Source organism: Vipera berus (assembly GCF_964194415.1).
Source record: "Vipera berus genome assembly, chromosome: Z".
NCBI classification, from domain to species: domain Eukaryota; kingdom Metazoa; phylum Chordata; class Lepidosauria; order Squamata; family Viperidae; genus Vipera; species Vipera berus.
Genome location: NC_138205.1, coordinates 7531668 through 7603756, shown reverse-complemented (window position 1 = coordinate 7603756; position 72089 = coordinate 7531668). Strand labels below are relative to the sequence as shown.

The following is a 72089-nucleotide window of genomic DNA, read 5'->3' as shown; positions in this document are numbered from 1 at the left end:
CCATAGTGGTCCCTATTTTTCTACTTGTATTTTTACTTGCTTTCGAACTGCTAGGTTGGCAGAAGCTGGGATGAGTAACAGGCGCTCACTCTGTTATGCGGCACTTGGGATTCGACCCGACAAAGTGCCGACCTTCCGATCGACAAGCTCAGCGTCCTAACCCACTGAGCCACCGCGTCCCTTTTTAATAATCCTAATATCTGATGCCAAAAGGATGGAGAGAAAAAAACAAGAACATCTAGCCAGAAATATGAGATCTAGGTATTGTGGGAACAAGGGAATGAGACGTGGGTCTTCCAGCTTTCATTTCCCACAGTTCTCTCAAGTGAGTAAGGTAGGATAAATAATGTCCTGAATCTGAGCTCAAACTCTGGTGCCGAAGGGTAAGCAGGCTCCAGTTTTCTTGGTAAAGTTAGGAAAGCGGTTAGGAAAGTGGTTTTTGCAGAATATTTCTTTTACTTCCCAGTACTGGGTTTGTGGTAGGTTCCTCCTTTGATCTATGTAAGTGAAAGCAGAGCTGAGCAGATCTTCTTCGATCCCCGGAAGGTCTGAGCATGAAGCAAACTCATGAGACTATGGCTGGGCTGTCCCTTTCCTGTGTTTCTGCTGACAAGAGTTCTTCTGCCTGTTGAAGAGAAAGGAAGAAGAATGGGAGATCTGAGGAACAGGATCATTGCTGTGCTGCTGGCCATTTCCACAGGTGATCTTTTCATCTTTTTTTTTCATTTATCGATGGAAATAATGTTTATGCTTACTTTTGTTTTTTGTTTTTGAAGCAAGGCCTCCTGAAAACTTCAGCTTTGGAGCTGAATTTTTCAAAAGCCATAAAAAGAAAAGCAGCAAAAGCGTCAAGCAGAAAATTCATTTATTTTAATCACTTAAGAATGTGGAAGGTAGAAATGCAAACGCTGAATGATAATGGCTCCTTTGGAAATTCTTAAGGTTTAGTTAACTAAACCTACTGGTGGAATTCCTTCCTTCCTTCCTTCCTTCCTTCCTTCCTTCCTTCCTTCCTTCCTTCCTTCCTTCCTTCCTTCCTCCCTCCCTCCCTCCCTCCCTCCCTCCCTCTCTCCCTTCTTTCTCTTTCTTTCTTTCTTTCTTTCTTTCTTTCTTTCTTTCTTTCTTTCTTTCTTTCTTTCTTTCTTTCTTTCTTTCTTTCTTTCTTTCTTTCTTTCTTTCTTTCTCCTCCTTTCCTAACAATCCTCTTCTATTACAGCTGTATCAGGTCAAGTTAGAGTCACCCAGGAGCCCAAATTTCTTTCAGTCAAGGAAGGCGACTCCATTAGGCTGAAATGCTCCTATTCGGAAACAGCTTCTAGTCTTCAGTGGTACAAGCAATATCCAGGAGGCCAGCCAGAGTTAATGATGGTCTTGTATAGATCAAAGACTGAACCAAAGGATAATTTTGAGATGACTCTGGACACAAAAAATAAGACCACATCTTTGTATCTGAAGAACACCGAGCTTAAGGATTCAGCTGTCTACTTCTGTGCATGGAGCCACAGTGCTAGAAAGACACCTGCTGATTGTCACCAAAGGTGAAGGGCAACTAAGAAGAAGAAATTGAGCTGCCTATTGGAGGCTCTCTGCAGAAAGATCAGGAGAACATCTTGAGACACAGCATCATACCTAAAGATCTATTTGTCCCAAAAGCCTTTTCTCCAAAGGCAACTGGACTTTCTTCATTTTTTTCCCTTGAAAACATTTCGCTTTTCATCCAAGATGCTTATTCAGTTCTACCTGACTGAAGAACAGCAAAACATTTCAAAGGAAAACAACAAAAACAAGAAAGCCCAGTTATCTTTTGGAAAAAAGCACCCTTGGGGTAACCATGAGTTGGATGATTGAGACTCTGAGGGTGAAGGTTCATTCTCCGAGCTTGTGGGTTGTTTCCTGAACATTTTGTTACCCTGCTAGATAACACCTTCAAAGGCATTTAGAGGCTAAATTCCCTAAATTCCACTGAAGAGTTTTAATGAAATGTTCGGAAACCAATCCACAAGCTTGGAGAACAAACCTTCACCTTCATCCTACACCCGAGCTACAGATATTTGCCACTATTGGGACTCTCCATAGACAAAGATCTGGTTATTTTTCGGCATATTATGTTCTTTCCATGTTGATTGCTTTGTAAAGTCATCAGCAAATTTCAGCAGAAAGCCCAAGACTTTATTTTGTACAACTCAGGGAAGCATAGACAATGTTCCCACCTCCTATTTTCCTTATAACAGCAATTAGAATAGAACAGAGCTAGAGCAGAGATATCACCCTGTCAACAAAAGTGCGTGTAGTCAAGGCTATGGTCTTCCCAGTTGCAATGTATGGCAGTGAAAGTTGGACCATAAGAAAGGCTGAGCGCCAAAGAATTGAGGCCTTTGAACTATGGTGCTGGAGAAGACTCCTGCGAGTCCCCTGGACTGCAAGGCAATCAAACCAGTCAGTCCTAGAGGAGATTAACCCTGACTGCTCTTTAGAAGGCCAGATCCTGAAGTTGAAACTCAAATACTTTGGCCACCTAATGAGAAGGAAGGACTCACTGGAGAAGAGCCTCATGCTGGGAAAGGTTGAGGGCAAGAGAAGAAGGGGACGACAGAGAATGAGGTGGCTGGATGGAGTCACTGAAGCAGTAGGCGTGAGCTTAAATGGACTCCAGAAGATGGTAGAGGACAGGAAGGCCTGGAGGAACGTTGTCCATAGGGTCGCGATGAGTTGGACACGACTTCACAGTTAACAACAACAAGAGCTAGAAGGGACCTTGGAGATCTTCTAGTCCAATTCCCTGCTTAAGCAGGAGAATCTATACCATCTCAGACAAGTGACTGTCTAGCCTCTTCTTAAAAATCTCCAGTGATGGAGCACCCATGATTTCTGAAGGCAAGCTGTTCCACTGGTTAATTTTTCGCACTGTTAGGAAGTTTCTCCTTAATTCCAGGTTGCTTCTCTCCTTGAATTAAGGAGAAACTTCCTTATAATTGTATAACTGTTGGAGATGGGTTGGGCTGAGCCCAAAGTGCCCCAGTCAGATTTTCATGCTAAAGGTAGACTAGAACTCATCTTCTCTTGGCTTCTTATCCTGTTCATTAATCACTAGATTAAACTCTCTCTCTTGGTAAAAAAACACAAATTGTCTCTAGCCATAAGCCTAACTACGGCAAGGCAAACATTAAGGGATTTATCATTTTGCAATTGTTTCCTAGCTTCCTCTCCCCCCTGATGGTCAGCATGTGGGAATGCAGCTTCTTATCTGTAAAGCCATCCCTCCTTTTCTTTCCTTCTCAGTCCCCAGATTGGATGCTCAAGTTATCCAGACACCTGAAACCCTGGAAGTTGAAGAAGGAGGATCTTTCATTCTGAAGTGCAACTACTCCATCCAGTATCAAACCTACTTTTGGTACCATCAGCTGCCTGGAGCACATCCATCTCTAATCCTATCTATATATTCTCAAGAAAGCCAGAATAATAAAGGTTTTGTGCCAAAGTATTTGGACAATGGGAAAGAAAGCCATCTGCATCGCCCTACAGCTCAGCTTCAGGATTCAGGAAACTACTTCTGTGCTGTAAGAGACACAGTGGTATAGTAAGGAGACACCTCCCAACCCAAACCTCAGCTCTTCTGAAGTTGCAAAAGTGTCTGTATTCTTTGGTGTTCCTCTGGTCTGATTGGTAGAGATCAAAGTGGAATAGCTGGGTGAGAACAAGCATCAATCTTTGTGTGAACAAGATTTGAGAATCATTTTTTTTTAAAAAATCCCATTTATATCCCGCCCTTCTCTGAAGATTCAGGGCGGCTTACAATCTAAGAAGCACAAATCAATGTGCTTAGCAATAGCCTTCATTCTATGTATATGCCTGCTTATTAGGGCTTTTGCCCCCCCCAAGCAGCATTATTACAAAGTCAGCTTATTGCCCCCAACAATCTGGGTCCTCATTTTACCTACCTTGGAAGGATGGAAGGCTGAGTCAACCTTGAGCCTGGTGGGATGCGAACCTGCACTAATTGCAGGCAGCTGGTGTTACTTAAGGAGGCATTAGCCCACTGCTCCACCAAGGCTCTTGTGGATGACAAAGCTGGAGACCGTCAGCTGTGGAGATGATTGATAATTTGTGCTATTCTTAAAGAGTGCAAAATCTGGTTCTAAAAAGAATTCATCCCAGCATGGGGGAAAGGGAGAAGGTCCAAGAACCCCAAATAATCTGTAGCAAGCATCCTCACTGGAAGAGGTAACAGTGGGTGACTCTGGTCTGTAGCACCTGATGGCAGCTGGTCAAGTAGGAGAAATGATGTGGAAGCCGACAAAATGATCCTACCCCTCTTGTTCACAAACTAAAGGGATGGAAGAGTTGGCATTCTTCTGTCCTCATGGTTGGCAGCCTCCCAAAGTAGACTTTAGATAGCCACACCGATGGCTTTGGGCCATCATCGGTGTAGTTTCAGAGGAACAGAACCTCAACACAAAGCTAGTTGTAGTCTTGCCATTGGTAACATTAAGAGTATAATGCTTTTTGTAATCAAACCTCCATAAGACAGGATAGGCAGATAACTAACAACCTGACTTGGTCTCTCCACACATCATCCTTAGTGAAGTGTCTGCATTTCCTGCCTTGGTTGAAGAGAGCACCTTTTTCTCTTTCTGTCCTGGCCACTTTTTTACAAAGGCACAGTGGAGAGCATTTTAATAAACTGCATCGCTGTCTGGTTTGGTGGCAGCAGAGCCTCAGATAGAAGGTCCATAAAGAGAGTGGTGAGGACAGCTGAGAAGATTATAGGTGTTGTGATTCAGGGTCAGCCTGTGGGTTCGGCAGTTGGGTCGGATGACTCGGACGACTCAGATGAGGGGGAGGAGGGGGGTGTTGAAGAAGAACTTGCTGATGATGGCTTGGAGGCTCCGCAGAGCCCCCAGCCAGGCCCCTCTTACTTGGTGGAGACCCAGCTGCGTGAGCTCGACAGTGTGGATGAAGATGACCCACAGCTGGCCCTGTTCAAGGACGCCCGACGCAGGAGGCAGTCAAGTAGGAGCAAGCAGAGAAAGGCTGTGGGACTTCTCGGAAGGAGGCAAAGAGAGGCCACGCCCTGAACTCTTATAAAGGGAGTGTTTGGGGGAGGGCTAGTTTGCTGAAAGCAACCGCTCCGATAGAGGATCAAAGCTCCGGTATCTTGTTTCATGTTTTGTTGTTTGTTTAATAAATTTGGCAGACGTTTTCCAGCCTCTGCCGTTTGTACAGGGGTTGCCTTTCTGCAAGGCCGGTAGCAGGCTGGTACAGAACAATAGGAAGATCACTTCCTGTTATTCAGGACACTGCTTATAAGTGCTTATATGTGCTCAGAGCTGAAAGCAATGTTAAGAGACAGCACATACCCACACACCCACTTCACAGTTTCCATTGCTCCTTTCTGGGAAGAGTTTTTGAAGTATTTCCAGCAGGACTACCAGAGTCTCTAACAGCTTTGTTCCCTATGCCATCCATCTGGTAAACTCACAAGATACATTTTTATTGCCATGTATATGTATACACCCAAACTAGACTGTGTTGTTTCTTTGTGTCATAGAATGTATGTGAGTATGTGGGTATATGCAATTTTTTGGTCATATTTATGTGGTGTATATTGGAGGTGGTGACCCTTTGAGAGCTGAATGCAATGAAATTTCATGTTAATGTATGCCAATTAATGTACATTGAAAGTGACAATAAAGTTATTCTAAATTTTAAGTCTAAGTCACTTGGGAAGTTATAAAGGCAGATGTCTTTGGGGTCTTCCCTTTCCTACTGTCCCAACCAAAATGATCATAGAAGTCCAATTGCATACAAAATGCATACAGAAGCCTAAAGTGGTCCCAAAGTCTATTGACCACCCAAAATTACATCATCCACCAAATTGGCAATGAATGACCAAAATGTGCCAGGAAGAAAATATAAAACACTTTAAAACTGCAACAGTTCCATATTAACAGAGGGATAGAATCAAGATCATGTGAAGTATTAATACCACTTTACAATGCCTTGCTAAGGTCACACTTGGAATACTGCATCCAGTTTTGGTCACCACGATGTAAAAAAGATGTTTAGAAAGAGTGCAGAGAATAGCAACAAAGATGATTAGGGGACTGGAGGCTAAAACATATAAGGAATAGTTGCTGGCATTGGGTATGTCTAGTTTAATGGAAAGAAGGGGTGACATGATAGCAGGTGTTCCAATATCTCAGGGGCTGCCACAAAGAAGAGGGAGTCAAGCTATTCTCCAAAGCACCTGAAGGCAGGACAAGAAGCAATGGATGGAAACAAATCAAAGAGAGAAGCAACCTAGAACTAAGGAGAACTTTCCTGACAGTTCGAACCATTAACCAGTGGAAGAATCTGCCTCCAGAAGCTGTGAATGCTCCAAAACTAGAAGTTTTTAAGAAGAGACTGGCCAGCCATTTGTCTGAAATGGTATAGGGTTTCCTGCCTGAGCAAGGGGTTGGACTAGATGACCTCCAAGGTCCCTTCCAACTTTACTATTATGATTATGATTATATTTTAAAATATCTCCACCATGGGCTGGCAATGGTATGAGGACATGATATAACTGTGGTTTTCGGGGAATGTGTGTGCATTGCTCATCTAGATGTGAGGATGAACCTTACAATCATACGATTCTTCCCAAAGCTCATCTTGGAAGAAAATGTTGGAGTTGGTTGGCCAATTTTGATGAAAGTGGGTTTTTTCACCTACAGTAACCTTGCTTCCTTCTCCCCACAAGAGGGCAGTAGAACTTGCAACCAGATACCAGCAAAGTTCTCTTAAGGGGATATTGTATGATTTTTATGTGATTCTTTTGCCCTCTTCTTGACTTCTCTGGCTTTCTAAGACTTCCCCCTGAGAAGACAGATCAGAAATCTCAAGAAATGTTTGAGTAATGACTTAGTTCCTTGATGTAGCAATAATTATCCTAACATCAGGTGCCCAAAGGATGGAGAACAACATTTTCCAAGCAGAGAAATGTCAGTTTGACATTTTGGGATGATAGCAAAGGATATGTGGGGTCTACCAGATTTCTTTCCCACAATCCTATCAAAAGACTAAGATAGGCTAATAATGTCCTCAAGATGAGCTTGACCCCTGGTGCTGAAGAGGAAGAAGCATGTTCCAGTTTTCTTGGCAAAGTTAGAAAAGTGATTTGCCAACACTTTTTTCACAAGACACCTATTTTACTTCCTAATGGAGCCTAGAACTTGAGGATCTGCTTGTGGTCTCCCACCCAAGTAGAAATCAGGCCTGATGCTGAGTAGTTTCATAACCCCAGTAAGGATAGAGAAACACATTTTGGGGTTGTAGAAAGTCAGCAGTTCCCCTCTTCAAAGAATGAAATCTTTTGGGGAATATTTTAAAAAAGGCAGGATAGAATATTTCCCCCGAAGGAGAAATGGAGAAAAATCTTAGGCAGAAATCTGAGGAGGCCACTCTTTAGAAATGCAGATTGTCAGGAAGACTGGTGCCATTAAGGTTGGAGCTGATGGGATTCGAAAAACAAAGACTCCTAAAATTTACATTCCCCCACCCAAACTCTAAGGACAGGACACGACCTTTAGGACATAATAGGATTAAACCACCACCACTAGACTAGCAAAAGACACAAAAGCCCACCTCACTGCACAACCCAAAAACCTTTCCACTTCAAAGTTTCAGAGCCCCATGAAGATCCATCCACTCTCAACTCCATTTTGTCAGCCACCCCAAAAACATGCCACAGTCACTGAGGGTTCTGGCAACCAAATAAAGAGACCTCCTTTCCAAAATGCAGCCTACCTTCAGCTCATTTCTGCAGTGTCCTCCCAGGTTGGAACAGGACCTGATTTTTCCTTCTGATGGGGGTATTCTTACTAGTGATGGCTGAAAGGAGAGAAGGAGGTATGATGATCATGACCTTGTCCCCTTATTCCATCTTCTTCAGATTGCAACTGACTTGTGTCTGGTGGAAACCAGGGTGATTCAAACATATATCATAGCACTGGAAAGTTAGACGCAGGACCTAAACCTGCTCCACCACTGCCTTGGTGGAGCAGTGGGCTAATGCCTCCTTAAGTAACACCAGCTGCCTGCAATTAGTGCAGGTTCACATCCCACCAGGCTCAAGGTTGACTCAGCCTTCCATCCTTCCGAGGTAGGTAAAATGAGGACCCAGATTGTTGGGGGCAATTAAGCTGACTTTGTAATAATGCCGCTTGGGGTGTGTGTGTGTGTGAAAGCCCTAATAAGCAGGCATATACATAGAATGAAGGCTACTGCTAAGCTTGTAAGCCGCCCTGAGTCTTCGGAGAAGGGCGGGATATAAATGGAATTAAAATAAATAAAAATAAAAAATAAAAATAAACTCTCCTGTCCTGTCATTTTGCAGGGCCTCCTTTGTCATTTGCTCCATTGGCTGCCTCTTTATAAGGTCTCATGGAGATGAAGCTCCAGACCAACCAATAGCAGCCCCCAACACTTATGTCATTCTCATCCTGCCCCAGAGTATGTCTATAGAAGATGGGCCTTGCAAGGTCTGATTTATGGATGTCCCCAGTTTGGAACAAGCTGCATGGCTGAAATTTCATGAAGGAACCAGAAACCTTGCTGAAATTCTAAGTTCTGGTAAAAAGAGAAATCAAAATGTAAAAAGGATATTTTCTTCAGAAGATGCTTTCCTCAGGAAAGGTCAGTAAGGGTAAAAGGAAACCCAGTGGAGAGATCCCCACTGGATGCCTCACCGATAATTTAATGTATTTCTTATTTAACAATTATCATCTAGAACAGAACAGAGCAGAATAGGAAATTGGAACAGAACAGAACAGAATGTATATGGGTCAATATAAAAGAGAAAAAAAGTGACATTACCATAGCTGAATACTACAGGCCACCCAGCCAACCAGAAGAAATAGATGAACTCTTTGCCAAACAGTTAACAAATATATGTAGGAAACATACCACAGTAGTAATGGGAGACTTCAACTATCCAGATATCAACTGGGAGACAAACTCTGCAGTGAGCAGGAGATCAAACAGAGTCCTCCTAATCAACCCACCCAACAACTTTGTCACCCAAAAGTTGGAGGAGGGAACTAGACGTAAAGCTATACTGAACTTAATCCATACAAGTAGAGAAGAAGTGATAGAGGCAATTGAAATTGCCGGAACCTTGGGTGAAAGCAACCACATCATACTGGAATTTAATATAATGAAAACACTAGCAATAGAAAACAAGCCAACCAATGTCTTAAACTTCAAAAGAGCTGACTTTAAGAAACTCAGAGAGAACCTAGGAAGGATCCCATGGATAAAAATCCTAAAGGGAAAAACAACCCAAGAAGCATGGGAAACCTTGAAAAATGTGACCATAAAAGCCCAGTCCAGCACAATACCACTGAAAAAGAAAAACAAGAAATCCAAGAAGAAACCAGATCTCTCTAACAAACTGAAAGACAAAAAGGACAAATACAAAAAATGGAAAGAGGGGCACATAGCTAAGGGTGATTATCAGCAGACACCCAGAACATGCAAATATGAAGTCAGGAAAGCAAAGGCTCAGAACGAATGCACAAAGACTTGCAACAGAAATCAAGGACAATAAAAAAAAGTTTCTTCCAACATATTAACAACAAGAAAAAAGTCAAGGAAACTGTAGGCCCACTAAAGAGAGAAGATGGCAAGGAAATTACAGGCAACAGGGAGAAAGCAGAGCTGCTTAACTCACACTTTGCAGCAGTCTTCATACAAAAAGAAACTATAGCCCAACATAACAAAAAGAAAAACCACTGCAAAAGACATACTAGAAAGAAAAATTAAAGTAAGCAAGGAAATGGTAAGAGAACACCTATCCAACCTTGATGAATATAAATCACTAGGCCCTGACAGATTATATCCCAGAGTTGTGAAAGAGCTGGCAGATGTTATCTCAAAACCATTGCACCACATCTTTCATAAATTTTAGAGCACTAGGGAAGTACATGAGGACTGGAAAAGGGCTGATGTGGTCCCCATCTTCCAGAAAGGAAAAAAAATGTAGCCAGGAAACTACGGACCAATCAGTTTAACATCAATATCTAGAAAGATCCTAGAAAAGATAATAAAAAACAGATCTGCAAACAACTAGAAGCAAACAAAATCATAACTAGTAGCCAGCACAGGTTTGTTAAAAACAGATCATGCCAAACCAACCTTATCTCATTCTTCAATTAAACTAGTAGATGAACGAAACACAGTGGACGTCGTATACTTAGATTTCAGTAAGGCATTTGACAAAGTAGACCACAACCTACCCCTTGGTAAACTAGGAAAAGGTGGAATAGATAACATCACCACCAGATGGATCTGTAGCTGGCTGACAAACTGTATTCAACAAGTAGTCCTCAGTGGCACTACATCCACATGGAGAGAAGTAAACAGTGGGGTACCACAAGGTTCCGTCTTAGGCCCAGTACTCTTCAATATCTTCATAAATGACTTAAATGAGGGAATTGAAGGAGAACTCATCAAATTTGCAGATGACACTAAACTGACAGGAGTAGCCAACACCCCAGAAGACAAACTCAGGATCCAAAAAAGATCTTGACAAACTCGAACAATGGGCCCTGTCCAACAAAATGAGTTTCAATGTCTTACATTTAGGCATGAAAAACCAAAGGTACAAATACAGATTGGGCAAGAGCTGGCTTAAAAACAGTAACTGTGAGAGGGACCTTTGAGTCCTAGTGGATGATCACTTGACTATGAGCCAACAGTTTTCAGCAGCAACGAAAAAAGCTAACACAATCCTGGATTGTATAAACCACGGGTCGGCAACCCGCGGCTCCGGAGCCGCATGCTAACAGCCGCCCGGTGCGCGCGCACCTCTTTGAAAGGGCAGTGGTGTGCGTGCACCTCTCCAAATGGAGAGTGGCACCGCCCGTTTGGAGAGGTGCGCGCGCACCTCCCCGAATGGGCGGAGGTGCACGCGCACCTCCCCAAACCTTTGGAGAGGTGCGCGCGTACCTCCGCGCGAACGGGCAGAGATGCCGCTCTTTGAGGAAGCTGTAGCGGCCCGTCTCCGAAGCTGCCGCTTTCGGCAGCTTTGCAGAAGGGCCGCTACAGCTTCCTCAAAGAGCAGCGCCCCTGCCCATTCTGAGAGGTGCGCGCGCACCTCTCCGAACGACCGGAGGTGCGCGCGCACCTCCCAAAACCTTTGGAGAGGTGCGCGCGTATCTCCGCGCGAACGGGCAGGGGCGCTGCTCTTTGAGGAAGCTGTAGCGGCCCGTCTCCGAAGCTGCCGCTTTCGGCAGCTTTGCAGAAGGGCCGCTACAGCTTCCTCAAAGAGCAGCGCCCCTGCCCATTCTGAGAGGTGCGCGCGCACCTCTCCGAACGACTGGAGGTGCGCGCGCACCTCCCCAAACCTTTGGAGAGGTGCGCGCGTACCTCCGCGTGAACGGGCAGGGGCGCTGCTCTTTGAGGAAGCTGTAGCGGCCCGTCTCCGAAGCTGCCGCTTTCGGCAGCTTTGCAGACGGGCCGCTACAGCTTCCTCAAAGAGCAGCGCCCCTGCCCATTCTGAGAGGTGCGCACGCACCTCTCCGAACGACCAGAGGTGCGCGCGCACCTCCCCAAACCTTTGGAGAGGTGCGCGCGTACCTCCGCCCGAACGGGCAGGGGCGCTGCTCTTTGAGGAAGCTGTAGCGGCCCGTCTGCAAAGCTTCTGAAAGCGGCAGCTTCGGAGACGGGCCACTACAGCTTCCTCAAAGAGTGGCATCTCTGCCCGTTCACGCGGAGGTACGCGCGCACCTCTCCAAAGATTTGGGGAGGTGCACGCGCACCTCCGGTCGTTCGGAGAGGTGCGCGCGCACCTCTCAGAATGGGCAGGGGCGCTGCTCTTTGAGGAAGCTGCCGCGGCCCGTCTGCAAAGCTGCTGAAAGCGGCAGCTTTGCAGACGGGCTGTCGCCGTCGGGCAACCGGGAACCGGTTCCATCTCACTTTTTTAAAAAAATGGCAACCGCGTGCGTCCGCGCATGCGCAAAAAACATTTTGCCCATGGGCAAAACATTTTTTTGCGCATGCGCGTGCATGGACACACGCACGCGGCTCCCACTTTTTAAAATTTGTGATGGAACCGGTTCCCAGTGGCTCTTTTCCTTTTTTAGGTTGCCGACCCCTGGTATAAACAGATGCATAGAATCAAGATCACATGAAGTATTTGTACTGCTTTATAAAACCCTAGTAAGACCACAACTGGAATACTGCAGCCAATTTTGGTCACCATATCACAAAAAAGATGTTGAGAGTTTGGAAAAAAATCAGAGAAGAGCAACTAAGATGATCAAAGGCCTGGAGACTAAAACATATGAAGAACAGCTATGGGACTTGGGTTTGGCTAGTCTAAAGAAAAGAAGAAATAGGGGAGACATGATAGCAGTGTTTCAGTGTCTGAGGGACATCCAGTGTTGAAGCATCCACAACCTCTGGAGGCAAGTTGTTCCATTGATCAATTGTTCTCTTTGTCAGGAAATTTCTCCATAATTCCAGGTTGCTTCTCTAGTTTCCTTCCATTGTTTCTTGTCCTGGCTTCAGGTGCTTTGGAGAATAGGTTGATGCCTTCTTCTTTGTGGAAGCCCCTCAAATATTGGAACTCTGCTATCATGTCAGCCCTGGTCCTTCTCTTCATTAAACTAGACATACATAATTCCTGAAACCGTTCTTCTTATGTTTTAGCTTCCCAGTCCCCTGATCAACTTTGCCGATCTTCTCTGCACTCTTTCTAGAGTCTCAACATATTTTTTACATCATGGTGACCAAAACTGGATGCAGTATTCCAAGTGTGGCGTTACCAAGGCATTATTTATTTATTTGATTTATATACCACCCTTCTCCCGAAGGACTCAGGGCGGTGTACAGGGCAATAAAAATAAGAATACAGAATACAAGATTTAAAGTTAAATGATTGTGCCCAATGTAGTAAGTTAGTTAAAAATAATGTTAAAACCCCAAACCCATCAGACCAGGCCGGCTTGTTCGAATAGATAAGTTTTTAGATCACGCCGGAAGGAGCGAAGGTCGGGGGCCATCCGTAGTTCAGCCGGTAAGTGGTTCCAAAGGACTGGTGTGCCCACCGAGAACGCTCTCCCCCTGGGGGTCACCAGTCGACATTCTCTGACCGGTGGTACCCTGAGGAGGCCCTCTCTGTGGGAGCATACAGGACGGAGGGAAGTTGACGCCGGCAGTAGGTGCTCCCGTAGGTAATCCGGACCCATGCCATGTAGGGCTTTATATGTCATCACCAGCACCTTGAATCTCACCCGGAAGGCAACTGGAAGCCAATGCAGCTCACGGAGCAGAGGTGTAACATGGGAGTATCGGGAGACCCCCAAAAGAACTTGCGCGGCTGCATTCTGTTCCAGCTGAAGCTTCTGAGTGGTCCTCAAGGGCAGCCCCATGTAGAGAGCATTGCAGTAGTCTAAACGAGAGGTCACAAGTGCATGAGTGACTGTACGCAAGGCATCCAGGTCCAGATAGGGTTGCAACTGGCGCACCAGACGAACCTGGGCGAAGGCCCCTCTAGTCACAGCTCCTATATAAAGTAGAATTATAAAGTAGAATCAATACTTCACGTGATTCTATCCCTCTGTGATCTTGATACTATCCCTCTGATAGTATCTCATGCATGATTGAAATATTGACACATGTTTCCTACTGTGGATTGTTCCATCTGTTAAACAACAGAGCCTATTTTGGCTTGTTTGCTCAAGAGCATGAGTTAAGACGAAGGTTCTATGTACTGGGTTTGTGGTGTGTTCCTCCTTTGATCTACGTGAGTCAAAACAAAAGATCTTCAATCGCCGGAAAGTTTAAGCATGAAGCCACCCACAAGACTGTGGCTTGGCTCTCACTTTGCTGTGTTTCTGGTGACAGAGTTGTCTTGCCTGTTGCAGAGAAAGAAAGATGAGAGATCAGGGGAGCAGAATCATTACCTTGTTGTTGGTCATCTGCACAGGTATACTTTTTCCTCTTATTGCTTCATTTATTGATGGAAATAATATTTAGCCTACTTCTCATTTGTTTTTGAAGCAAGGTCTCCTCAAAGTAGTTTGGGAGCTGAATCTTTCAAAAGCCATAAAAAAGAAAGTCAGCAAAACCTCAGAGAAAATTCTTTCATTTAAATTTGAGGTCAGAATAGCTTACCTTTCAAGACTAATTTGAGAGAACAAGTTTGGGATCCCATCTGAAATATCTTGTTGTTTGGGACCACCAAGCCGGTAAATGTTGGAATGTTAGTTTCTCCATAATTACCAAGGTTGAACCTTACCTTTGTCGCACAAAATACTCTTAGCTGCACGTGACTGTATTTGGACGAGAAGTAGTATAGTCTGATCCACCTGTAAAAATTCAACTGGAGATACTTAAACATGTAAAAGTAGGATTATGAACGTTGTATGGCAATTGCTTCTGTGAAAATTCACAATTCTAAAGTTTCAGCTACTGAAACTTACTTCCTTCCTTCCTTCCTTCCTTCCTTCCTTCCTTCCTTCCTTCCTTCCTTCCTCCCACCCTTTCTTTCTTTCTTTCTTTCTTTCTTTCTTTCTTTCTTTCTTTCTTTCTTTCTTTCTTTCTTTCTTTCTTTCTTTCTTTCTTTCTTTCTTTCTTCCTTCCTTCCTTCCTTCCTTCCTTCCTTCCTTCCTTCCTTCCTTCTTTCCCTCCCTCCCTCCCTCCCTCTAAACATTTCTCTTCCATTCTAGCTGTATCAGGTCAAACTACTGTCACCCAAGACCACCAGTTTCTATCTGTTAAGGAAGGAAACTCCATCTGGCTCAATTGTTCTTACCAGGGAACAGAATATAATCTTCAGTGGTACAAGCAATATCCAGGGAGTCATCCAGAATTCATGATATTACTGACTATATCGCAGACTAAAGCAGAAGATAATTTTGAAATGATTCTGGACACCGATAAGAAGACCACATCTTTGCATTTGAAGAACACCCAATTTAAGGATTCAGCTGTCTATTTCTGTGGCATGGAGCACAGTGGTAGAAAGACACTTCCTGGCTGTCACCAAAGGTTGAGGACAATTGAGAAGAACTAGAGCTACTATTGGTGTCCCTCTGAAAGAAACATCAGAAGAAACTCTTAAGCATCACAACCAAACATCTGCTTATTTTTCACCTTATACATTTTTCCCCCAGTTGGTCCATATGTTAGTCATCTGCAAATTGCAGTAGAAAGCCTAAGACAAGAAATGGTGCAAACGATCCTGGTAATCAATGCTTTTGTCTATGCTGTTTTGTGATCCGTCATGGAGATCTTCTGTAAGAAGTCCTTGTGAGCAATCCTGGTACTCTTTTTGATTCAGAGAGAAATTTGGGGAGCTGATGCATTCACTAGGTCCTGTTTTACCATGAGTGTGGTCTCCACTCCCTGTGAATCTGTCTTCAGATTGTATTGTATTTCAGGAAGTTGGATTTAAGCAGTTTTAAATAGATAATTGAATGAAATTGTTGAAAGAATACTCGGATCCAGTTCCAAGCTGGGAATAAAAAAAATGGAGGCTGACTGCTTAGGAAAGAAGGTTCCTGTTTATTCATGAGCAGAATCAGCAACAGTATGCAGTTCTGGGACAGCTGACCAAATGGAGTTGACGGTGGATGGATCTTTACAGAGTTCTGATTGAGATGTTCCAGGGTGTTGTGCAATGTAGTGAGTCCTATGCCTGTTGCTATTCTAAGGGTGGTGGGTTAATCCTATTATGTCCTAAAGGTCATGCTCTGTCCTTGGAGCTGGGTGTGGGAATGTAAATTCTTAAACCCACCAGCTGTGGGGGCTGAAGGTTTTTTGCTTATGAATAGAATAGAGCAGAGCAGAGCAGAGCAGAGCAGAGCAGAGCAGAGCAGAACAGAACAGAACAGAACAGGAATAGAATAGAATAGAATAGAATAGAATAGAATAGAATAGAATAGAATAGAATAGAATAGAATAGAATAGAATAGAATAGAATAGAATAGAAATTAGGAATAGAATAGAATAGAATAGAATAGAATAGAATAGAATAGAATAGAATAGAATAGAATAGAATAGAATAGAATAGAATAGAATAGAATAGAAATTAGGAATAGAATAGAATAGAATAGAATAGAATAGAATAGAATAGAATAGAAATTAGGAATAGAACAGAACAGAACAGAACAGAACAGAATAGAATAGAATAGAATAGAATAGAATAGAATAGAATAGAAAAGAAATTAGGAATAGAACAGAACAGAACAGAACAGAACAGAATAGAATAGAATAGAATAGAATAGAATAGAATAGAATAGAATAGAATAGAATAGGAATGAAATGGAATTGAATTGAATTGAATTGAATAGAATAGAATAGAACTGGAAGGGACCTTGGGGGTCTTCTAATCCAGCCCCCTGCTCAAGCAAGAGAACCTATAACATCTGAGACAAGTGACTGTCCAGTCTCTTATTAAAAACCTCCAGTGATGGAGCGCCCACGATTTCTGGAGGCAAGCTGTTCCAATGGTTAATTGTCCTCACTGTCAGGAACTTACTCCTTAATTTCAGATTGCTTCTCTCTTTGATCAGTTTCCAACCATTGTTTCTTGTCTTGCCCTCTGGTGCTTTGGAGAATAATTTGACACACACACACACACACACACACACACACACACACACACACACACACACCCTTCTTTGTGGCAGCCTCTCAAATACTGGAATACTGCTATCATGTCACCCCTATTTCTTCTTTTCTACAGATTGGCCCCAGTCTTTCTGAAAGGACTGAAGTCTCTTAAAGACTGGCCTCTTTTGTTTTTACTTGAGGCTGGGGCGGCTTTCTACCTTTTGCCAAGATTTTTCTCCATTTCTCCTTTAGAAGAAATATTCTATCCTGACTTTTTTTAAAAAAAAATATTCCCCAAAATATTTCATTCTCTAGGAGTGTGGGTGGGTGCTGACTTTCTACAAACTCAGACATAAGTGATGCCTTATTTAACCATGGCTTAATTTATTCAACCGTGGGTTGTGGTGGTTGATCACAGATCCCTTACTGTCCTCTCAACAAAGAAAAAAAACTTTCAAAAAGAATAGAAAATGGATTTCCCAATGTTGGATGAATGGATATGTGATTGGTAATGTCATTAGCATTGAAGTAGCAGCAAATTTCACTTCCAAGGAAGCTCTTGGAACCTTTTAAAACTATCCCCAAACTCTTAAAGGTCTCCCAGTAGCTTAATTAATTAATCTTGATTAAACAATCTTGAGTTGAAACTTAACATCAAGAAAACCAAGATCATGGCATCCAGCCCTCTCAATTCCTGGCAAATAGATGGAGAAGAAATGGAGGTAGTGACAGATTTTATTTTCCTGGGCTCCAAGATCACCGCAGATGGGGACTGTAGCCAAGAAATTAAAAGACGCTTGCTCCTCGGGAGGAAAGCCATGGCAAATCTAGACAGCACACTAAAAAGCAGAGATATCACCCTGTCAACAAAAGTGTGTATAGTCAAGGCTATGGTCTTCCCAGTTGCAATGTATGGCTGTGAAAGTTGAACCATAAAAAAGGCTGAGCGCCAAAGAATTGAGGTCTTTGAACTATGGTGCTGGAGAAGACTCCTGCGAGTCCCTTGGACTGCAAGGTGATCAAACCGGTCAGTCCTAGAGGAGATCAACCCTGACTGCTCTTTAGAAGGCCAGATCCTGAAGCTAAAACTCAAATACTTTGGCCACCTAATGAGAAGGAAGGACTCACTGGAGAAGAGCCTAATGCTGGGAAAGGTTGAGGGCAAGAGAAGAAGGGGACGACAGAGAACGAGGTGGCTGGATGGAGTCACTGAAGCAGTAGGCGTGAGCTTAAATGGACTCCAGAAGATGGTAGAGGACAGGAAAGCCTGGAGGAACGTTGTCCATAGGGTCGCGATGGGTCAGACACGACTTCGCAGCTAACAACAACAACAACAAACAATCTTGTTTAAACAATCAGGGGAACAACCTTCCTCCAGAAGTTGTGGGTGCCCCAACACTGGAGGTTTTTAAGAAGAGACTGGAGAACCACTTGTTTGAAATGGTATAGGGTTTCCTGCTTTGAGCAGGGGGTTGGACTAGAACAGAAGTCCCCAACCTTTTGGGCACCAGGGACCAGTTATGTGGAAAGAGATTTTTCTGTGGACCGGAGGGGGTGTGGTTTTGTGTGCTGCCTGCATCCCATGGATGGGGCTTTGGTTGTTTGTGCGGCCCGATTGCTGGCATGTTGCGGACTGGTACCAGTCCACGGACCGGGGGTTGGGGACCACTGGACTAGAAGACCTCCAAGGTCCCTTCCAACTCTGTTATTCTGTTAAGGTGGATCAACTACTAAATTTATTACTCCTTTTTCTTCCACTAGATGGTAGCAAAGTTTGTCTCTTTCTTTTTCAGACTAGGCAGGTGTTCCTCAACCTGAAGACTAGTGATTATTTTTTTCTAGTAGGGTGGAAGCAACTAAATTTTACAAGTTTCTTTTATGTCTCCTCAGAAAACACAGTCACGTTTGAGTTATCTGTTTCCTTGACGATGACCTGAAAACTCACCTATTTGAACAAGCCGGCCTGGTCTGATGGGTTTGGGGTATTTTAATTGTAATTTTAATTAACTTTTTACTGTAATTGGGCTATTCTATTTAATTCTCATTTTAACTTTTGTATATTGTATTTTTATTGCATTTTATTGCCCTGTACACCGCCCTGAGTCCTTCGGGAGAAGGGCGGTATAGAAATTAAATTAAATAAATAAAATAAATAAATTTTGAGTATCACCATCTCACCAGGATTCTTTTCTTATGTAGTTGTTTTAATCAGAATTAAGAAGGAATAATGAAGTTATATATAAAAGAGGAAAATATACTGTGTGGTTAGCTGTTATCATTAATATTAGCATTTTCTAACCTATTGTCTTTCTGTGTTAATTCTTTTTTGCCAGCCTTCCATTTGGAACAGAATGGGAGAATAATAGCACCAGTAATTGGGGGTCCAAAGTTGCCAAAAGAATCTCAAACCATCTCACTATAGCTTATGGATCTCAAAACACTGTCCACATTTTTGTTATACAACATATTTTTTTTAACAAAACCTAAATCTTGCTATCATTCCTATTTATAGGATAATTTGGATTTCCCCACAGGTGGTCACTGATCTGCTAGATCAGTGTTTTTTTGGCAAGTTGGACTTCAACTCCCAGAACTCTTCAGCCAGCATGGCTGGATGGGGAATTCTGGGAGTTGAAGTCCACACATTGTCAAATTACCAAGGTTGAGAAACACTGTCCTAGATTATTTGGAAAGGTTTAGTTCTCTTACGTATTTCAGGTTTCTAAAGAGATGGAGAAAATGCATTAGATATATACATTCTGTTGGCCAGGTGTTGATCAGATATCCATTTTCACCTTTGTTGTAGGTTCTCTGGGAAGAGCACAAAAGATCAAACAACCTGGGTCAGCAACAGCCTTGGAGAGGAAACCTTATCACCTTAGCTGCAATCTCTCTTCTGTGACTTCAGAAATGATCCAATGGTATCAGCAGTTCTCTGGGCAGAAACCACGGTACCTTGGTGGGGCCTACCCAAGCTATAATGATGAAATTGCCAATCCAAAGGGAAAGTTGTATTTTTCTCAAGACAAGACATCCAGCACGCTTGTGATCGATGACCTCACTCTGGCAGATGCTGCTGTCTATTTCTGTGCTCTGAAAGACACACAGTGTCTCAAGGATGGATCTGTTGCCGTTCATGAACCTCTTTCAGGTACTGAACACAGGAGGAGCTATTGCAAAGGGATATGGAGCAGAGAACGTGGAGAAGAACACAACAGAACAGAATAACAGAGTTGGAAGGGACCTTGGAGCTCTTCTGGTCCAACCCTTTGCACAGGCAGGAAACCCTGTACCATTTCAGACAAATGTTTGTCCAATCTCTTCTTAAAAGCTTCCAGTGTTGGAGCACTCACAACTTCTGGAGGCAGGTTGTTCCACTGATTGATTGTTCTCACTGTCAGGAAATTTCTCCTTAGCTCTAGGTTGCTTCTCTCTCTGATTAATTTCCATCCATTGCTCCTTGTCCTGCCTTCAGGTGCTTTGGAGAATAGCTTGAGCCCATCTTCTTTGTGGCAGCCCCTGAGATATTGGAACATGGCTATCATATTCTTTCATTAAACTAAAAGGTAAAGTTAAAGGTTCCCCCGCACATGCGTGCTAGTCGTTTCCGACTCTAGGGGCCGGTGCTCATCTCCGTTTCAAAGCGGAAGAGCCAGCGCTTGTCCGAGGACGTCTCCGTGGTCATGTGGCCGGCATGACTAGACGCCAAAGGCGCACGGAACGCTGTTACCTTCCCACCGTAGTGGTCCCTATTTTTCTACTTGCATTTTTGCGTGCTTTCGAACTGCTAGGTTGGCAGAAGCTGGGACGAGTAACAGAGTAACTAGACATGCCCAATTCCAACAACTGTTCTTTATGTGTTTTAGCCCCCTAAATCACCTTTGTTGCTCTTCTCTCAACTCTTTCTAGATACTAAACCACCCCTTTGTGATATAGTCAGGTACTGTATGGTCGTGGCAGGCAGATTATGAAACTAAATTTTCCCTTGAGTCGACTACTTCTCCTTGTGATTACCCGGACACATTCTTGTGGTTCCCCTGCCTGTTATGTAAAAGGGGTGGTTTTCTTCTGGGTTGTGTTTTGGAATTGTCACAGTTGCTTTCTTCAGCCCTTGGTTTCAAATGATCTCTCAACCAAGTAAGCCTAAGTCTTTTTAAGATGGTTTTTTTTAAAAAAAATATATAGATCAGCCAAATTCTGCTTTCAGTTCAGCAGAATGGCCCTTGATCAAGGAGGAGACCTTATACCATTTCAGACAAATGGCTGTCCAATCTCTTCTTAAAACCTTCCAATGATGGAGCAACCACAACTTATGGAGACAAGCTCTTCCACTGGCTAATTGTTTCACTGTTAGGAAATTTCTCCTTAGTTCTAGGTTGGTTCTCTACTTGGTTAATTTCCATCCGTTGCTTCTTGTCCTGCCTTCAGGTGCTTTGGAGAGTAAGTCAACCCCCCCCTTTGTGTCGACCCCTCAAATGTTGAAACACTGCTATCATGTCTCCCCTAGTCTTTTTCTTCATTAGGCTAAACATACCTAGTTCCCTCAACCATTCACCATATATTTTAATCTTTGGACCTCTTAAAAAGAAATATTCTTTTTTTTTTACAACCAAGGATAATACAAAGATAACACTCACTTATTTATTCCAAAAGCATATCTTTGTGATGAAAGCTAAATATCAAAAACTTTTTTTATCTTCTTCCCTATTGTCCTCAACGTCAGCAGTAGCTGAAATTCCAACTTCTTCACCATGAATTGGAAAGTTACTTTTCATGACATGTTATGATCCTTTAAGAACAGATCAGTATCTAAAATGTATTCCAAACCATGGAACAGCACCATCCTACTATGATTTCTCCTCTAATTCCAATGATCTCCCTCCAGTAAACTTATCTCGGACATCTGAAGGGTACAAATGGGTCCACGGGTTCAAGTTCCTGACAAAGGAAGTGACAGAACAGATCAATATTACTGCCAGTACAGATTCATAAGAAAATTGAGATCTTTTCATCATGCATGAAGGAGATTCAAAAGCTGTCCTTCTATTATACTGTAAACCCTTCTTGGGATTCATCCTTGAATTAAGCAATGGGTGCTAGTTAACTGGAGAAAGTTTCAGTATTGGCTATGGGTGTTGACTTCCTGTTTCTTCCACCTTTATGAGAGGCAAGGTAAAATAATGGTACAATATCTTTGCTGGATAACCCTCCCACTCCTCTTCTGGAAAAAAAATAAGTTTGCTCCTTCAAACAGGTTTATGTTTAGACTTTAGGGAAAGCTAAAGTCTTCTTTCTTAATACTTTACAAACAGCTTCTTTCACTTCATTGTTCCTAATGGTGTAAATGAAAGGATTTAGCATGGGAGCGATTATAGTATATAGCCAAGAAACAGATTTGATTGCCTTGGAGGAGGAATTCTTAAGGTTAGGCCTTAAATAGACAAAAAAGACTGAACCATACAACATGCAGACCACAATCAGATGGGAAGCACAGGTAGAAAAGGCCCTCTGTTGTCTGGTGGTTGAAGGCATTCGGAGAATGGTGCAAATGATAAAGAGGTAAGAAATGAAGGTGAATAGCAAAGAGGACATCACCACAACCACCGTAACTAGGAAGCTCAGGGCTTCAATGAGATGTGTGTCTCCTCCTGCAATTTTCAACACAGGTCCTGCATCACAAAAGTAATGATTGATAATGTTGGAAGTGCAGTAGGGTAGGTTTGTAGTCAAAAATCCCTGATAAAAAATGGAGAAAAAGCCTCCAAACCAGGCTGCCATTGCTAGTTTAAAGCAAACCTCAGAAGTCATGATAGTGGCGTATCTCAAAGGATGGCAGATGGCTAAGTACCTGTCCAAGGATATCAATGTGATGATGAAAAATTCTGTAACGCCAAAGTAGAAGTAAAAGATCAGTTGCGTGATACAGCAGTAAAAACAGATGGAATTCTTTGCAGAGAGATAGTTGACCAGCAGTTTAGGAATGAAAGTTGTGGTGTGTCCAATATCAATACAAGACAGGTTGCTAAGGAAGAAATACATGGGTTTCTGAAGATGATGGTCCACAATTACCATGACAAGGATGAGACTGTTGCCCATCAGACATAGGAGGTAGAGCAGAAAGAAACAAGCAAATATCATATTTTCCATTCCCCAAACACTTGCCAATCCAACAAGAATGAATTCAGTTACTCTTGTACAGTTGGTCAAATTCATATTTCTCCTCCTGTTACAAAAAGAGAAGATATGGAATCCTCACTGAATCAAGATTTATCTCATTTCTAAAGACATTTTTTTATGCAGACTACTGGGATTGCAACACAGGGAACCTAAGTCTGGATTTTCTCATCATGTCAGTGAAAGTTGTACGTAGCTATGGTAGTGAAATAAGGCATTTCCATATCAACATTTAAATCTCTGTTACAATTTCTAATGGAATACTACAACACATGAGTCCAAAAACCAAAGAAAAGCATTTACAACTTATTGTGATGTCTGAATTGTGCCACTGTTTGAAAATCAGAGCACGTTTGGGGATTCTTAAAAGCACCATGACATTTTTGGAAATGGTTGTCTAGAGGTGAAATATTCCAGTAAAAATTAAAAGTTTATTCTCTGCAACATTTTACTTTTCATTAATTGTTTGGAGATGTGAGTAAATAAATAATTAGAGAAACATAAATCCTGAGATATTTTTCTTGGTGTGGGCATGTGGGAATGGATGTGTCTACATGTTAGGAAGTCACGGTAACATCTGCAGTGAAATTCTCCCCACCCTTACCTTAAGATTTGTTCTTCCTTTTTTATCTGCCTTGTCTTCTCCAAATGCTTTTGATTCTATCTCTCTATCCATTCACCAAGAAAGTGTTTTGAAGAATCATACAAAATGTTACAGTATATGTTGAGCAGAGATGATAGACATCTTTCAGAAATATTTTCCTTAACATTTAAAGAACATATAACATCTTAGAAAGTTTATTTACATCTTCTCTAAGAGACGTGGGAGACACTCTCTAAGGATATTTGTCTTTAATTTCCCATGAGCATCCATGCACTGTAGGTAAAATATACTGAAGACTGATATTATTGGACCAAAACTTAAGTGCCATGTCAAAAAAGAAGGCCTTCTTGAAGCAATCCGAAAAGAACTAAACTCTGTGATTTTTGCATAGTTCATCTAATTCATATTTTTCTTCAAGGGCAAAAAGAAAAATAATAATAAAACCTTTCTTGATGTAGGGCTTAAATTTCTACAAATGTTTGTGAGAACATTTCTAAAATAATAACAGAATAATAACAACAGAATAACAGTGTTGGAAGTGACCTTGGATTTCATCTAGTCCAATTCCCTGCTCAGGCTGGAAACCCTATACCATTTCAAACAAATGGCTGTCCAGTCTCTTCTTAAAAACCTCCAGTGTTGGAGCATTCACAGCTTCTGGAGGCAGGTTGTTCCACTGATTAATTATTCTAACTGTCAGGAAATTTCTCCTTAGTTCTAGGTTGTTTCCCTCCTTGATTAGTTTCCATCCATTGCTTCTTGTCCTGCCTTTGGGCACTTTGGAGAATAGCTTGACTCCCTCTTCTTTTTGGCAGCCCCTGAGATATTGGAACACTATTATCATGTCACCCCTAGTCCTTCTTTTCATTAAACTAGACATACCCAATTCCAGCAACCGTTCCTTATATGTTTTAGCCTCCAGTCCCCTAATCATCTTTGTTGCTCTTCTCTGTACTCTTTCTAGAGATATTTATATCTCAATTCCCATAAATTTCCATAGACAGTGCTCAGAACAGATAATTCTGAACCAGCATGAATGATGTCTGCTTTTGTTTAGATTAAATTCCAAGACTCCCAGAAATGAAGTCTTAAATTATCTCAGAGGTTGCCACAAAGATTGCTGCATTGCTCCATTTTCTATAGAAGTTTCAGAAGTACATTTTTGCTGCTGTGACAAATATTGCTTCTCAGCTTGCCAACAACCTGGGGGGGGGAGGGAAGAGATTTGGAATGAGACTGTGAGACTCAAGGACATTACACCAGGTATCTGGCCAGACCTAGATATGTTTTCTCATAACAATATTTTTCCACCTCATTGGGCCACGTGATCTAACCCAGAGGGAAGAGGGAAAATTGCATGCTTTTACTACATGGGTTTGGGAGAGATCTTGCTGAAGTGATGTACTCAATATAGTTTTACATTAAGAGATTGGAATGTCTTGAAGGTGTTTGCTTGATTGGGTCGATCAGTCAGAATGTTGATATATCATTTATAGAGATATTGGTCTTTCAGTTTCCATAAGAATACATAGACTATATTCAGAATAGATGGTTTAGAATCAGCACAATTCATATCTGATTTTATTTAGACCTAATTCCAAGGGCCAGCCCCAGAATTAAAGTCTTCTATACATTATTAAGTCTTTGATTGCTCAGTTAAAAAGGGAAGAAACAGATTGGAGACAATGTCAAACAATGATTTTCTTCCCATGTTCCCTTTCCCCCCTTCAATTTTCCTGAAATTTGAGCCGAAATCATTAACCATAGTTAGAACTCATAGATTTGACATCCCCTTCAGGTTGGGGAAGGCAAGATAATTTAGGCAATCAGAAATTTTACACTTTAGTGTTTTAGTGCTTTTCTAATTTTAAGATGGGTGGACTTCAACTCCTAGAATTCTATATATCTGGTCTTAATAAGGAGGATGCCAAAATGATGTCCCATGCATTGGGATGTTATTGTCCAATGATGTGTAGTACACAGTTTTGTCATATCTTCTGTGACATTATTATGTATTCAGTGTTGTGCCCAACCCCCACCTCCTCTTGATTCATCTGCACTGAAGATGGTGGCCTCCTTATGGGTAAGATGTATTTATTTGGGAACTAGAGAGATTCATTATATCTTTGGGATACCTAAGTTGAGATTCCTGCACCAATGTGGAGGCAACAGGTTGAATGAAGTTGACCTAAATATCCTCTTCCAACTCTGGATTTCATGATGATATTATTCTATTTTGAAGTAGAATGTTGCTTAAGAATGAAAGCCACTAAATGTGGGATCTAGAATGGAAACAGTAAATCAGTTCAGATTAAACCATGGTATAAAAAGGTAAAGGTAAAGGTTCCCCCGCACACGCGTGCTAGTCGTTTCCGACTCTAGGGGCCGGTGCTCATCTCCGTTTCAAAGCCGAAGAGCCAGCGCTTGTCCGAGGACGTCTCCGTGGTCATGTGGCCAGCATGACTAGACGCCAAAGGCGCAGGGAACGCTGTTACTTTCCCACCGTAGTGGTCCCTATTTTTCTACTTGCATTTTGATGTGCTTTCGAACTGCTAGGTTGGCAGAAGCTGGGATGAGTAACAGGCGCTCACTCTGTTACGCGGCACTCGGGATTCGACCCGCCAAACTGCCGACCTTCTGATCGACAAGCTCAGCGTCCTAACCCACTGAGCCACCGCGTCCCTCAACCATGGTATACATAGGCGTAAAAACATTATCCCATACAAGGTTCCTTTTTAGCCACCAAGGTTCACAATATAAATATAAATCTCTTTTTCATGACTCTTTTTATGTCCTCCATGCCTTTTCATTTTCTCAGCTGAATTTATTCTCTTCATAGACAGTTCATTTATTTGTAACATTTGGAAAGATCTACAGATATGGTCCCAAAGGTGCTTTTTCAAGAGGCAACTAGACTTTTTTGTTTTTCTTTGAAGATGTTTTGCTTCTCATCCAAGAAGCTTCTTCAGCTCTGACTGGATGGTGGGGGAATAGAAGGATTTATATTCCTTGCAGATAGCTGGTCATTTGCATTGTTTTTAGAGAGTCATTGAGGCCACTTGGAGTTTTATCTGTGTCCTCAGAGTCACCTGAGTGGTGCAAATGGGTGTGGAGCCTTCTTGGCTGCAGGAGATTTTCTCCATAGACTTTTAGCTATGCACTTGGGGATGAACACCTTTCGAATGGCGCGGGAGTATGAACTGGATTTCCAGAAAACATTGCAGACTACAGGAACCATTTGTGCTTTAGTTTGAGATGCAGACAACACGGACTCATCCCCAACAGCCTGTGCCTATCTTCAACAGTGAAGGGACCCAGGGCAGAAAACAAGAAAGTCCAGTTGCCTCCTGAAAAAGCACCTTTGGAACAACCATGACCTGGATGACTGGGGATCTCCATAGACATCTACAGATACGGTGTCCAATTTATAAATGGCACAACTCAATGGGAAGAAGAACAAGAATGTCAATCATGTTTTTCTTCATGTCGGCCTGGATATCCCTTCACCACAGGAAGTGGTCTCTGTTAGGGATGGAACCCTTCAAGGACTAAACTGTGCCTCTCCATTGCTAGCCCAGCACTTCGACAAATGTACCACATTTGTGCCACAAATGTATCTAACTACTTTTTGCATACAGCACATGGAAGAATATAAATAAATAAATAAAGGCTTAGAAAACAGATTTTATTGAAAACACATAATGACATAAAGTCAATGCATTATGACAATGAGCCAACTGCTCTGAAATCACCCACCTCACAATCTTCATCACTGATAACCTAGAAGTGGGGAAGAAACTAATTTAGCTTCTACAGTATGTCTCTCATTACCCATATTAAAAGCAAGGAATATTCAATAGGAATTTTATTAAAAAATGTATTATCTAAATATACAATATAAATATGCATTGATTTAGATATTTTTTTTCAATGAAATGGTAGGTTAGGCAAATGCCCAGAGATTACAATTGGGGAAAGCTTTAATTCATAATTTGAAAAATGATTCTATAATCCAGAAAAGAGGGTTTGAAATATACATCAAAGGAGGGAATAAGGTAAACCAAAATGGGTGGAAAAATCCCCATCACCGTAAACAGCAAAGAAGAATTTGCTCACATGAAAAGAGGAAATTTTTTTTAACTTGTGGAGAGGACGCCAAGTTGAGGAATCTAAAGATGAGAAGAAGAAAAAGACACCATCAGATCTGAGTATTTATGAACAAAGAAAGGTGCAGATGGAAGCTTTTTAACGGAGGTATACAGTCCTGTCCCTCCAATTCCAATGAGAAATGTGGTTGATCCTCTGGTATTTGCTAAAATAATCCACCCATTTTTACCCCAAAAAGCTCAATTTCTTTCTGGAACCTTCTCATAAAAAGAAAAAGATCATGCTTCTCTGCTACTATGCATGATGAAGACCATTAAACAGCTTTTATTCATAGGTCCATTTTTATACTATTCTTTTGGTGTTGAAATCTGAATCACTATCTAAAGTGTATTGCTAATTCAGCTCATTCCTTGCATGTTTTCAGTAAAAGAAGTCCTACTCTTGTACATTAAGGTTTCTTCTTTTGAGTCCAGAAAACATCTTTCAATCAAATATAAGAAAGAATAGAATAGGATGTCATTTCTTCTTCAAAACAGTCATGATGCCACCCTTCCCCAAAGTAATACAGATACTCAATGAATATTATAGTCCATGCAGTGGAGTAAGAAAGAGGTATTTCTAACATCAAGAATGAACTATATTCAAAAGCTATGATTCCAGATAGGTTATTCAACTCCCATCAACTTCATGCTGGCTGAGGAATTCTGGGAGTTGAGGTCCACAAGTTCTTAAAGTTGCCTAGGCAGTACAATACCTTGGAAGCTTCCCAACAATCCTTTTGTGATGGGATCAAAATTGCACATTAAGATAAGAAAATTTTCCATTTGCAACTCACCATATTACATTTTTATCAAGGCAGGTTTGTTACAGAATATCTGCATAATAGCTTTGAAGATGATTCTGAAGTCTCCAACAATTTTAAGAATTGTGGAATTCAACTCCCATCAACTTCATGTTGGCTGAGGAATTCTGGGAATTGAGGACTACAAGACTTAAAGTTGCCAAGGCAGTACAAGACCACAGAAGTTTCCCAAGATTTGTTTTGTCATGGGATCAAAATTGCATTGCTTTCTCCATCTTTATTAAGGTAGATTAGTTGCAGAATATCTGCACAATAGCTTTGAACCCTGTTGCTTTCAATAGGACAGCACAGTCATTTTGCATCACTTCTCAACAAAAGCTTATGCCATGAGATTTGGGACCCCTACAGTCTTTCTTTCCAAAAGTTTCCTTACTGCATCCTTGACTTCATTGTTCCTAATGGTGTAAATGAAAGGATTTAGTGCCGGGGCAACCATGGTGTACAATATGGATACAGATTTCATCATACTAAAAGAAGAGTTCTTGACATTAGGTCTTAAATAGACAAAAAAAACTGACCCGTACAAAATGCAGACTACAACAAGGTGGGAAGCACAGGTAGAGAAAGCTCTCTGCTGTCTGGTGGTTGAAGGCATTCGGAGAATGGTAAAAATGATGAAGAGGTAAGAAATAAGGGTGAAAAGCAAAGAGGACATAATCACAACCACCGTCAGTAGGAAGCCCAGGGCTTCGATCACATGTGTATCTCCTCCAGAAATCTTCAACAAAGGTCCTTCATCACAATAGAAATGATCGATAACATTGGAAGCACAGTAGGGTAGGCTTGCAGTCAATACACCCTGATACAGAATAGAGAAAAAGCCTCCAAACCATGCTGTTATTGCTAGCTTAAGGCAAACCCCAGAAGTCATAATAGTGGAGTATCTCAAAGGATGGCAAATGGCTATGTATCTGTCCAAGGATATCAACGTGATGATGAAAAATTCTGTAACGCCGAAGAAGAAGTAAAAGATCAGTTGCGTGATACAGCAGTAGAAACAGATGGAATTATTTGCAGACAGATAGTTGACCAGCAGTTTAGGAATAAAAGCAGTGGTGTGTCCAATATCAATACAAGACAGGTTGCTAAGGAAGAAATACATGGGTTTTTGGAGATGCTGGTCCAAAATTACCATCACAATGATGAGTCCGTTGCCCATCAGACACAGGAGGTAGAGCAGAAAGACACAAGTAAATATCATATTTTCCATTCCCCAAACACTTGGCAATCCAACAAGAATGAATTCAGTTACTCTTGTACAGTTGGTCAAATTCATACTCCCGCTACAAAAAGAGGGGGGGAAATGAAATCTTCCTTGAATCAAGACTTATTTACTTATATGTCAAAATTTAGCTCTATTCCTAACCATATTTTTCATAGACTGCTATTGTAAAGGCAGCACAGGGAGCACAAGTCTGGATTTTCACCTCATGCTAACCAAAGTTGTACGTGGTCTTATTTAACTATGGTAATTAAATGAAGGATTTGAATATAAACATTCGAAAATCAGTTATGATTTCTAAAACCCCATCACTGTATCCCACAATACTTGAGACCACAACCAAAGGCTTGTGGGAAGTCAGTCCCCCCAGAAGGAAACATTTAAAAGGGAGAATATTATGTTTTCTCAAATAATCGTAAAAGAGCATGCCCAGTTTTCTTAATAGCCACAGGTCTCCCTCCCCAAAGCAGAAACCAGCTCTGTACAAATGCAGGTGTAAATAATGCAGGAAGATTGGAGGCCCCCAGCTAGAAGTTTAGGAAGACAAAGACACCTAAAATCTACATACCCCACCCAAACTCTAAGACAGGACATAATAGGATTGACCCACAGATGCCAAAGAGCACACTTAGACTCGGGTCAAAGTTCATGCCACAGGAACAACTCCAAACAAAAGACTCCAAAGGGTATAAAAACCCACTCCCTACATGTGCTCACTCTCTTTTTTCTTCCAGAGCCATCCTTCTGCCTGGCTCTCCTCTTCAATAAACTACAACTTTCTTTCTAAAGCAGTCGCCATGTTGTTTATTCCCAGCTTGGACTGAACCACGATGAAGACTTTTCCTTCAACAGGACCATTATTAGACTTATTGTGATGTCTGAAATTTGCCACTTTTGGAAAGTCAGAGGTCATTGGTGGATTCTTAAACATTTTTGGAAGTGTTAGTCTAGTTATGAAGTATTCCAGTGTAAATTAAAACTTAACTCTCTGCAGCGTTTTGTTCTTTTCATAGATTTCATAGATATAAATTATAATAATAATAATAATAATAATAATAATAATAATAATAATAATAATAATAATCATTTGCCTGTATCCCTATGAACGAACATTAATAAGATAATTTAGATAATAGAGGTATGAGTAAATGAAGAGTTGTTGAAATATCAAAGTCTATGGAATACTTTGCCTTCAGAAGTTGTGGTGCTCCATCATTAGATGCTTTCAGAAACAGACTGGACAATCATTTGTCTGAAATGGTATAGAGTCTCCTGCTTGAACAGGGGGGTGGATTAGAGGACCTCCAAGGTCCCTTCCAACTCTTTTATTCTACGTTCTATCTTCTAGATATTTCTTTCTATATGGGAGGTAATACATGTATATGCTAGGAACTCATAGTTACTTCTGCAGTGAACCTCTGTTCCATTTTCTCATTCTGTAACAGGTGGACCTAAAGATCTCTATACCTTTACCTTGAGTTGTTCTTCCTTCATTACCTGCTTTGTCTTCTCCAAATGCCTTTCACTCCATTTCTCTATCCGTTCATCAAGACAGTTTTTTGAAGTATTGCATTGTACTGTATGTTGGGCAAAGGTGGTAGACCTCTTGAAAAATATTTTCCTTAACACTTGAAGAAAATACAGTAGTTTGCATCATAGAAACGTTATTTACTTTTTTCTCTATAAAATCCTGGTCTTTAAGGATACTTGTCTTTAATTTCCCATGAGTATCCAGGCACTGCATCTAGCATATACTCAAGGCTGACATCCTTTGGATCAAACCTCTGGTGCCTTCCAAAGAAGCAGGTCCTTTGGAGGTCCCTCAGAAGCAACCCAATAAAGACAAACTGTGTAACTCTTTCATACTTCATCTAATTCCCATGCCACTTCAACAGCCAAAAAGGGATGCTTAAAACTTTAACGGTTGCAGCACTTACTTTTCTACAGAAGTTTGAGATATCATCCCTGGAGATATTTCTCAGTTCCCAAGAGTACTCATAGACTCTGCTCAGAAGAGTTGATTGTGAATCAGCGTGAATGATGCCTGCTTTTATTCAGACCAAATTTCAAGATTCCCAGAAATTGAGACATCTATATAGCATTAAGTGTTCAAATAATCTTTGAATGCTCAATAAAAAAGGGGGGGAAGAGATGATGTCTAAAATTGTTTTTCTTCCCGTTTCCAGGGAATTAGGCTGAAGTCATTAACCATACTATCCCCAGGCCTCACAGATTTGACATCCCCTTCAGATTGGGTGAGGTGTGGGGATAATTTAGGGAACCAGAACTTTTATACTTTAGTAAAGTGTTTTTCAAACTTGGCAATTTTAAGATGGGTGGGCTTCAACTCCCAGAATTCCGCATATCTGATCTTCATTATGAGGACATTGGGATGTTACCAGCTAATGTGCATTGGGATTACCATCTAATGATGTGTAGTACATAATTTTGTCATATGTTCTATGAGATCATGTTTCCTTCAGTGTGGTGTCCAACCCCCATCTCCATTTGATTCATCTTCATTACAAATGGCGGTCTCCTCAAGACTGCTTGTATTTTATGTGGAAACTAGAGAGTTTAAATATCTCTTTGCATTCTTGCACCAGAATGGAGGCAGGAGGTAGAATGCAGGGACTTAAATGTCCCCTTTCAACTTTGGCATTTTATGACGCGGTGGCTCAGTGGGTTAGGACGCTGAGCTTGTCGATCAGAAGGTCGGCAGTTTGGCGGGTCGAATCCCCAGTGCCGCGTAGCAGAGTGAGCGCCTGTTACTTGTCCCAGCTTCTGCCAACCTAGCAGTTCGAAAGCACGTAAAAAATGCAAGTAGAAAAATAGGGACCACTACGGTGGGAAGGTAACAGCGTTCCGTGCGCCTTTGGCGTCTAGTCATGCCGGCCACATGACCACGGAGACGTCCTCGGACAAGCGCTGGCTCTTCGGCTTTGAAACGGAGATGAGCACCGGCCCCTAGAGTCGGAAACGACTAGCATGCATGTGCGGGGGAACCTTTACCTTTTAATTCTATATTATATGTTACATAAGAGTAGAAGTCACAAAATTTGGGATCTAGAAAGGACACAGTAAATCAGTTCAGATGGTCAATAAGATGGTAAGATACACAGATGTGAAAATGTTACTCCAAAGAAGGATCCTTTGTAGGGGTCAAGGTTCACAGTTTGATTCTTGTCTATGACACTTTTTTCTGTTTTCCATTCATTACATTTTCATGGTTCCATTTTTTTCTCCTCATAGAGGAGAAAAATCACGCATTTGTGATATGTGGAAAGCTCTGCAGATGTGCTGTCCTATGTGTAAATGATACTGCTCAAGGAACAGAAGGACATGGATGTCAAAGGTGATTTTTCTTCTTGGGCCTCCAATATTTTCCCACATTAGACATGGATATGATTGACCAAGGTCACCCATGAGCTTTGTGGATTAAGGGGAACTTAAAGCTGTGCCTCTCCATTCTAGGACCAAGACATCAATCCATTGACCACACTGTTTTACCATGGGAACCTCCGGGTATTGCAGACCAAGGAAAAGGCTTAGAAAACCAACTTTATTGAAAAGGCATCACGATACAATGTCAATTCATTTTGATAAACCTAACATCTCAAAAGGTCTGGAACCACTGACCCTCAATCTTCATCACTGAAGTGGAAAAAGCAAATTTATTTTCTGTATAAGTTTTTACTTATATAATGTTGTATCTTTGAATCAATAAGTAAAATCAAAATTATGTAATCATCTCTCATTACACATACTAAAAGCAACAGACACTTTATAAAAATGTGTATCTATGATATGAATATAGTATATAAATATATATTATTTTAGAGAACTTTTTTTTAAAGAAATGATAGGTTGGGCAAATATACAGATATTACAGTTGGGGAAAGCTTTATTTCCTAATCTGTTTAATCCAGAAAACAGGATTTGAAATATATAGCAAAGGAGGGAATAAAATAAACCAAAATGGGGGGGGAAAGTCCCATCAGTGAATGCAGATCTGATTTTCAAGAAAGAAGGATTTGCTCACATGAAAAGAGAAATTATCTAACCTGTTGGGAGGACATCAGGTTAAGGAAGCTAATTCAGATATAAAGATGAGAAAAGGAACAAGGCACCAGATCTGAGTATTTATGAACATGTGATAGCAAAGAAAGATGCAAGCAAAAGTTTTGTAATGGAGATATACAGTCATGACTCTCCAATTTCAAGGAACTATTCTGACAAACATATTTGAACTTGTGGTATAAACTAAATTAATCCACTCAGTTTTACCCAGAACCTATTTCTTTCTGTAACCCTCCAGAACAACAGAAGATGAAGCTTCTCTGCTACTGTGAGTGATGGAGACAATTGATAGATCATGAGTTCCCTTTTCACATCTGGTCACAGACCTTTTGGTGCTGCAGCTGCCAAAAAAAAACAACAACACAGTCCTAGGCTGCATTAACAGAGGGTTAGAATCAAGATCACACGAAGTGTTAACACCACTTTAAAATAATTGGTAAGACCACACTTGGAATACTGCATCCAGTTTTGGTCACCACAGTGTAAAAAAGATGTTAGAACTCTAGAAAGAATGCAGAGAAGAGCAACAAAGGTGGTTAGGGGACTGGAGATTAAAACATATAAAGAATGTTTGATGATGGTATGAATTTAAGGAGGTTTAATGAAAAGAAGGACCAGGAGTGACATGATAGCAGTACTCCAATATCTAATGGGATACCATAAGGAAGAGGGAGTCGAGCTATTCTCCAAAGCACCTGAAGGCAGGACCAGAAGCCATGGATGGAACTTAATCAAGGAGAGAAGCAACCTAGAACCAAGGAGAAATTTCCTGACATGGAAACAATAAATCAGTGGAATGGCTTGCCTCCAGAAGTTGTGGGTGTTCCACCACTGAAGGCTTTTAAGAAGAGACTGGACAACCATTTGTCTGAAATGGTATAGGCTTTCTGGCCTGAGCAGGGAGGTTGGACTAGAAGACCTCCAATGTCTCTTCCAACTCTGTTATTCTGTTATTCTGAAATCCTGATCAATACCTAAAGGTCAGTGCTATTTAGGCTCATCTCACAAACATTGGAAATAAGAAAAAAGTCCTACTCTCTTATAACAAGATTTTTTTTCCCCCTCTGGGTCTAGTGAACATCTTTCACTAAAATATGTTTTGAAAAGAATAGGCTGTCATTTCTTCATCAAATCCCCAGATTAGGTAATCCAGATACTAAATGAACTTTGTAGACTGTATAGATATATATATATCTTTAATCAAGAATCAACTATATTCAAAAGCTGTGACTCCAAGTTGGTGACTAATGACCATGCGACAAAATTGTTAGTTTTATGCTTTACAATAGTAGATCACAAATGCAAACAATGAAATGTATTGTGCAATATTGCCCACAATGTGCATTTTCTGGTTCCTTAAATGACCTGCATGAAGCAACACCAGGTGATTGACTGGGTAGCTGAATTGGACTTCAGGTTATAAAGCCACTGTCGTACCCCCTTAGAACTTCTGTATACTGTAAAATTACATGGATTGTGTGTACATGTTTACCTCTCTTTTGTTGTGTTCTTATCATACGCTAAGTAATAAATAGATCACAGGAGCTTGCCACCAGTCCTTTTATTCTGTGATCATCACACAGTTGCACATTAAAAAAAGAAAATTGGTAGTCTACTGAAGATACTTTTTCAAGAGGCAACTGGAGTTTTTCTTTGAAGACATTTCACTTCTCACCCAAAAAGCTTCTTCAGTTCTGACTGAAGCTTCCTGGATGAGAAGCAAAACATCTTCAAGGAAAAACAAAGAAAGTCCAGTTGCTTTGGGACAACCATGACTTGGTTGACTGAGACTCTCCGTAGACATAGACATTTGTAACCTACTCTAAACCCACTGTTTTTCTCCATCTTTGTTAAGATAGACTTGTTAAAGAATATCTGCTTTGGAGATGGATTCTGAATCTCTGAAGCTTGATGCTTCTAATAGGATGACATAGTAGTCTTCCATCACTTGTCAACAAAGGCTATGCTGAGAGATCCGAGAGACCTGGAGCCTTTCTTTCCAAAAGTTTCCTTACTGCATCCTTGACTTCATTGTTCCTAATGGTGTAAATGAAAGGATTTAACACCGGGGCGACCATGGTGTACAATATGGAGACAGACTTCAACCTACTGAAGGAAGAGTTCTTGACGGTAGGTCTTAAATAGACAAAAAATACTGACCCGTACAAAATGCAGACTACAATCAGGTGGGAAGCACAGGTAGAAAAGGTCCTCTGGTGTCTGGTGGTTGAAGGCATTCGGAGAATGGTTGAAATGATGAAGAAGTAAGAAATGAGGGTGAAAAGCAAGGAGGACATAATCACAACCACCGTAACTAGAAAACCAAGCACTTCAATGACTTGTATATCTCCTCCTGCAATCTTCAGCACGGGTCCCACATCACAGTAGAAATGGTTGATAAGGTTGGACGTACAGTAGGGTAGCTCTGCTATCATCACTATCTGATATAGAATGGAGAAAAAACCGCCCAACCAGGCACCTATTGCTAGTTTAAGGCAGACCCCAGAAGTCATGATTGTACCATACCTCAGAGGATAGCAGATAGCGAGGTACCTGTCCAAGGATATCAAAGTCATGATAAAAAATTCTGTGACCCCAAAGAGGAAGTAGAAGTACAGTTGTGTTATGCAGCAGTAGAAACAGATGGAATTCTTTGCAGAGACAAAATTGACCAGCAGTTTAGGAATAAAGGCTGTGGTGTGTCCAATGTCAATGCAAGACAGGTTGCTAAGGAAGAAATACATGGGCTTCTGGAGACGGTGGTCTAGAATTACCACCACAATGATGAGCCCATTGCCCATCAGACACAGGAGGTAGAGAAGAAAGATGCCAGCATGCATCAAACCTTCGAGTCCCCAAACTCTTGGCAATCCAACCAGGTTAAACTCTACTACTCTCGTACAGTTGGTCAAATCCATGTTACCTATAACAAAGGAAAACATGAAATCTTCACTGAGTCAGTCTTTAGCTACATTTTTTAAAACACAATTTTCATGAATTACTGTTCCAGTTTTTGCATCTTCTGCAGATGGAAAATATTGACGAATAAAATAAAGACTCTGATGAAAGACGTTGAGAACGTAAAAAAAGAATATAAGTACTTTTGTTTCTACATGGAGACCGCTTGAGGTGGGGAAAAAAAATGAAATATTGATTTTGGGTTTTACTGATTAGACTGATTTGTCGTTACAGAAATGGCTAGTTTATACTATTATGAAAACATAAAATTTGAGGTTTGATGTTAATGCTTTATTCTATTGCAACAGAGGAAGTCAGAAGTCAATGTCTTGTCTTGTCTTTTTCCCTTCTCCCTCTCGCTTTTCTATCCCTTTTCCCTCCCCATTGTATCCAACTATTTGCTTTGTATTTTGTATTTTACTTCGTAATTCCTTAAAATGTATTAAATACTACATTTAAAAAAGGGAAGACATTGAGAACATTAGGAGAACATTTGTAGGTGGAAACTCATCTGGATATGCCAGATAGATGTGCTGCTGAGAGGAAGAAAATAAAGGGGTGAATGGATAAGCATTTATGAATGTAAGACATAAAATCATGATACTCAGCCAATAAGAAATGTGTTGATATGTTGAAGAACAGCAATGAAGAATGCCCCATCAAATAAGATTCATGGTTTGTAGGTATCAACACATTTCATGGTTTGTCACTTCATGCTTTGTTTCCTGTCATATAGCATCACAGTCTGGATTGGAATCTTCACTGCTTCAGACGTGAAGGTGGTGCAGAGAGTGGTGAGGATGGCAGAAAATATCATTGGCAGTTCCCTCCCTTCCATCCAGGATATGGCACAGAAGGATTGTTTGAACAGAGTCCGCAAGATTTTCTGGGACACTACACATCCTCTTCATGACCTGTTTTCCTTGTTATCTTGTGGGAGGAGGCTCCGTGGTATCCGAAGCAGAACATCCAGATTCAGTCACAGCTTTGTTCCATACAGTATTAACCTTGTGAACTCTAAAGCTTCCTCCTTCCGTTTTGTATTCAAGATGGACAGTGGTTAATATTTATGTTACTGATATGTAAGCATGTAGGTCTATTCATATGTTGTATATAGTATGTTTTAAATGTGTGTTGTGTATGTGTACACTTTGAGAGGAAGCAACTAAATTTCATTTTTAATGTGTGCCATTGTGCCCACAGGAAAAAGACAATAAAGGTTATCTAATCTAATCTAATCTAATCTAATCTAATCTAATCTAATCTAATCTAATCTAATCTACTCTAATCTAATCTAGGCATCAACACAGTTTGTAAATGTATATTTGGTAAATTCCTTTCTCTTCCTGGATAATCTTGGTTGTTTCCTAAACTACAGAAAGGACACAAGTAATATATTTCCACATGCACACACCCAAGCATTCTTAGGAATAGGAAGTCAAGATCCTCAACAGTGAGAGATTGTTCTCCACTTCAAGCTGAAACAAGAAAAGCAGTAATAGGGACACCTGTTAATTATATTTCAAAATAAAAACAAAATTCTTTTTACAAGTTCTTAGCGGATATTCTGGATCCACAAACAGAATCTTCCAGTTTCAGTAGATTTCAAAGAAACATTCTATCTACTCCAATAAAGAAAAATGCATTACTTAGTATTTTCAAAGTCTTTTCTGCCCATTACCTCATGGACGTAAGTAGTTATGGAGCTTGGGATAACATCTCCAGAGGAATACATCTCTAATTTCCCATGTGAATCCAGACATTGAGTAAAAAGATACTATTTTGAATCGCCATGGTGATGAACCTGGTACAGTTTAAATCAAATTGCTCCAAGATTTGTATTATTACTTCTTGAAAGAGTCTTGCAGGGACAATAAATAATGTTTTCCTCCCATAGAACTTTCCTCTCCTATGAAATTTTCTCTCTTTCCATGGAACTCAAAGGGAGAAAATTATCTACATTAACTCCAGAGCTCACACTGCTGAGGTTATATTTTATTCTTGAGGGGTGGGCATCTACAAAATTAAAAGTGTTTCTGTTCAGTTAATAATTCTTGCCTGGTGCTAACTCTCTACAATTCTCTAAAATATGTTGGACGTCTATAGCTGCAGAAATGTATTTTCAGGTCATCCTCAATTTACAACCCCATTGAGTGTTCACCATGCATCAAATGAACCAAGGTTCATCACCCTCTGATAGGGAGTTTTTGATTTACTCCCTGACAGTTGTTAGCTGCGAAGTCGTGTCCGAGCCATCGCAACCCTATGGACAACGTTCCTCCAGGCTTTCCTGTCCTCTACCATCTTCTGGAGTCCATTTAAGCTCACGCCTACTGCTTCAGTGACTCCATCCAGCCACCTCATTCTCTCTCGTCCCCTTCTTCTCTTGCCCTCAACCTTTCCCAGCATGAGGCTCTTCTCCAGCGAGTCCTTCCTTCTCATTAGGTGGCCAAAGTATTTGAGTTTCAACTTCAGGATCTGGCCTTCTAAAGAGCAGTCAGGGTTGATCTCCTCTAGGACTGACCGGTTTGATCGCCTTGCAGTCCAAGGGACTCGCAGGAGTCTTCTCCAGCACCACAGTTCAAAGGCCTCAATTCTTTGGTGCTCAGCCTTTTTAATGGTCCAGCTTTCACTGCCATACATTGCAACTGGGAAGACCATAGCCTTGACTATACGCACTTTTGTTGACAGGAAGGAAGTCACTTAACAACTGTGTAATTAATTTAATAACTGCAGTGATTCACTTAACTGGGGCAAGAAAGGTCATAAAATGGGGCAAAACTCACTTAATAATTGTCTTGCTTAGCAATGGAAATTTGGGGCTCAATTATGGCCATAAGCTGAGGACTACCTGTATATTTCCCAGAGACTTCCAGTCTAGTGCATGAAAGAAATTCAACCTCTTTGATCCTTTTTCCCCATATAATTTTTAATTCAGATCATTACAAAGTATTTATTAACTTGCAACATTGTATGAGGTTTTGCATGAAGAATTTGGGGGTGCCCCCTCTGCTACTAATGGGAGGATTGTTATGTAGCTAGCATGGCTATATCCCAAGGGCCATAGAATACTGCTGTTACCTTTCCACAAAGTGGTACCTATTTATCTAGTTGAATTTGCATGCTTTCGAACTCCTAGCTGGGCAGGAGATGGAGCAACATTAGTACATAGTACTGTAATTGTTTGGCTGCCAAAAGAGTGCTAGATTGTGTAGTTTGCACCCATGCACTTATCCAGGGTGCACCACAGGGGGCTGAACTAGTTCAGGAAAACCACAATGGCAGCTTTTGATGCTGCAGAATTGTGAAGTTGAAAAAAAAATTCCATGTCCCTTCCAGCTTTATTCTATTCTATTAAATTGTTGGTAGTTAGCTCCATTTTGGTGCATACTGTCCTTTGTTTTCAAGATAATACAAATTCTTTCATAGCTACAAATTATCTTCATTTTAAACCAGCAATCTTAGTTCCGAAGAGAGAAAATTTAATTAATATTATCAACAGCATGTATCAAGTGAGAATTTGAATATTTCCCTGTTTCTTTTTTAAGCTAAGGATGCTTGTTTTTCTAGTTGTTAAACAATATGGACAGTTAACAGATGGCTTTGTTTCAATCCCTCACCAAATGTAGAAGCAAATTCCTATTGCTTTGTGTTTTTTTTGGTGGGTGGGTGGGGGGTTTGTGTACTTTTGAAGGGCTTGTGGGATTTCCAAAATAGCTTTCTCATTTGTTCCTTCTGGTATTCAAAAGATTTCCATGTTACCTATTTGGATAAGAAAAGTGTCTGCAAGCAAATAACCAAGCTTGGAGAGCAGCAAGAAAATTCAACCCAATCTTTTCTATTGCTTTTCATCTTGCTCCTCGCTCATTTCAAAGAATACTATAGCTCATTGATTAAGACACTGAGTCTTACACCATTAAAGTTCTATAGCTCAGCAGTTCGAGACCCAAGTGCCGCATGACAGAGTGAGTTCCTGTCTCTTGTCCTAGCTCCTGCCAGCCTAACAGTTCAGAAGCATATAGAAATACAAGTTTATTTATTTATTATTTATTATTTAAATTTATATACTGCCCTATTCCCGTAGGACTCAGGGAGGTTTACAGGGAAAATTAAAATACATAGCATACAAAATTAAAATCAATTAAAACTATAATTAAATTACAGTCCCTGAAGTTAAACTAAAACCCAATTAAATAAAATAATTAAATTAAAACCCCTCAGTCTGGGCCAAAGTGCTCGAAGAACCAGGTTTTCAAGTCCCGGCGAAATGAGCAAAGGTCGGGGGCAGTCCTGAGTTCCGTGGGAAGTTGGTTCCATAGGGCCGGTGCGCCCACAGAGAACGCCCTTCCCCTGGGAATAACCCGCCGGCATTCCTTAACCAGCGGTACCCTGAGAAGCCCCTCCCTGTGGGAGCGCACAGGATGATGGGAAGTTGATGCCGGCAGAAGGTGTTCCCTTAGATAATCCGGACCCAAGTCATTTAGGGCTTTATAGGTCATTACCAGCACCTTGAATCTTATATGGAGTACCTAGATGACTAGGTACCCCATATAAGCATGCAAGAAGGTTAACAGCATTTCCTGTTTTGGTGTATGCTCTGTGCTGCGGCATGAGGTCAAGATGGCCACATGACTATGGAAATGTCTTTGGACAAGGCTGGCTCTTTGCCTTAAGAAATGGAGGTGAACATTACCCCAGTGTCATCACAAATAGAATAGAACAGTCAGGGACACCTTTACACCATTCATTAAGAAGAGAGAGAAAGAAAAATGAAAGAAAGAGTAGGGTCACCTGATAGGAGTGTTCCAATATCTAAGGGCTACCAGAAAGAAGAGAGGATCAACCTATTCTGCAAAGCACCTGAAGGCAGGACAAGAAGCAATGGATGGAAACTCATCAAGGAGAGAAGTAATCTAGAACTAAGGAGAAATTTCCTGACAGTTAGAATAATTTCCTGTTAGAATAATTGATCAGTGAAATGACTTGCCTTCAGACGTTGTGGGTGCTCCAACACTTGGAAAGTTTTAAGAAGAGATTGGACAGCTGTTTATCTGAAATGGTATAGGGCTTCCTGCCTGAGCAAGGGGTTAGAAGACCTCCAAAGTCCCTTCCAACTCTGTTATTCTGTATTTAATAAGAATGCTTTCATGTCCCGTAGGTGATAGCATTGCCAATTGTCTATCATTAAACATTTGTTTGTTTGTTTATCAAATTTGGAAACTACCCATTACACTCATCGAGGGACTGTACAAATAAAATATTAAAACATAAAACATCAGGATTTTAACCCTTTCAGACTAAAAAAAATGACACTTTCCAATTCACATTTCATATTATGCAGATCACTCTCTTTATCTCTTCCTCCCCCTCTCTCCCCATTCCCTCTCCTCTCTCCCCTCCCCTCTCTCTCCTTTCTCCTCTCCCATCTACCCTCTTTCCATTTGCAACTCTTTCGGACTCAAGAATAACCATTTCCAATTCACATTTCATATTATGCTCTCTCTTTCTCTCCCTCCCTCCTCCCCTCTCTCTCCCCATCTCCCCTCTCTTTCCATTTTAACTCTTTCAGACTCAAAAATAACCCTTTCCAATTCACATGTCATATTATGTAGCCCCCCCCATCTCTCTCTCTCTCTCTCTCTCTCTCTCTCCCTCCCTCCCTCCCATCCCTTCTCTCCTCTTTCCTCTCTTCTATTTATCCTCCCAAAGGCTTTCCTTTCAGCTGGCTAAATGATGCCTGCTTAACACTGGGATCCTTCCTTCAACCCAGCTGTTTTCTTACACCTATTTTAAAACACACGGTGGCAATCTTGACACAACATGAGTCTTACCAGAAGACCCACAATACATGTGGTTTGCCTTCCTTTTACCACCAAATTTACATATTGGAAGCCCATTTCTTTGTGAAGGGAACAAGCTGTATAGCTTAGTTTCTTTTATAGCAAAGTTGGCAGGGAACCTCTGAAGGTGATTACACCAGCTTTGAAATCCCCCAAAGATATATTTTTTTTTTTGGGGGGGTTACTATTCTCATTATTCATCTGGAAAAATGAGGTTGTGGTCTGTCCTATTCCTCATCATCTCAGTTTTAAGTAAGTATTTATTCCCTCACAATGTTAAACTATGTTTTGGCTGGGCATATCTTGAATTCCTTGAAATCAGGTTGAATAGAATAGAATAGAATAGAATAGAATAGAATAGAATAGAATAGAATAGAATAGAATAGAATAGAATAGAATAGAATAGAATAGAATAGAATAGAATAGAATAGAATAGAATAGAATAGAATCTGGAAGGGACCTTGGAGGTCTTCTAGTTCAGCGCCCTGCACAAGCAGGAGAACTTAAACCATCCTAGACAAGTAAATGTCCAATCTCTTCTTAAAAGCCTCCAGTGATGGAGCACTCACGAATTCTGGATGTCAAAACAGCACCAAGGTTGTTTCTGAAAAAAGAGAGAAGAATCTACATGTCCATCTCTCCAAATCACCTCATGTCTTCTACCTTTATTATCTTTCCAGGAGGAAGCACAGGACAGTCAGTGGACCAAACATCTGGCATTGTGACCATTACTGAAGGACAATCTCTTTCTCTCAGATGTTCCTATGAAGCACAGTATAGTGGCATTAATTACCCATTCTGGTACATTCAGCATCCTGGTCAGCCTCTGGAGATCTTGTTGACCAAATTTGACAACAAGAACCAAGGTTTCCAAGCTGATCACTATGAAGACAAGACTAAAGGGACTTTCAACATGCAGAAATCAGCCATCCAATTGAAGGACTCTGCTGTCTACTTCTGTGCCTTCAGAGAGACACAATGAGAGGAAGCAGAAGGGGAGCCAATCCAAAACAGGAGAAAAAGTATTAAGAGCAGAGACTGGGGGATTTTGCAATTGTCAATTGATCCACTTAATGACACTGACTCTTTCAGACACACATTTCATATTGTGCAGTTCTCTCTCTTTATCTCTTCCTCCCCCTCTCTCCCCATTCCCTCTCCTCTCTCCCCTCCCTTCTCTCTCCTTTCTCTTCTCTCCTCTCCCATCTACCCTCTTTCCATTTGCAACTCTTTCAGACTCAAGAATAACCATTTCCAATTCACATTTCATATTATGTTCTCTCTTTCTCTCACTCACTCCTTCCCTCTCTCTCCCCATCTCCCCTCTCTTTCCATTTTAACTCTTTCAGACTCAAAAATAACCCTTTCCAATTCACATGTCATATTATGTAGGTCTCTCTCTCTCTCTCTCTCTCTCTCTCTCTCTCTCTCTCTCTCTCTCTCTCTCTCTCTCTCTCTCTCTCTCTCTTTCTCTCTCTCTTTCTCTATCCCTCCCATCCCTTCTCTCCTCTTTCCTCTCTTCTATTTATCCTCCCAAAGGTTTTCCCTTTCAGGTGGCTAAATGATGCCTGCTTAACACTGGGATCCTTCCTTCAACCCAGCTGTTTTCTTACACCTATTTTAAAACACACGGTGGCAATCTTGACACAACATGAGTCTTACCAGAAGACCCACAATACATGTGGTTTGCCTTCCTTTTACCACCAAATTTACATATTGGAAGCCCATTTCTTTGTGAAGGGAACAAGCTGTATAGCTTAGTTTCTTTTATAGCAAAGTTGGCAGGGAACCTCTGAAGGTGATTACACCAGCTTTGAAATCCCCCAAAGATATATATATATATATATATATATATATATATATATATATATATATATATATATATATATATATATATATATATATATATATATATATATATATATATATATATATATATATATATATATATATATATATATATATATATATATATATATATATATATATATATATATGTTTTCGTAGATTCTCGCGGGTGTCTGTATGTGTAGATCTAGAGTCTCGGGTTTCTTCCCGCGTTCCTTTCATCTTCAGAAAGTTGTGGCGACGTTTCGACGAAATCCCATCCATCATCATCAGGCCGGAGTGTTCCTCCTGCTGCTTTCAGGAGCAATGCGTGGTCTGGCTGTTCCTTTCCTTCCAACTGCCGGTGGGGCTGTGTTCTGACTGGGTGGAGGCGTGGCTGCTTTCTGATTGGGTGGGGGTGTCCTCCGACTGGGTGGAGGCGTGGTTGTCTTCTGATTGAGTGGAGGCGTGGCTGTCTTCTGATTGGGTGGATGCGTGGTTGTCTTCTGATTGGTTGGAGGCGTGGCACAACAAAAAACCCCACCCATTCAGAACACACCCCACCCAATCAGAAGACAGCCACGCTATTGGGGGGGGTTACTATTCTCATTATTCATCTGGAAAAATGAGGTTGTGGTCTGTCCTATTGCTCATCATCTCAGTTTTAAGTAAGTATTTATTCCCTCACAATGTTAAACTATATGTTTTGGCTGGGCATATCTTGAATTCCTTGAAATCAGGTTGAGTTGGAACTCTAGAAAATGTCTGGAAAATTGGCAGTAGATTGTCTGCAAGGAATTATAAGAAGAACAGAAGTATTCAGCATCAATGAAGGGTGCGTATTTTTTGTTGGGGAAAGATTTCAAATTACATTTCATTGTAGTTCTGAATACTGCCCATGGATTCAAGCTCCTTTGTACATTTGTCCCATTCAAAGAATTCTGTTTTGAAAGCATTTAGAAATGAGGAATCCTTGATAGTAGCACTAAAGAAGGTACTTGGGTAGTACTTTGAACCAATGCAGCATCAGTCTCATTAAGTAAGCTGGGCAGGAACCATAACCCGATGAACTAATTTTACTTTATTGTAAAACTACACTCAGAGACTGCAAGTTTCAAAGTACAAATCATACACCATCTCCTTGGAGTGTCTCTTCTAAGCCTCTTTGCCCTAGCTACTATTCAACTACAGGTTATACTGTCTGGTATCTGAGTGTTCTGTAGGTTAAGGATCCACAACCAGCCTGCAGAAGTGGCGGATGAGTGGACATGCCAAGTGCTTGCATGAGCAGCAGGGGAGCGTGCATGTCAAGTTCCATTTGTCCTCTGAATATTTGTCCTATTCAATAAATAGACTTTCCCATTTCTGTTTTGAAAGCAGTTAGAATTAAGAAATTTTTGATAATAGACTGAAGAAGACAGCTGGGTAATGCCTTGAACCAATGCACTTTCAGCCTCATTAGGTAGGATGGGATTTCTCTAAGGCAGCCCTAACAGTAGAATAGAATAGAATAGAATAGAATAGAATAGAATAGAATAGAATAGAATAGAATAGAATAGAATAGAATAGAATAGAATAGAATAGAATAGAATGGAATGGAATGGAATGGAATGGAATGGAATGGAATGGAATAGAATAGAATAGAATAGAATAGAATAGAATAGAATAGAATAGAATAGAATAGAATAGAATAGAATCTGGAAGGGACCTTGGTGGTCTTTTAGTTCAGCCCCCTGCACAAGCAGGAGAACCTAAACCATCCTAGACAAGTGACTGTCCAATCTCTTCTTAAAAGCCTCCAGTGATTTCTGGAGGCAAGCTGTTCCACTAGTTAATTGTCCTCACTGTTAGGAAGTTTATCCTTAATTCCAGGTCGTTTCTCTCTTTGATCAGTTTCCAAACATTGTTCTTGTCCTCCCTTCTGGTGCTTTGGAAAATAATGTGACCACCCCCCTTCCTTGTGGTAGCCCCTCAAATACTGGAATACTGCTATCATGTCTTCCCTATTTCTTCTTTTCTTTAGACTAGCCAAACCCAAGTCCTGCACCCGTTCTTCACATGTTTTAGTTTCCAGACAGCATAGATGTTTGTAGACACTAAGTAAGGAGTCAAAACAGCACCAAGGTTGTTTCTGAAAAAAGAGAGAAGAATCTACATGTCCATCTCTCCAAATCACCTCATGTCTTCTACCTTTATTTTCTTTCCAGGAGGAAGCACAGGACAGTCAGTGGACCAAACATCTGGCATTGTGACCATTACTGAAGGACAATCTCTTTCTCTCAGATGTTCCTATGAAGCACAGTATAGTGGCATTAATTACCCATTCTGGTACATTCAACATCCTAGTCAGCCTCTGGAGATCTTGTTGACCAAATCTGACAACAAGAACCAAGGTTTCCAAGCTGATCACTATGAAAACAAGACTAAAGGGACTTTCAACATGCGGAAACCAGCCATCCAGTTGAAGGACTCTGCTGTCTACTTCTGTGCCTTCAGAGACACACAGTGAGAGGAAGCAGAAGGGGAGCCAATCCAAAACAGGAGAAAAAGTATTAAGAGCAGAGACGGGGGGATTTTGCAATTGTCAATTGATCCACTTAATGACACTGACTCTTTCAGCCTCACATTTCATATTGTGTAATTCTCTCTTCCTCTTTCCCTCTGACATCTATTTATCCTCCCAGTTTCCTCTGCATTTGGCTGGCCAATAATATATTTTTCTTTCAGAAATCACCTTCAACAATGGGATCCTTCCTTCAAACAAACTGCTTTTTTACAGCTCCTTTGAAACACACGGTGGCAATCTTGAGACAACATGAGTCTTGCCGGGTGATACATATGGTATCCTGTGTAGCACATATGTTCTGAGAACCATATCCTGTGGTTTATTTATTTTTATTTTTTTTGCCACCAAATTAACATATTAGAAGCCCACTTCCTTCTGAAGTGAAATTTCTGTGTCTCTTCCACAGCAAAGTTGGCTGGGAAACTCTGAAGGTGACTACACCAGCTTTGAAATCCCCCAAATATATTTTTTGGTTACTAAACCCATTTTTTCATCTGGAAACATGTGGCTGTTTATCGTTCTCATCTCACTTTTAAGTAAGTATTTATTTCCTCACAATGTTGAGCTATAGGTTTTGGCAATTTATTCAGTTGTTCAGGTTCCTTGAAATGTGGTAGAGTAGGATCACCTGGAAAACATCTGGAAAATTGATTATCTGCAAGGGACTGAAGGAACATGGACAGAAAAATTGCAAAAACATGGACAGAAGTATTGCGTAGGAATGAAGCGTGGTGGTGGTTTGTGTGTGTTCAATATGTTTGGTGGTGGGCATGATTGAAAGAATGTAAAACAAGGAAGGAATTTGTCCATAGCAACCCTGAAAATTAGCATTGAGGTTTCAATACAGCATGAAAGTAGATCCAAGCAGCAGCAAGAGTTTTTCTGAAGAGCGGGGAAAGGACCAACTTGTACACATCTGCAGCTAACCTCATGCCTTCTGCATTTATATTCTGTCCAGGAGGAAGCACTGGACAGTCTGTGAAGCAAACGACTGGTACTGTGACAGTGATAGAAGGAGAATCTGCCTTTCTCAAATGTTCCTATGAAGCACAAATTAGCAGCTCAATTTACACATACTGGTACATTCAACAACCTGGTCAGCCTCTGAAGCTCTTGTTGACAGAGTACAAAAATGATGCCCAAGGTTTCCACGCTACTCATCGTGAAGGAAAGAAAAATGGGACTTTCAATTTAGAGAAAGAGGCCATCCAGCTGGAGGACTCTGCTATCTACTTCTGTGCCTTCAGAGACACACAATGAGATGAAGCAGAAAGGGAGTCAATCAAAAACAGGCAAAAAAAAAAAAAACAACAGTGCAGAGACAGGGGAATTTTGCATTTGCGACACTTACAAGTCAAAATTCTTCTCAAGACTTTTTAGTCCCATGTTTCTTTTGAATATAATCAATCCATCTTCTCCAGTCCAAAATATATTTTTCCTGCGATTGCTCTTTCAAATATGCTGAAACTTTTGCCATTTCAGCCATGTCCATTACTTTAAATGTCCATTGTTCTATCGTAGGTAAATCTTCTTTCTTCCAATATTGCGCCACCAGAAGTCTGGCTGCCATTATTAAATGTAACATCAATTTGGTTTCTATAGCAGAACAGTCCAAGATAATACCCAGTAAAAATAACTGTGGAGTAAATCTTACCTTTTTCTTAAAAACTTTCTGAAGAATTCACCATATTTTTATCCAGAAGGCTTTAACATTTTTACATGTCCACCATATATGATAATACGTTGCCTCTTCACTACCACATCTCCAACACTTAGGTGGTTGATTTGGATACATACATGCTATTTTTTAAGGATCTAAATGCCATCTATAAAACATTTTATAAAAATTCTTAAGTTTTGTGCTTAACATCTGGATGCACTGGTCTCCATAATCATGGCAAAGAATGCTTTCATATCATTTAGGTGATGGTATTTTGAGTTGTCCCTCCAAAAGCTCTTTGAACATTCATCTTTACATATTAATCGTTTCAGACTCTAAAATGAGTCTTTCCAACTCGCATTTTATACTACCCTCCCCCCCTCCTTCTATCTCAGTTCTCTGTTCTTCCACCTGGTTAACTTCTGTTTCCTTCAGAAATCGCCTTCAACACTTGGATCCATGCTTTAAAGGACCTGCTTTCTTATACCTACTTTAAAACACACGGTGGCAATCTTGAGATAACATGAGTCTTGCCAGATGACATGCAAGTTGTCTTCTGTTGCACATATGCTCAGTGAAACATAAGCTGTGGTTTGTCTTCCTCTTGCCACCAAATTTACATGTTAGAAGCCCATTACTTTCTGAAGGGAGAGAGCTGTAGTGTCCCTAAGTCTCTTTTAGGCCAAAGCTGGCAGGGAAGCTCTGAAGGGTGACTACACCAGCTTTGAAATCCTCCAAAGAATTTTTTTGAGGGTAGTTCCCCCATTCTTCTTCGGGGGAAAAAATGTGGCTGTGCCTTGTGTTCTTCATCATCGTTATCTCAGTTTTAAGTAAGTATTTAGTTGTTCACAACTTTAGACTACAGTGGGCTGATGCCTCCTTAAGTAACACCAGCTGCCTGCAATTAGTGCAGGTTCGCATCCCACCAGGCTCAAGGTTGACTCAGCCTTCCATCCTTCCGAGGTAGGTAAAATGAGGACCCAGATTGTTGGGGGCAATTAAGCTGACTTTGTAATAATGCCGCTTGGGGGTGTGTGAAAGCCCTAACAAGCAGGCATATACAGAGAATGAAGGCTACTGCTAAGCTTGTAAGCCGCCCTGAGTCTTCGGAGAAGGGCGGGATATAAATGTAATAATAAAAAAAAACATTAGACTACAGGTTTTGGCTGGGCATATCTTGAGTTGTTTAGGTTCCTTGAAATCCAGTCGAATAGGATCCCCTGGAAAAATTGTCAGTAATTGTCAGTAGATTTTCTGGAAAGAATATAAAGAATCATACAGAAGTATTGTGTGTGTGTGTGTGCGTGTTCAGTGTGTTTGACGGTGGTTGAAAGAATATAAAACAAGGGAGGAATTTGTCCACGGTAATCCTCACGACAGCCAGAAAGTAAGTCCAAACAGCAGCAAGATTGTTTCTGAAAACAATTAATTAAATTAATTAATTAAACTCATGAATTTGCTATTATTTTCTGTCCAGGAGGAAGCACAGGACAGTCAGTGAAGCAAACATCTGGAATTCTGACTGTTACTGAAGAACAACCTGTTTCTCTCAATTGTTCCTATGAAGGAGAATTTACTGCAAATTACCCATTCTGGTACATTCAGCATCCTGGTCAGCCTCTAGAGATCTTGTTGGATGAAACTGACAACAATGCGCAAGGTTTTGAGGCAACTCATCATAAAAATGGTAAAACAGGGACTTTCAACATGCAGAAACCAGCCATCAAGTTGAAGGACTCTGCTGTCTACTTCTGTGCCTTCAGAGACACACAGTGAGAGGAAGCAGAAGGGGAGCCAATCCAAAACAGGAGAAAAAGTATTAAGAGCAGAGACCAGGGGATTTTGCAATTGTCAATTGATTTACTTAATAACAATGATTCTTTCAGACACACATTTCATATTATGGCTCTTCTTTCTTTCTTTCTTTCTTTCTTTCTTTCTTTCTTTCTTTCTTTCTTTCTTTCTTTCTTTCTTTCTTTCTTTCTTTCTTTCTTTCTTTCTTTCTTTCTTTCTCCCTCTCACATCTATTTATTGTCCCAGTTTCCTCTCCATTTGGCTGGCCAATAATATATTTTTCTTTGAGAAATCACCTTCAACAATGGGATCCTTCCTTCAAACAAACTGCTTTTTTACAGCTCCTTTGAAACACACGGTGGCAATCTTGAGACATGAGTCTTGCCGGGTGACACATATGGTATCCTGTGTAGCACATATGTTGTGAGAACCATATCCTGTGGTTTATTTATTTATTTATTTTTTTGCCACCAAATTAACATATTAGAAGCCCACTTCCTTCTGAAGTGAAATTTTTGTGTCTCTTCCACAGCAAAGTTGGCTGGGAAACTCTGAAGGTGACTACACCAGCTTTGAAATCCCCCAAATATATTTTTGGTTACTAAACCCATTTTTTCATCTGGAAACATGTGGCTGTTTATCATTCTCATCTCACTTTTAAGTAAGTATTTATTTCCTCACAATGTTGAGCTATAGGTTTTGGCTAGGCAATTTATTCAGTTTTCCAGGTTCCTTAAAATGTGGTAGAGTAGGATCACCTGGAAAACATCTGGAAAATTGACTATCTGCAAGGGATTGAAGGAACATGGACAGAAACATTGCAAAAACATGGACAGAAGTATTGCATAGGAATGAAGGGTGATGGTGGTTTGTGTGTGTTCAATATGTTTGGTGGAATCCCGAGTGCCGCGTAACAGAGTGAGCGCCTGTTACTCGTCCCAGCTTCTGCCAACCTAGCAGTTCGAAAGCACGTAAAAATGCAAGTAGAAAAATAGGGACCACTACGGTGGGAAGGTAACAGCGTTCCGTGCGCCTTTGGCGTCTAGTCATGCTGGCCACATGACCACGGAGACGTCCTCGGACAAACGCTGGCTCTTCGGCTTTGAAACGGAGATGAGCACCGGCCCCTAGAGTCGGCAATGACTAGCACGCATGTGCGGGGGAACCTTTACCTTTTACCTTTATGATTGAAAGAATATAAAACAAGGAAGGAATTTGTCCATAGCAACCCTGAAAATTAGCACTGAGGTTTCAATACAGCATGAAAATAGATCCAAACAGCAGCAAGAGTTTTTCTGAAGGGAGGGGAAAGGACCAACTTGTACACATCTGCAGCTAACCTCATGCCTTCTGCATTTATATTCTGTCCAGGAGGAAGCACTGGACAGTCTGTGAAGCAAACGACTGGTACTGTGACAGTGATAGAAGGAGAATCTGCCTTTCTCAAATGTTCCTATGAAGCACAAATTAGGAGTTCAATTTACACATACTGGTACATTCAACAACCTGGTCAGGCTCTGAAGCTCTTGTTGACAGACCACAAAAATGATGCCCAAGGTTTCCGTGCTACTACTCATCGTGAAGGAAAGAAAAATGGGACTTTCAATTTAGAGAAAGAGGCTATCCAGCTGGAGGACTCTGCTATCTACTTCTGTGCCTTCACAGTCACACAGTGAGAGGAAGCAGAAGGGGAGCCAATCCAAAACAGGAGAAAAAGTATTAAGAGCAGAGACTGGGGGATTTTGCAATTGTCAATTGATCCACTTAATGACACTGACTCTTTCAGACACACATTTTATATTTAGATTTAGATTTAGATTTATTGAGATTTTTATACCGCCCTTCTCCCAAAGGGACTCAGGGCGGTTCACAGGGCATAAATATAAACAACAGTACAAACATTAAAAGATAATTAAATTAATGCCCAAGTTAAAACCAGAATAATAAAACAAACCTATAAAAAACCCAAGTACCCCCATCAGGCCAGACCCGCTAGTTCGAATAAATGGGTCTTCAACCCGCGACGGAAGGATCGGAGGTCTGATGCCATCCGGAGCTCAACCGGCAGTTGGTTCCATAACGCCGGAGCACCCACAGAGAAGGCCCTCCCCCTGGGGGCCACCAGTCGACATTCCCTGACAGGAGGCACCCTGAGGAGGCCCTCTCTGTGGGCGCGCACAGGGCGGAGGGGAGTCGACGCCGGCAGCAGGTGGTCCTCGAGGTATCGCGGACCCATGCCATGTAGGGACTTAAAGATCATAACCAAAACCTTGAACCTTACCCGGAAGACAACTGGTAACCAATGCAGCTCACGGAGCAAAGGTGTAACATGGGAGTACCGGGAAACTCCCAAGACAACTCTCGCGGCCGCATTCTGTACCAGTTGGAGCCTCCGAGTAGTCTTCAAGGGAAGTCCCATGTAGAGAGCGTTACAGTAGTCTAGGCGAGAGGTCACGAGTGCATGAGTGACCGTACACAAGGCCTCCCGGTCCAGATAGGGCCGCAACTGGCGCACCAGGCGAACCTGGGCAAAAGCCCCCCTAGTCACGGCCACTATGTGATCCTCCAAAGTGAGTCGTGAATCTAGGAGGACTCCCAAGTTGCGAGCCCTATCCACAGGGGGTAAAAGCTCACCCCCCATAGAAAGAGGTGGAACATCCCAGGTGTCTCGGGAAGCCGGAATGTACAGCCACTCAGTCTTGTCAGGGTTGAGTTGAAGTCTGTTCCTCCCCATCCAGACCCGAACCGCCTCCAGGCAACGGGACATCACAGCGAGGGCATCACTGGGGTGGTTTGGGGTCGAAATAAAAAGTTGGGTATCATCAGCATATTGATGATACCCAACTCCAAAACCACGAATGATCTCACCCAGCGGTTTCATATAGATGTTGAACAGGAGAGGCGAGAGGACCGACCCCTGAGGAACTCCACAAGCGAGAGTCCTAGGGGTCGACCTCTGCCCCCCTGCCAACACCGACTGCGAGCGTCCCAGGAGATAGGAGGAGAACCACTGAAAAACCGTGCCTCCCACTCCCAATCCCCTGAGACGCTGCAGCAGGATACCATGGTCGATGGTATCGAAAGCCGCCGAGAGGTCTAATAGGACTAGGACAGAGGAATACCCCCTATCCCGAGCCCTCCAGAGATCATTCACCAGAGCGACCAATGCCGTCTCCGTGCTGTGCCCGGGCCTGAAACCCGATTGGTAAGGGTCCAGATAATCCGCTTCATCCAGGACCAGAGGGAGCTGATGCGCCACCACACTCTCAACAACCTTCGCAAGAAAGCGAAGGTTGGAGACTGGACGAAAGTTGTTCAATACAGCTGGGTCCAAGGCAGGCTTCTTGAGGAGAGGTCTCACCACCGCCTCCTTCAAGATGGTGGGGAAACAACCCTCACTCAAAGAAGCAGATATAACCGCCTGGAGCCAGCCTCGTGTCCTCTCCCTAGCTGCATAAACCAGCCAAGAAGGGCACGGGTCCAATAAACATGTGGTGGAACTCAGCTTCCCCATAATCCTGTCCACTTCATCAGGGGTCACAGAATCAAACTCCTCCCAGATAACATTGACAAGACCGCCCGTGTCCTGATCGTCAGACTCTGCCCAGCTGGAGTCCAAACCGGTCCGAATCCGAGCGATTTTATCCGACAGATGTTGACCAAACACCTCGGCACGACCCTGCAAGGGATCCTCCCTCACCTCCTGATTAAGAAGGGAGCGAGTCACCCTAAACAAGGCGGCCGGGCGATTATCTGCGGACGCGATGAGGGTGGAGAAGTAATTACACCTCGCCTCCCTCATCGCAGCGAGATAAGACCTAATGTAGGTTCTTAACCGCAATCGGTCGGGTTCAGATCGGCTGGACCTCCAGCAGCTCTCTAGGCCCCGTTTCCGACGCTTCATCTCCCGGAGCTCCGCGGGAGATTATGGCTCTTTCTTTCTTTCTTTCTTTCTTTCTTTCTTTCTTTCTTTCTTTCTTTCTTTCTTTCTTTCTTTCTTTCTTTCTTTCTTTCTTTCTTTCTTTCTCCCTCTCACATCTATTTATTTTCCCAGTTTCCTCTCCATTTGGCTGGCCAATAATATATTTTTCTTTCAGAAATCACCTTCAACAATGGGATCCTTCCTTCAAACAAACTGCTTTTTTACAGCTCCTTTGAAACACACGGTGGAAATCTTGAGACAACATGAGTCTTACCAGGTGACACATGTGATATCCTGTGTAGCACATATGATTTGTGAACCATATCCTGTGGTTGGTCTTTCTTTTGCCACCAAATTTACCTAATAGAAGCCCATTTCTTTCTGAACTGAAAATTCCTTCAACTCAGCTGTTTCTTTACAGCTACTTTAAAACGCGAGGTGGCAATCTTGAGCCAACATGAGTCTTACAAGCTGACACACATGTTCTCTTTTTTGGCACGTATGCTCTATGAACCATATTCCGTGGTTTCTTTTCCTTTTACCACCTAATTTAAATGACAATAACCAATGTATTTGTGAAGTGAAAGAGCTGTACAATCCTTCACAGCAGGGTTGAAGGTGACTATACCAGCTTTGAAGTCCCCCAAAGAGCATTTTGGGGTTGGCAACTGATTCATCTGGAAAAATGTGGCTGTGGCCTCTGCGGATCATTATCATCATTTCACTTTCAAGTGAGTATTTATTTCTTCACAGTATTAGACTACAGGTTTTGGCTGGGCATAACTTCTGTTGTTTGGGTTCCTTGAAATCAGGTAAAATAGAATCCATGGAAGATTTCTGGGAATGATCCGCAAGGAATTGCAAGCCAGAACAGAAGTGTTTAACTGAAAAGAAATTTGTATGTGTGTTTTCAGAGTACTTGGTGGTGGGCAAGATGGAAACAATAGTAAACCAGGAAGGAAATTATCCAGGTTAGATCTCAAAACCAGCACTGATGTGTGCAGATATTAAGAAAATAAATGCAAGCAGCAGCAGGGTTGTTTCTGAAAAGCAGGAGAAAGACCTACTTGTGCACCTCTCCAGCTCACCTCGTGACTTCTGCATTATCTTCTGCCCAGGGAGAAGCACAGGACAGTCGGTGAAGCAAGCATCTGGCATTGTGACTGTTACTGAAGGACAATATCTCTCTCTCAGTTGTTCCTATGAAGCACAATTTAGTAGGTCATCTGACACATACTGGTACGTTCAGCACCCTGGTCAGCCTCTGAAGCTCTTGTTGACTGAGTATGAAAATTATGGCCAAGGATTCCATGCTACTCACCGTGCAGGAGAGAAAAGTGGGACTTACAATTTAGAGAAAGATGCCAGTCAGCTGAAGGACTCTGCTGTCTATTTCTGTGCCTTCAGAGAGACACAATGAGATAAAGCAAAAAGGAAGCCAATCAAAAACTGGAGAAAAGAATTAAGAGTAGGGGCAGGGGAAATTTGCATTTTGGGCACTGGGAACTTCAGAATTGTTATCAAGAGTGAAAATAGTTCCTGATTTCCTTGTCCACCGCACCAGCTGGATACTGTTTTGAAATGAAACTGCTATGTTGTTGTTAGTTGTGAAGTCAGGGCTGACCCATCATGACCCCATGGATAACATTCCTCCAGGCCTTCCTGTCCTCTACCATCTTCTGGACTCCATTTAAGCTCATGCCTGCTGCTTCAGTGACTCCATCCAGCCACCTCATTCTCTGTCATCCCCTTCTTCTATTGCCCTCAACCTTTCCCAGCATTAGATTCTTCTCCAGTGAGTCCTTCCTTCTCATTAGGTTGCCAAAGTGTTTGAGTTTCAACTTAGGATCTGGCCTTCTAAAGAGCAGTCAGGGTTGATCTCCTCTAGGACTGACCAGTTTGAATGCCTTGCAGTCCAAGGGACTCGCAGGAGTCTTCTCCAGCACCACAGTTCAAAGGCCTAAATTCTTTGGCACTCAGCCTTTCTTATGGTCCAACTTTCACAGCCATACATTGCAAATGGGAAAACCATGGCCTTGACTATACACACTTTTGTTGGCAGGGTGGTGTATCTGCTTTTTAGTGTACTGTCTTAATTTGCCATAGCTTTCCTCCCCAGGAGCAAGCGTCTTTTAATTTCTTGGCAGCAGTCCCCATCTGTGGTGATCTTGGAGCCCAGGAAAATAAAATCTGTCACTACCTCCATTTCTTCCCCATCTATTTGCCAGGAATTGAGAGGGTCAGATGCCATGATCTTGGTTTTCTTAATGTTGAGTTTCAAGCCCACTTTTGCACTTTCCTTCTTCACCTGCAACAAGAGGCTCTTTAGTTCCTCTTCACTTTCTGCCATTAGAGTGGTATCATCTGCATATCTTAGGTTGTTGATATTTCTCCCGGCAATCTTAATTCCAACTTTTGATTCATCTAGCTCTGCCTTTCTCATGATGTGCTCTGCATATAAGTTAAATAGGCAAGGCGACAGTATACAGCCTTGCCGGACTCCTTTCTCAATTTTGAACCAATCAGTGGTTCCGTGTCCAGTTCTTACTGTTGCTTCTTGACCCGCATATAGGTTTCTTGAAACTGCTATGATCATTATTTTCTTTCTTTTTCCTTCTTGAGGTTCTGCAATTTGGTTTCTCCATGACGTTATTCCTCTGGCATTTTGAAGTTTTTCACGAGACTCACTTCTTCTGCTTGTTGATTGAGCTTTCCAGAAATGTGATAGTCGGGAATAACAAAGCACTATTGCTACTATTATGAAACAATATCAAACCGCAGCTTCTAGCTTTTCAGCTGGCATTAGTGTTCATTTTCCCAATAACCTAGACTATTTTATTGTATTGGCATCCTATGTGTGGATGCAAGTAATATGGCGTCATTGACAGATGGAAATTTTGTCAGTAAATTTTCTAAGTGCCAACAAAGTTTATTTACTAAGTCAAATGTCTTGGTAAACACCTGGAGTACCATAGACAGCTTATGCCATAATTTTTCCACATCCTGAATTATAATTATTGAATTATTATTATTTGATGGATTAACAGCTAGGTTCTTGTTCCTTTGATGAAAAAAAAGCAGGATTAGATTAAGTACGAACATGAAAATTTATCCCTATTTTTTCAGAAGCAGAATTCTTAGGAAAGTCTCTTATTTTTCCCCACTTCCTTTTGGCTACTGCTTTGCAAGATGGACCAGATAAGAAGTACACCCAGATGAACTTATTCTACTTTATTGTAAGATTATAGAATCTTCAAGTTTTGAAAGTTCATTTCTCCTTCCTGGTCTTCACTCTTCAGCTCCTTCCCTTCAGCTCTGGGATTCTTCCTTCAAACCTACTCACACTTACTTTAAAACACAGAATGAAACTGAGATTTAGAAAGTCATGTAATCCTTCAGGATTTCTTGGGCTAGAAGTTCCTCAGTGTCTGATACCAAGAAGAATGGCCATCTGGGCTGGGATAAGAGCAAATGCTACCTAAACAAAGGATGCATTTGCCTCCATAATCATGGCAGAGAATGTTTTCATATCATTTAGCATTGTGAGCTGTCCATCCATTCAAAGTGAACATTAGGATTCACTTTTCCATTTTAATCATTTCAGACTCCAAAATGATTCTTTCCAACTCACATTCCATATGATACACATCTCTCTTTCGCTCATTCTCTCCTCCCTTCTCTCTCCCTTCTCTCTCTCTCTCTTCTTCTCTCTCCTCTCTCTTCTCTCTCTTCTCTCCTCTCCTGTCTCCTCTCTCTCTCCCCTCTCTCTCTTCTCCTCTTCTTTCTCTTCTCTCTCTCTCTCCTCTCTCTCTCCTATTTATCCTCTTGGTTCTCTCTTCTTTCACCTGGTCAATGTCTGTTTCTTTCAGAAATCACTTTCAATGCTTAGATTCTTCCTTTAAAGGAGCTGTTTTCTTATAGGTCTATGGAGATTTTCAGTCATCCAGGCCATAATTGTCCCAAAGATGCTTTTTCATGAGGCAACTGGACTTTCTTGGTTTGTTTTTTTTGAAGACATTTCGCTTCTCATCCAAAAAGCTTCTTCAGCTTTGACTGGATGGTGAGGAATGGAAGGATTTCTTTTTTATTGCTTTTTTAAAGGTAAAAGTAAAGGTTCCTCCGCACATGCGTGCTAGTAGTTTCCAAATCTAGGGGCTGGTGCTCATCTCTGTTTCAAAGCCGAAGAGCCAGCGCTTGTGCGAGGACGTCTCTGTGGTCATGTGGCCAGCATGACTAGACGCCAAAGGCGCATGGAACACTGTTACCTTCCCACCGGAGTGGTCCCTATTTTTCTACTTGCATTTTTTATGTGCTTTCGAACTGCTAGGTTGGCAGAAGCTGGGACGAGTAACAGGCGCTCATTCTGTTACGTGGCACTCGGGATTCGACCCGCCAAACTGCCGACCATCTGATCGACAAGCTCAGCATGCTAACCCATTGCTTTTTTATACCTTCTTTAAAACACATGGTGGCAATCTTGAATCAACATGAATCTTACCAGATGAGACATATTATATCCTCTGTAGCACATATGCTCAGTGAATCATATCCTGTGGTTTGTCTTCCTTTTTGCCACCAAATTTACATATTACAAGCCAATTTCTTTGAGAAGGCAAAGAGCTGTATAGTCTCTAAGTTGCTTTTAGACCAAAGCTAGCAGGGAAGCTCTGAAGGGTGACTACACCAGCTTTGAAATCTTCCAAAGAATTTTTTTGAGGGTAGTTCCTCCATTCTTCCTCAGGAAAAATGTGGGTGTTTCTTGGGTTCATCATCATCATCATCTCACTTTTAAGTAAGTATTTGTTCACAATGATAAGAGCGTAAGTTTTGGCTGGGTATATCTTGAGTTGTTTAGGTTCCTTGAAATCAGGTAGAATAGGAGGCCCTGGAAAACTATTTGAGCAATTGCCAGTAGATTATCTGCAAGGAATATAAAGAATGCAAACAGATGCATTCAGCTGTAATGAAACTTCCATGTGCATGTTCAGTGTGTCTGATGGTGGGCATGATGTAAAGAACATAAAACTGGGAAGGAATCTGTTCAGGATAGCTCTCATAATTAACACTGAAGTTTGCAGACAGCAAGAAAGCAGCACCAAGATTGTTTCACAAACAAGGCTGAAGGATATTACTTGTGCACCTCTCCAGCTCACCTCATGACTTCTGCATTATCTTCTGCCCAGGGAGAAGCACAGGACAGTCGGTGAAGCAAGCATCTGGCATTGTGACCATTATTGAAGGACAACCTCTCTCTCTTAGTTGTTCCTATGAAGTACAATCTAGTAGCTCAACTTTCCAGTATACATACTGGTACATTCAGCACCCTGGTCAGCCTCTGAAGGTCTTGTTGACCGAATTTGAAAATCATGGCCAAGGATTCCATGCTACTCACAATAAAGGAGCGAAAAATGGGACTTACGATTTAGAGAAAGATGCCTGTCAGCTGAAGGACTCTGCTGTCTACTTCTGTGCCTTCAAAGAGACACAATGAGATAAAGCAGAAAGGGAGCCAATCAAAAACTGGAGAAAAGAATTAAGAGTAGCGATATGGGAGATTTGCATTTGGGGCACTTCAAATTTCCTCTCAAGGGTAAAAATAGATCCTGATCTTCTTTTCCATCATACTGGTGGGACCAGAGAAGTAATGTTTTATTGCCAGTTGAACTGAATCTGCTATAATCCTCTTTTTTTCCCTTCCTTTCTGATGTTCTGCCATTTGATTTTTCCCGTGACATTGTTCCTCTGGCCTTTTGAAATCTTTTAAGAGACTTGCTTCAGCTTGTTGACTGAGCTTTTCAGAGATTTGAGAGCAGGAAGTAATAAAGTATTATTACCATCATTATAGACACAATACAAAAACACAGCTTCCAGATTTTTAGCTGGTGTTGGCCTTCATTCTCACCAAGTTCTTCCCAAGGACCTAGGATGTTGTAATGTATCAGCAATGTTTATGTGGGGATCCAAGTCTTTTGACATTGACAGATGGAATTTTTGTCAATATGCTGATTTTTTAAGTGCCATCAAAGATTGTTTGCTAAGACAAAGGTCCTGGTAAACACCTGGATGACCCCAGGCAAGCTATGCCAATTTTTTCCCCACTTTGATTTTTGAATTATTATTACTATTATTTGGTAGATACTAATTGCTTAGATGAACAAAGCAGGATCAGATTAAGAATTAACGTTAACATCTCCCCTTATTTTTTCAGCAGCAGAACTTTGAGGCGTTCTCTTGGTTTTGTCTGTCTCTTTGTCTACCTGCCTTGCAAGGTAGTCCAGACAACAAGTACACCCAGAAGAACTAATTCTACATTGTTGAAAGGTTACACTAACAGAATATTGCAACACTAAATGAACATTTCTTCCTCAATATCTTCACAGGCCAAGAAACTAGGGAGGATCCCTTCCCAAAGACTTCCAACAGTGGGATCCTTCCTTCAACCCAGTTGCCTTCTTACTGCTTTAAAACACTGCCTGAGCAGGGGGTTGGACTAGATGACCTCCAAGGTCCATTCCAACATCATCATCATCATCATCATCATCATCATCATCATCATCATCATCATCATCATCATCATCATCATCATCATCATCATTATTATTATTATTATTATTATTATTATTATTATTATTATTATTATTATTATCTTGAGAGAAAGAGTTTTACCAGAGACTCACCTGACAATGACTTTTAGCAGACAAATGATTCTTACTTTAGTCCAATGGTTCCTTTGGGATTAAGGTCCCTGAATGTAGTTGGACTTGCATCCCAATCAACCTTGAAATGAAACTGAGATGTGAAAAATCATATTAACCCTTCCGGTTATCTTGGGCTAGTTATCCAAGAAGAATGACCATCTGGGCTGGTGTTACCTAACCAACTGGATGCACTTGTCTCCATAATCATGACAGAGAATATTTTCATATTAAGTGATAGCATTGTAATAGCACTGTCCATCCAGAAGAACTTTGAACATTAGGATTCACCTTTCCATTTTAATCATTGATTCTTTCCAACCCACATTTCATATTATATACATCTCTCTCTCTCTCTCTCTCTCTCTCTCTCTCTCTCTCTCTCTCTCTCTCTCTCTCTCTCTCTCTCTCTCTCTCTCTCTCTCTCTCTCTCTCTCTCTCTCTCTCTCTCTGTTTCCTATTTATCCTCTCAATTCTGTCTTCTTTTTCCTGACCAAAGTCTGTTTCTTTCAGAAATAACCTTCAATGCTTGGATACTTCCTTTAAAGGAGTTGCTTTATTACACCTACTTTGAAACACATGGTGGCAATCTTGACACAATCTGAGTCTTACCAGATCACTCACATAACACCTTCTGTAGCACATATGCTCTTTGAACCATATCCTGTGGTTTCTCTTCCTTTTACCACCAAATTTACATGTTAGAAACCATTTTTTTTGTCAAGGGAAATAGTTGTACAGACTCTAAATCTTTTTTTAGACCAAAGCAGGGAAGGTCTGAAGGTGACTGCACCAGCTTTGAAATCCTCAAGAGAATTTTTTTGAAGGTAGTACCCCAATTCTTCATCAGGAAAAATGTGGATGTGGCCTGTGTTCATCATCATCATCTCACTTTCAAGTAAGAATTTATTTGTTCACAATGTTAGAGTATAGGTTTCGTCTGGGCATATCTTGAGTTGTATAGGATTCTTGAAATCATATAGAATAGAATCCCCTGGAGAACAGAACAGAACAGAACAGAACAAAACAGAACAGAACAGAACAGAACAGTGGAGTGGAGTGGAGTGGAGTGGAGTAGAGTAGAATAGAATAGAATAGAATAGAATAGAATAGAATAGAATAGAATAGAATAGAATAGAATAGAATAGAATAGAATAGAATAGAATAGAATAGAATAGAATAGAATAGAATAGAATAGAATAGAATAGAATAGAATAGAATAGAATAGAATAGAATAGAATAGAATTCTTTATTGGCCTTGTGTGATTGAACACACAAGGAATTTGTTTCCGGTGCAGAAGCTCTCAGTGTACATACAAGCAACAAGTGATAAATCATGATCATAATCATAAAATACAATCATCATAAATCATAAGATACAACACTCAGTGATAGTCATAGGATACCAAATAAAAGCAATCAACATAAACCATAATAGGATACTAAATAAAAGCAATCAATATAAATCATAAGATACAAACAACAAAGTTATAGTCCTAAGATGCTTTGTTGTTGTTGTTAGTTGTGAAGTCATGTCCTACCCATTGCGACCCCATGGACAATGTTCCTCCAGGTCTTTCTGTCCTCTACCATCATCTGGAGTCCATTTAGGCTCACGCCTACTGCTTCCTAAGATGCTAAAGGAATACAAAACACTGACCTTGTTTCTAGTTGTTTTGCCATGCAATGCCCTACAGTGTCGTCTTAAGGGAAGAAGTTGAAACAGTTTATGTCCAGGATGTGAGAAGTCTGTAGATATTTTCACAACCCTCTTTCTGGCTCATGTAGCGTACAGATCCTCAATGGAAGGCAGGCTGATTGCAATTGTTTTTTTCTGCAGTCCTAACTATCCATCAGGGACACGGTGGCTCAGTGGGTTAGGACGCTGAGCTTGTCGATCAGAGGTTCGGCAGTTTGGCGGGTCGAATCCCGAGTGCCGCGTAACAGAGTGAGTGCCTGTTACTCGTCCCAGCTTCTGCCAACCTAGCAGTTCAAAAGCACATAAAAACGCAAGTAGAAAAATAGGGACCACTCCGTGGGAAGGTAACAGCATTCCATGTGCCTTTGGCGTCTAGTCATGCCGGCCACATGACCATGGAGACGTCCTCGGACAAGCGCTGGCTCTTCGGCTTTGAAAGGGAGATGAGCACCGGCCCCTAGAGTCGGAAACGACTAGCACGCATGTGCGGGGGGAACCTTTACCTTTATCTTTAACTATCCATCAAAGTCTGTGCCTATCCTGTTTGCTGTGCCAAAAAAGACAGTTATAGAGGTACAAATGTCAGACTCAATAATTCATCTATAGAACTGTATCAGCAGCTCCTTGGGCAGTCTGAGCTTTTTGAGTTGGTGCAGGAAGAATATTCCTTGTTGTGATTTTGTGATGACATTTTTGATGTTAGGTGTCCATTTCAAGTCCCGACATATTACACAAATCAGGAACATGAAGACACACAGTACTGTTGATACTGTGTTGCCTAGTATTGTAAGAGGTGGTAGAATAGAAAGGCTTCTCCTAAAATCTACTATCATTTCTACAGTTTTGAATGTGTTCAATTGAGGACTGTTCCAGCTGTACCACAGGGCCAGCTATTCAACTTCCCATCTACTGTATATGCAGATTCAACTTCATCTTGAATGAGACCAAGGACTGTTGTATCATTTGCAAAACTTCAGTACTTTAGCAGAGGGATCCTTTGGGATCCAGTCATTTGTATAGAGCAGACATGTCAAACTTGCGATGTCACATGATGACGTGCAACGTAGCGGGATGGTTTTGCCCAGTGCTTTTTTTGTAAAAGAAAAAGGTGCTGGAACTCACACATGTCATACACCCCACCTTGCCTACCCTACAAGGTTCCATCCAAAACAGGTGCCAGAACTCCGTTCTGAGCCTTCTATGAGAAAAAAAAAGCCCTGATTTGCCATTGCCAGCAATGGGGTGGGCGTGGCTTCTGCATGATGCATCTGGCCCACGGGCCAGTAGTTTGTCACCCCTAGTATAGAGAGACAAGATTAATGGAGAGAGCACACAGCCCTGGGGTTGTACCTGTGTTAATTGTATAGGTATTTGATGTGATTTTTGCCTAGCTTCACCTGCTGCTTCCTATCTGTCAGAAAGCTTATGATCCACATCTCAGTTCCATTGCAGCTAGCTGAGTCAATTTAGTGAGAAGAATATTTGGAATGATGGCATTGAGTATATGAGTAATTGGCAGTCAAGTATATGAATAAATTGGGGGTCCTTAATGCTCCCTGAGCTGGCTTGTTTTCTTGCAGATGTTTCATTACCCAAACTAGGCAACATCGTCAGTGCTTGTGATAATAATGTTACCTAGTTTGGGTAATGAAACATCTACAAGAAAACAAACAAGCTCAGAGGGCACCCAGGATCCCTCATGTCAACCCTGAGCTACAAATATTCTTCTTTATTAATGAGTAAACTATTTGCAAGGAATCTAAAGAACACAAACAGAAGTATTCAGCTGAAAAGAAGATCATGTCTATGAGTTCAGTGTGCTTGGTGGTGGGCCTGATGCAAAAAAATAAATAAATATAAAACTGGGAAGGAATTTGTCCAGGGTAGCCCTCATAATTACTTTAAATGTTTGCAGTCTTCAGAAAAGTAGGCCCAAGCAGCACCAAGATTGCTTTGCAAAAGAGGGAAAAGGGACTACTTGTTCACCTCTACAACTAACCTCATGCCTTCTCCATTATCTTCTGTCCAGGAAGAAGCACAGGACAATCAGTCGATCAAACTTCTAGCATCGTGACTGCTATGGAAGGACAATCTGTTTCTCTCAGTTGTTCCTATGAAGCACAGTATAGTGCTGTGCATTACCCATTCTGGTACATTCAGCATCCTGGTCAGCCTCTAGAGATCTTGTTGACCAAATTTAACAAAAATGCCCAAGGATTCCAGGCTGCTCACTATGAAAATGATAAAAAAGGAACTTTCAACATGCAGAAACAAGCCATCCAGTTGGAGGACTCTGCTGTCTACTTCTGTGCCTTTACAGAGGCACAGTGAGAGGAAGCAGAAGGGGAGCCAATCAAAAATAGAAGAAAAACAATTAAGAGCAGAGATAGGAGAATTTGTCTATTTTAACCTCAGACTAAAAAATGACTCTCTCTCTCTCTCTCTCTCTCTCTCTCTCTCTCTCTCTCTCTCTCTCTCTCTCTCTCTCTCTCTCTCTCTCTCTCTCTCTCCTCCCTCCCTCCCTCCCTCCCCCCTCTCTCTGTCTCTCTCCCCCCTCCCCCCTCTCTCCTCCTCCTCCCTCTTTCATTTTCTTTTTCTCTCACATCTATTTATCTCCCCAATTACCTTCCATTCAGCTGGCCAATATTATCTGTTTCTTTCAGAAATCACCTTTAACACTGGAACCCTTCCTTCAACCCAGTGGTTATCTAAAACCTACTTTAAAACACAGGGTGACAATCTTGAGTCAACATGAGTCTCACCAGACAACTCCTTGGACGTCCCCTGTAGCACATATTTTTTGAGAACCCTATTCTGTGGTTGGTTTTCCTTTTACCACTGCATTTACATGCTAGAAGCTGGTCTCTTTGTAATAGGAAAGAGTCGTATAGCTGCAGTGTATGCCTCCCAGCATACACAAAGGACAGCACAGCAGGAGGCTGATGGTGCAGATCAGCAGAGGGGCTGGACAGCTCCGGGCAATAACTGCTCACTCAGGATAAGCCTAATGACTTAAGCTGTTGACAGCCCCAGGCATGGTCAGCCTGGTGGGAAGCCAGAATCTACACCCATTGTCACCTGCACTGGCAGGAAGCCCAGGTTTGAACTGATTGGATGCCATCCACCTGGGCAGGTACAAATAGACGCCAGGCTTCCCTGTTTCCCCAGTTCGTTCTGTTCAGAATAAACTCATCTTTACCCCAGCTCTGTGTCCGTCTCTATGTGAAGCACGCGACTTTACAATAGCCTTAAACCTTCTTTCACAACAAAGTTGGCAGGGCAGGGAAGCTCCGAAGGTGACAACACCATCTTGAAAGCCCTCCAAAGAGGGTTTTTTGGGGGGGTTGGGGTTTACTACATTCATTCTTCATCTGAAACAATGTGGCTGTGGTCTGCGCTCATGATCATTATTTCACTTTTAAGTAAGTATTTATTTCTTAACAAAGTTAGATTATGTTTTTTTGGCTGGGCATATGCTCATTTATTTGAGTCCTTTGAAAGGAGGTAGAGCGGGATCCCCCTGGAAGCTTTTTGAGAAATTGGCAGTAAATTATCTGCAAGGATTTACAAGAAAATAATAATAATAATAATAATAATAATAATAATAATAATAATAATAATAATAATAATAATAATAATAATAATAATAATAATAATAATAATAATAATAATAATAATTTGGAAGGGACCTTGGAGGTCATCTAGTCCAACCCCCTGCTAAGGCAGGAAACCCTATACCATTTCAGAAAAATGGCTGTCCAGTCTCTTCTTTAAAACTTCCAGTGTTGGAGCATTCACCACTTCTGGAGGCAGGTTGTTCCACTGGTTAATTGTTCTAACTGTCAGGAAGTTTCTCCTTAGTTCTAGGTTGCTTCTCTCCTTGACTAGTTTCCATCCGTTGCTTCTTGTCCTGCTTTCAGGTGCTTTGGAGAATAGCTTGGCTCTCTCTTCTTTGTGGCAGCCCCTGAGATATTGGAACACTGCTATCATGTCACCCCTCACCCTTCTCTTCATTAAACTACAGATACCCAATTCCAGCAACCGTTCTCTATATGTTTTAGCCTCCAGTCCCCCAATCATCTTTTTTGCTCTTCTCTGTACCCTTTCTAGAGTCTCGACATCTTTTTTACATCGTGGTGACCAAAACTGGATGCAGTATTCCAGGTGTGGCCTTACCAAGGCATTGTAAAGTGGTATTAGTACTTCACGTGATCTTTACAGCAGTTACAAATAAATGTATTTTTTAAAAATGCATAAATTTATCATCTATCATCATTTTTAAGAGAGCATCCCAATTTCCTTCCTTTTGTATTTTATCCTTTCTACCTACTTAATCCAGGCGTCGCCAGTTATCCCAAAGGTGATTTTTCACGAGGCAATTGGACTCCTTTGTTTTTTCTTTGAAGACGTTTCGCTTCTCATCTAAGAAGCTTCTTCAGCTTTGACTGGATGGTGTCAGAGTTGAAGAAGCTTCTTGGATAAGAAGCGAAACAACTTCAAAGAAAAAACAAAACAAAACCAAGAAAGTCCAGCTGCCTCGTGAAAAAGCACCTTTGGGATAACTGTGACCTGGATGACTGAGAATCTTCACAGACATGCTGTACATCATCAGTTCATTTGCAGCAAAAAGTCCATAGAGTCCGTAAAGGGTTTCCAGTCTCTCCCACTCTATAGCAAGCCAAGAATTCAATTTAGCCATCTCTGGAAATTTTGTCATCTTCCCCCAGCCATTCCTCCCTTGTGGATATTTCAGAATCTTTCCAGAATCTTTGTGTGATTAATAGTTGCGCTGCAATCACAAGGGAGATATCTTTTCTAGACATGTTCATTTTGTATGTAAAAACAAAACAAAACCCTTGCTTTTTCCTCCTTTGCTTTACCGGTTTGTTGCACTTATGTTATTAATGTGTGTGTGTGTGTGTTTGCTGATGGTCATGATGGAAAGAATATAAAACTAACACAGAATTTATTCAAGGTAAGGTAAAAGGTAAAGGTTCCCCCGCACATGCGTGCTAGTCGTTTCCGACTCTAGGGGCCGGTGCTCATCTCCGTTTCAAAGCCGAAGAGCCAGCACTTGTCCGAGGACGTCTCCGTGGTCATGTGGCCGGCATGACTGGATGCCAAAGGCACACAGAAGGAACGCTGCTACCTTCCCACTGGAGTGGTCCCTATTTTTCTACTTGCATTTTTACGTGCTTTCGAACTGCTAGGTTGGCAGAAGCTGGGACGAGTAACAGGTGCTCACTCTGTTACGCGGCACTCAGGATTCGACCCACCAAACTGCTGACCTTCTGATCAACAAGCTCAGTGTCCTAACCCACTGAGCCACCGCATCCCTTATTCAAGGTAGACCTTCATAATTAGCATAGATGTTGGAAGATGGTGAGAACCAGGGTTGCAGTAGCACCAAGGTTATTGCTGAAATAAGGCACAAGGAATTACTTGTCCACCTCTGCACCTAACCTCATGAATTCCACATTATCCTTTGTCCAGGAAGAAGCAGAGGACAGCCAGTGGACCAAACATCTGGCATTGTGATTGTTACTGAAGGACGACCTGTCTTTCTCTATTGTTCATATGAAGCACAAGGCATAAAGACAAGAAAAATCGGTCTTTCAATTTGCAGAAAGATTCCAGTCAACTGAAGGACTCTGCTGCCTATTTCTGTGACACAAAGCAGATGAGAAGCCAACAGAAAAAGTACAACAGTGAAGCTGAACTCAGAAATGAAAGCTCCCATGAATAGAGTTGTATTTGCATCCAGATCAACTCTGTAATGGAATTGGGATGTAGAAAAAACACATTACCTCTTCAGGATATCTTGCACTAGAGGTTTCTCAGCATCTGAAATCAAGAAAAATGACCATTTGGGATGGGATAAGAGAAAATGTTATCTAGCTATCTGGAATCACTTATCTCCATAGTCATGGACAGAATCCTTTCATGTCATTTAGATGATAGCATTGTGAGTTGTCCATCTGGAAGCACTTTGAATATCAGGATTCCTTTTTCCATTTTAACCCCCTCCGGACTCTAAAATGATTGAAACTCACATTTTGTATCATGCAGATCTCTCTTTCTCTCTCTCCCTCCCTCTCACATCTACAGTATTTATCTTTCCATTTTTCTCTCCATTCAGTTGGCCAATAATATATTTATCAAGCTGCAAATCATGTAGTTGTGGCCATTGTTGCTTCTTAGCTTACCTTCAGACTCAGGGGGGACGGGGCAGGAGTGGAATGTGGATTTCAGGTGCCAAAAGGCCAGGCCATAAGAACCAAGGTCACTCAAATGCTGTTTACAAAGAACTGACTTTCTCTCATGATAACTGTCTGGAGCTTAATTGGACAATGTGACCTGCACTATTAGGGAAAAGGGAGTTTCTATACTTTTAATAAGCTGAGTTTGGTGCCAAATATGTAAGAGATTGGACTGTCTCAGCTGTGCTTACTTTGTTGGGTTCATCAGTCGGAACCATGACAATATTTTTCTTTCAGAAATCATCTTCAACACTGTGATCCTTCCTTCAAACCACCTGCTAACTAACCTCAACTTTAAAACACAGGGTGGCAACCTTGAGACATGAGTCTTACCAGATGACATATGATATCGTCTGTAGTGCATACGTTCTGTGAACCATATCCTGTGGTTTGTCTTCATTTCTCCACCACATTTGCATGTTAGAAGCCAATATTTTTGTGAAAGGAAAGAGCTTTATAGCCGTTAAGTTGCTTTTATAGCAAATTTGGCAGGGACGTTTTGAAGGTGACAGCACCAGCATTGACGTTCTCCAAAGATTTTTTTTTGGAGAAAGTTCTTCATCTGGAAAAATGTGCCTGTGGTCTCTGCTCATCGTTACCATCATCTCACTTTTAAGTAATAATTTATTTCTTCATATTGTTAGGCTATTGGTTTTGGCTGGGAATATCTTGAGTTATTTAGGTTCCATGAAATCAGGTGGAGCAGGATGCCTAGGATAATGTCTAGAAAATTGGCGGTAGACTATTTGCAAGGAATTTAAAGAATCCAAACAAAAGTATTCAGTTGAAATGAAGTTTGTGTGTGTGTGTATGTGTGTGTTTTCAGTGTGTTTGGTGATGGGAATAATGGAAAGAATGTAAAACTGAGAAGGAACTTGCCCATGATAGCCCTCATAATTAGCATTGAAGTTTCCAGACAGCAAGAAAGTAGGTCCAAGCAGCACCAAGGTTGTTTCTGAAAAGCGGGAGGAGGACCTAAATGTCCACCTCCCCAATTAACTTCATGTATTCACCATTATTTTCTCTTCAGGACGAAGTACAGAACAGACAGTGGACCAAACATCTGGCATCGTGACTCTTACTGAAGGACAATCTCTTTCTCTCTATTGTTCCTATGAAGCACAGTTTAGAGGTGAATTTGACACATACTGGTACATCCAACATCCTGGTCAACCTCCAAAATACCTTCTGGATTCATATTTAGAGAATGCTCAGGGATTCCAAGCTACTCACATTCCCCATGAAAACAAGCAAAAAGGGACTTTCAACATGGGGAAGCCAGCCATCCAGTTGAAAGACTCTGCTGTCTACTTCTGTGCCTTCAGAGACACAGTGTGATAAGGTAGAGGGGAAGCCAACAAAAAACATAGAAACAGGGAGAAAAGTAGTGAACCTAGGCTCAGCAATGAAAGTTCCTTCCGGATTAAAGTCCCTTATATAAAAATGTACCAGCAACGGAAGTGAGATGTTAAAAAAGCATATTAACCCTTCATGATATCTTGAATTAGAAGTTCCTTAGTTCAAAGAAGAATGTCCATCTGGACTTTGGTAATAGAAAATGTGTAGGTGGTACCTCGTTCAGTAGTGGTAACTATAAGAGGGATCTTTGAGTTCTAGTGGACAATCACTTAAATATGAGCCAGCCGTGTGCTGCATCTGCCAACAAAGCCAACACATCCTGGTCAACACAGTTCTAGGCTGCATTAAACAAGGAATAGAATCAAGATCACGTGAAGTGTTAATACCACTTTATAATGCCCTGGTAAGACCACACTTGGAATACTGCATCCAGGTTTGGTCACCACAATGTAAAAAAAGATGTCGAGACTCTAGAAAGAGTGCAGAGAAGAGAAACAAAGATGATCAGGGGACTGGAGGTTAAAACGTATAAGGAACGGTTGCTGGAATTGGTTATGACTAGTTTAATGAAGAGAAGGACTAGGGGTAACATGATAGCAATGTTCCAATATCTCAGGGGTTGCCACAAAGAAGAGGGAGTCAAGCTATTCTCCAAAGCAACTGGGGGCAGGACAAGAAGCAATGGATGGAAACTAAGGAGAGAAGCAACCTAGAACTAAGAAGACATTTCCTGACAATTAGAACAATTAATCAGTGGAACAACCTGCCTCCAGAAGTGGTGAATGCTCCAACACTGGATGTTTTTAAGAAGAGATTGGACAACCATTTGTCTGAAATGATATAGGGTTTCCTGTCTGAGCAGGGGCTGGACTACAGTAGAAGACATCCAAGGTCCCTTCCAATTCTGTTATTCTGTTCTATTCTGTTCTGTTCTGTTCTGTTCTATTCAAAGCACTTTTAATATTGATACTCATATTTCTATTTTTATCTCAGTGTAAAAAATGACTCTAACTCATCTCTGTCTCTATTTCTCTCTGTTTCATTTCATTTTTCTTTTACCTCTATTTATCTCCCCAGTTATTTTCCATTTAGTTGGACGATGATATCGTTTTTTTTCAGAAATCACCTTCAACTCTAGGATCCTTCCTTCAACCCAGCTGCTAGATCTATTTTAAAACACAGGATGGCAATCTTGAGACAACATGAGTCTTACCAGACAACATCTCTGATGTCCCCTTTAGCGCATAATTTTTGTGAACCGTACCCTGTGATTTGTCTTTCTTTTACCACCAAATTTACATATTAGAAGCCCATTTCTTTGTAATAGGAAAGCATTGTATAGACTTTAAGTCTCTTTCACAGGAAAGGTGGCAGGGAAGCTCTGAAGCGGATAACACCACCTTGGAAGCCCTCCAAAGACTTTTGGGGGTTACTACCTGCATTCTTTACCTTGAAAAATGTGGTTGTGGTCTCTGGTCATCATCTCACTTTTAAGTAAGTATTTATTTCTTAACAGTGTTAAACTATGGTTTTGGGCTGGGCATATACTCATTTCTTTGAGTTCATTGAAATGAGACAACGCAGAATTCCCTGCATGATGTCTGAGAAATTGGCAGTAAATTTTCTGCAAGGTGTTACAAGAATAGCAGTTACAAACAAATTTATCATCTATCGTCCTTTTAAAAAGGACATCATAATTTTCTTTCTTCCATATTGTGCTCTTTCTGAATCCATAAATCCCCAGTTCATTTTTTGCAAATTTTCAGCAAAAAGTCCATAAGGGGTTTCCCGTTATTAATAAGTGCGCTTATTCCCCCCCCCTACAAATCCAACACAGTCAATGTTGCCCTCTCTGCAAATT

The 72089-nt window shown here is 41.3% G+C and overlaps 3 protein-coding genes and 2 gene segments (V, D, J or C); 2 read left to right on the top strand and 3 right to left on the bottom strand.

The window, feature by feature from the left end:
• Positions 1 to 21861: 21861 nt before the first annotated feature.
• On the bottom strand, positions 21862 to 22737 carry LOC308678578 (olfactory receptor 6X1-like; the record flags this gene model as incomplete). The annotated part of the gene is made up of 1 exon (XM_081345804.1): positions 21862 to 22737. One exon carries the CDS (start codon positions 22735 to 22737, stop codon positions 21862 to 21864), a length of 876 nt encoding a protein of 291 aa, XP_081201930.1.
• A 5928-nt stretch (positions 22738 to 28665) lies between these two features.
• LOC308678577 (olfactory receptor 6X1-like) lies at positions 28666 to 29622 on the bottom strand (the record flags this gene model as incomplete). The annotated part of the gene is made up of 1 exon (XM_081345803.1): positions 28666 to 29622. One exon carries the CDS (start codon positions 29620 to 29622, stop codon positions 28666 to 28668), a length of 957 nt encoding a protein of 318 aa, XP_081201929.1.
• Positions 29623 to 35609: 5987 nt separating this feature from the next.
• LOC308678576 (olfactory receptor 6X1-like) lies at positions 35610 to 36566 on the bottom strand (the record flags this gene model as incomplete). The annotated part of the gene is made up of 1 exon (XM_081345802.1): positions 35610 to 36566. One exon carries the CDS (start codon positions 36564 to 36566, stop codon positions 35610 to 35612), a length of 957 nt encoding a protein of 318 aa, XP_081201928.1.
• A 6508-nt stretch (positions 36567 to 43074) lies between these two features.
• LOC308678575 (T cell receptor alpha variable 9-2-like) lies at positions 43075 to 43428 on the top strand. The segment is given in 1 exon: positions 43075 to 43428.
• Positions 43429 to 46428: 3000 nt separating this feature from the next.
• Positions 46429 to 46782, top strand: LOC308678574 (T cell receptor alpha variable 18-like). The segment is given in 1 exon: positions 46429 to 46782.
• Positions 46783 to 72089: the final 25307 nt, after the last annotated feature.